Raw genomic sequence first — 70777 nt, 5'->3', positions numbered from 1 at the left:
GCTGATCAACAGCATGTGGCAGAGCCACAGGTCGCGGAGCGAAGTGCTCGAGATGCAGGAGCAAGGCAAGCTGAACGTTCAGCCGAGCAGCTGGACGCTCAAGGTCCGAGACCTGGTTGTGAGTCAACAGTGGTGGCTCTAACCTATCCACAAGGTGGATCATCTCTTCGAGATCGACCGATGGGCGGTGAACGTTCGCGTCGTGGACGCCGGCGTCGTATGGACGCAGACGCCGTTCCGGCAAGTGCTGACTCTCCCCGCGAGAGCCCAGCTGAGGCAAGGCCTCCTCCTGCTCTGCTCGATGAGCATGGTGAGCTCCACTTTCACGTGGAACGCCTTGTGGCGTGGCGTAGACGCCAGGGTCGTACCCAGTACTTAGTGAAGTGGAGGGGTTACCCTCACTCACAGAACTCATGGGAGTTTGAGGTTATCCTCCGGCAAGATTGCCCTGACGTCGTTGACGCTTACGACCGGGCACATCATGTGCCGAAGCGCCACCATGGCGTGCGACAGCGTCGCCAGGCGCTGGGCGCCTCCCACTAGAGTGGGGAGCGATGAGGTCAGTAGTTGAGCTCAGGCTCTGACCAGTGGCTGCAGCAGCCAGCTCGTACGTATGAGCGGTGCTCGCAGCGGGAGCAGGAGGTGGAGAGACCTCGTAGTGTTAGGGACATGGTCCCGAAGGAAGCAGGTGCTTCGTGTTGTGCTGAACAAGGTTCAGGCACAAGCGTCTCGATAGACGCATAGTTGTTTTGAAACAACTTGCTCGATGAGCATGATCCAAATGTGGATGCGCTGTAACAGCGAAAGTGGTGTCCCGCACGGGGATCGAACCACTGGCCTTTGGCTTGACAGGCCGGAGCTCTACCATTGAGCTACAAGGGCGATGCCCGTACGTCAGTCCGAGAACGGACTACTCATGGTATGAGAGGGCTGCGCCCGGGTGGATTTGAACCACCGACCTGTGGCTTCCAAAGCCAACGCTCGACCACTGAGCTAAAAGCGGATTGCTCTTAAGCTTGTCCAAGCGTGAACAATCGTTCATGGAACGAGAGGGCTGTGCCCTGGTGGGCTCGAACCACCGACCTGTGGCTCTCAAAGCCAGCGCTCAACCATTAAGCTAAAAGGGTGTTGCCCTTAAGCTTGTCCAAGCGTGAACAATCGTTCATGGAACGAGAGGGCTGTGCCCTAGTGGGTTTGAACCACGGACCTATCGCTTGTGAAGCGAGTGTTCAACCGCTGAGCTGTTGTCGACGACTCGAATGAGTCAAGAGCATTGCTCTAAGCGGTTTGCAGCTCTTGGAGTAGGCGCGGAGCGCGAGCGTAGGTCTGAGACCGCTTGAGAGCAAGATGCGCGCTGCGCTTGGAGCATTGGGCCGTGGGCCGACGACGAGAAGTTGGGCATCAACGATGCGTAGGCGTTTGTGAGCTCACGGAGCTGTACAACGCTGGTGTGAGGTGTAGTAACCTCCGCCGTCTTAACAAGACGTGACCTCGCTGAGGAGAGTTTCGAGAACGGAATGTTCTCATCTTAGTGGGGGAGAGTGTAACGGGGTTACATGGTGTGGAGCACACAGGGGTACGAAGTACCCGGAGAGTTAACAAACTCTCAGTACATAAGTTGGAGAGTTAACAAGGTATCTCAGTACGTTGGCTGAAAGCCACACGTTATGCATTTGATTAGGTTTAACTATGCTAGATAGTTAAAGAGATACATTTACCCCTAGGCGGCTTGGCCGCAATAATAGTAAATAAAAGACTTCTGGTTTTGAAGCATAAAAGTTAAGGTGTTAACTTTGAGCCCTGGTCTTGGGCTGTAAGTGTCCTTTGGATAAGGAACTTAGTATTAGTGACTCTTTGAGTCGAACGTCTTCCTCTGACGCTAAAGCTACGGCAGCCCCGCTGCAAAAACAAATCTTCCGGATGCGTCGCTTACTGAGTTCAATACAAGTTCGCGATTAATAAAGGCCAGTCGCGCTGTTCAAACTACGTAATAACTCCATTGGGGTTTCTTTACCATCTCTGCACTTCAATTTGAGGCGTCTGTGGTATTGTTTGTTTTAGCGTACCAAGCTAGAGTATAAAACGACTGCCAGCGGTGGAATCATAGCGAGATGATGGAGGATGCCGATGCAGCTCAATATGCGAGGAACTATCTCAAACCAGAGTACTGATGTGCGGGTTTCACGTATCTCAAAACATGAAGTGACAGCCCCTTCAGAAATGAGCTCCAAAAATAATACGTAATCGATTATCGAGGAGATGTACAATTTTGTATCTTCGGATCAGTTCCAGCCAGAGAAAGATCGCGCCCTATCTTGCTGGTCCACTTTTGCAAACGGTAGCGCTACTAGGATGACAAACTGGGGCTGAAATTCTGCCTCGCAAATATCCATATAGATGTGCTTGAGATAGCGAAAGCACCATTCCATATCCAGCACCCACCTCTGTGAAGTAGACCAGCGGAAAAAATCTGTCGCATTTGTCGGAGTATCCGATAACAAAACTAAATATGGATTGCCATTCCGTGGGTGCTATCCACATGAACAATTGTGGTGCAATCTGTACGGTTCTGCACAGAAATGTAATCCTCAACCATTTTGGCGTATGTAAGTCCGATACTGAATGTCTGTGTATCCGACCCATCTCCAAGCTGAGAAAAAAGGTCACCCCACTGGGGTCCCCAGATCACTGCGTGTCGCACAAAATCATTACATCCACAGGAGAAATTGTGTTCAAAGTCATCTGGCCCTACATGTGGCCATCACAAAGTTCAACTAACTCAGTTATTGAGTTGCGCAAGTTGGCACGCCTCCAGCTCTTAACAAAATCCACAACTTGCTGTTCTTTAAGTGTAGCTTCTTTTAAAGCTCCATCATGGACCATTCCAGCGATCACGGCGTGGAAACGTGGCGCAGTTTTTATTTCATTACCTAAACCGTCTTTAATTAGGGTCGTCATCCCAGATGAAAGCTTCTGTTTAGAGGGAGTTGGGATCATTTATGTCCCTAACGTGTCTGAATTGTTGAGACGCAATGGGGATACCTGAAGAAAGGCAAATGTTGAGCTTGTATCGACAGGGACACTCCTCGTCTACATCGGCACCTTGATGATTTGCACTTTGTGATTTGGGATCCCATCGTGTGACGAACGCGAGCTAATTGGAAGCTAAATTATTCTAGGTGATTGACTGTGCATGTCACGACTCTACCTTCATCGACGCTATAGCTTGAAACGGACTCCTTTAACTCTTCTATATGTGGTGTAGTGATTTCTCCGTAGTTGCGGATTATCACCCGTCGACAAAGACGTGACACGGCCCAAGTTGTTCAAGCGACGAACCCTCGGTCAGGTGATGTACGGAGACGCCAAGGTGCAAGGGACTCGACGGAGTCACCTCCGAACATTCAACGAGCATTGGATACGGGCATATGTCACTGAATCCAGGCTGTCCTTATTATTAATAATGGACTGGCCGGGTTCGCATTCAGCGGACCATCTACGGTACGAACCCTCAGTGGCGGTTGGGATGAGTTCGCGGAAGACTCAGCGACCCTTGGAAGGCACGTTCACCGTCTGGGACAGGGCGCGGACCGTTAAAGATGCTCATGCGACGGTGCAGACGACGCTTGGCATGCAAGAAGATCCATAACGGATCATTGTTCACTTGATATTTGTATACTTAATTAGGACTTCTTATTAGGAATAGACCCGAAAGGGTAAGCTAAATACAGAACAGAATTTCCACTCAAGCACACAGAGCGACGTCCGGCTTCAAGGTAAGCGTCAGGTCAAGCTTGTTTGAGTGTGTTATGCCTGTCGGTGAACTCGAAGCTCTGTAGCGAGGGTTCATCCGGCAAGGCCAAGAGACTTTGTGTATTGGCCGATTATTATCGGGAGGTTTTACGTGACGGCTTATTGTTGCCTATTTGCACGACTGGGAGTGCTTGAATTGCCTCCCTTTTATTTCTTCCAGCCGAGTGTTGAGCACTCGGTGATCTCGTAAAAGGCTTACCCGTGCCTGGTACCCTTCCGCTGTTGGGAACACGAGGATTCAAAACACCTGCTAGCTTTGCTCGTGCTAGTAGCGTGTTCTTATTTTACTGGTTGGCCTATATAAAGTAGTTTACAAGGGTCCAGTTTGTCCCGGTGCAAGGGCAGAACTGGGGTCTTCAGGTCCGCCCGAACGATCGTTTACTATTCTAGTAGACGTATTGTTTGTGGGAACATCCTAACTACATTTTGTAGCTAGGATTTCACGTGGGGATTCCCAACACCACACTGGTGCCGCGACCCGGGAACAGATTGTGACCATTGTGAACCTATTGTATGGGCTTCTAGTTTACGAGCTACCAAGAGAAGAAGAACAAGAAAAAGACAAGAAGTATGGCGAAAGGACAACCGACGGTACCAGTTACGCCTGCCAAGTCTGGGGGGGGCTCGCAACGAGAGTTCAAGCCCGGCTGCGCGCTTTGCAGCCGGCACCGAGCTTTCAGTGAGCTTCGACGACGAAGCGGACATCGGTCCTGACGCCCACGATTATGAAGATTACGAAGACAAGACGCCGGCTCCAGAGCCAGGCGCAGGGACGCCGGAGACGGCCACCGCTATCATCGGGGCTGAAGCGGGGGGAGCAGGTCCCCTTTCGAGGGAACCTCCGCCGACGAGCTCGATGATGTTTGCGGGACCCGGAACCAGCCCTACGATGATTATGAGGATGGGACCGAGGGTCTAAACCTTCGGGGCCAAGTGCAAGGATTCAGCACTGCTGAAGGCACCTCGCCCACCTATCAACGGTGATACACCAGCCGCCAAGCGCGTTTTCGACCGCGTACAAGCGCTGATGCAGAACGATGAGTGGATGCAGCTGTTCAAGCCCATCCCCAAGAAAAAGGCCGACTGGCCTGCGCTTGCGCAGGAACTTCAATACCCAGTCAACTCGGTTTCGACTAGTCAAGTTGCCGAGGATTCAGTTTCGCTACTGTTGTCGCTGGGGTTCGAGAACGAGACGTACCCATCAACGATGTCGCTCCAGGATTGGAGTCCACATGAAGCCGGAGCTGCTCTCCAGAAATGGAAGAAGAAGCTTCGGAAGGCGTTTGGCGCCGTTGGCATCAATGCCGGAAAGCAGCCTGTGAGTCGACCGATGATTCAAGATGAAGATCCGTCTAAGATTCCACTGCCGCCGACGCCCCAACGACTCGTTCGTACTCCTCCGACCAAGCGTGGAGCTGAGCGTGGTGCCTTTGGCACTACCGAAGCTTCACCTTACTTTCAAGACTCGCACATGGTTACGCCACGTTCGGAGAGCCGTATGCAACGTATTTACGCAAGTAACGAGGGTTCGTTCGGTCACCGAGGCGGTGCGCGAGCTCCCAAAGGTGGTGCCGGACGTCGTCAAGTCGACAGCGATGGTTCGTCTAGTGACGATGACATTTTGGTGCGTACATTCGACGAGGAAGATCCTCAACTCGAGTTGATGCGCCAGATGATTGAGCTAGCGACGCTGAACGAAGTGGACCCGACACCGAGGATTGAAATGGCGTCGCTCCGACCATTGGATCGCATCACGCCGTTCTCAGGCTCTCGCAACAAGAGCGAGAACTGTATGCAGTGGCTCCGTGGGTTCGTCTATGAAATGACTGGAACCCACACAGATGCCGATAAATGGTGCATTCCATTTTAGCTAAGTCTCCGGGACGGAGCCATTCATTAGTTCCGTCAACTTCCGAAGAAGACGAAGCGCAAGTGGAAGCTGTTGAGCGACGCGTTCATCCGCTACTACTGCTCGCAGTTCACTCAGACGGCACTGTCGCGGTACTACTCCGCCAAGCGGAAACGTAATGAACACCTGTGCGACTACATAAACAGGCTGAATGGCTACGCTCGGACCGCCCGTCTACACTTTGAGAAGAGTGGTCGCGACGCGAAAGAACACGTACAGCAGTTCCTGGCAACATGCGATGATGACAAGCTGGCGGAGAGTCTCTATCACGCTCAAGTCGCCGACATTCACGAGCTCGAAGAGATCATCGAAGATGTTCTCAAGGGCAAGGAGAGAATGGCCAAGCGTGACAGTGAGTACCGATACTCCAAGAGTCGTGATACGCGACGCGACGATGGATACGCCCGCAACAACCGGCGTGATGACCGTCGCCGCGATGACAACCGCAACAAACCAAGGGTGACACTCATTGAAGCCACGGTGGACGACCTACTAGCTGAATTAGAAGGTCGTGAAGCTGCTCAGGGAGGCACCGAGTATTCAAACGAAGATCCGAACGCTTACAGCGATGTCCAAGCCGAGTACAACGACTTTCAGCCCGATAATACGGATGGTGTTTTCTCATTGGATGAAAACGACCGATACCTCGCCGCTGCTAACGAAAATGAGCGCCGTGTAGCTGCTGAAGGCACCTACGCACGTTCAGACAACCTTCAACCGCGTGGAAACATGCCTGATCGCGAGAATGGCTTCAATCAAGATCGCCGAAGTGGTGACCGTGGGTTCAATCAGGACCAACGCGGTCGACGTGACTTCAACCGCGACAACCGACGCCCACAGTACGGACCATGCGCGGTGTGCGGAGGCATGAGTCACTCCGCCCACTACTGTAACAAGCGATGCAAGTTCTGCAAGCAGCTTCACGATGCTGGACAATGCGAACTTTTCCGCAACTTCCAAGACCTTGCCAAATTCGTGCGCACTAAAGGCACGAAGGAGGAACTCCCGCCAGAGCTCAAGGCCGTCGTTCAAGAACGTCATTTAAACTAGGCAGCCCGCCAACTACAACTGGGTTGGTCCCTATCGGGCTGCCACAGTTAACCGAGCCTTCAATGGAAGCAGAGTGTATCTTTGCTTTCATGGGGCAGAGTGAATGGCCTGATAATTACGTAACAAGTGTGAACACGACGGAAAAAGAAAAGGAGAGGAGTAGAATCCTCGGTGGAGGTGTTGGAGAGAGAGTGGAGTGTGCTGATGCTGATGAGGGCACCAGCGAGGGTTCGTTCGGCGTGGTTTCGAGTGCAGCGCGAGACGAGCCCAAGGGTCACTCCAAGATTATGAAGTTGAACCCTGGCGAGAGACAGGGGTGGTGGTCGGCCAAGAAATTCGACCGACGGATCAGAATGAGAGCTCTGGTGCAAGGCGCTGTGAACGACCAGCGAACGAGGATCCTCCTCGACACAGGAGCGAACGTTAGTGTGATCACTGACGCCTTTGCCAAGAAGTTGCGACTCCGAGATGTCCTCGATCACGGACGCCGCATTGACATTCAAGGAATCAACGAAGGCAAGGTGTCTACGACACGACGAGCGTGCGTCAAGATTACGCTTGGATGGGAGATGGTGTACGAGTTTGAGATGTGGGTAATGGCGCATAGTGCAGGCGTCGACGTAGTACTCGGGACCGACTTTATGATCCCAGCTGGGATCCGGTTGGACCTGTTCCACGGCGCGGCGCAATTACCGCACGAAGTCCAAATCCCGCTGATAAAGACCAAGAACATGATCGACAGCGAAGAATACGGCTCCCATGTTAACGCCGGGCCACCCGAGCGGTTGGACATTCAAGCGCACGAGTGGCGAGAATATCGACTAGCGAAGCGTCAAGTCGGGCTGGAAGAACACGTACTGTGGGTTCGTCGAACGAACAAGCTAATCCCGTCAGTGACGAGGTTTCGACGTGGACGACCTCAGAGCATTCGACTGACCAACGTGTCTGATCGAACTGTGTACCTACCAGCACACGACTCGATCGCAATGTGGATTCCAGATGGGGATTTGCCACGAGGTGACGGCTATGTGCGTCTGGAGTCCAAGAAGTACCAAGACTGGCAAGTGTTGGCCTACGAAGGTTGTAGAGACCGCAAGCTCTTTCAGCGTGAATGTGAAATCTACGAACAATGGCTTGCCAACTCCAGCCCTTCAGCAGTTGATCGACCATACTACCCAGAAACCGGTAGAGTGCTAGCACGACCTCTAGAAGACTCGCTAGTGGATTTCTAGTGATCGTCTGACATGTGCAGAGCGCTGAGCACTGATCCTTGAAGAGCGTGAACGAGTAGAAGCCTGTCTGGCGTCTGGGGTGACAGCCGGGGGATTCGGCCGACGGTCAGCCTCCCGCAGAACCTTTGGACACGTACACGACAACCCATGGCAGAGGCAATAACGCGAACGAAGCCTCGGTAGTGCGTACACACGAACTACTGAGGCCGGTAAACGTGGTACATACGCCAACGAGTGTTAGTGTCCAGTCAGGGGTGACCACGGAAGCGAGAAGCAACGGCACTGGATTGAATGGAGTCACCCGTTTTGACGAAGCTGTCCCGGCCTTGTGTGTCACCAAATCTGCGAACGAGCCATCGGTGGTTGATCCAGAGGATACAGGCATCGCGCAGAAGGTGTTGAGTACGGCACCGAGTATTCATTGCAAGATTGGTGCGAATTCCGAAATGTCAAGACAGCGGCAGAACGAGGAGCGGAACAAAAGTCAACAACCCAATATGTCGGCGGCCCACGCATTCAATATTGCGAACGACGACTCGGCAGATGGCCCAGAGATGGGAAACCAGGATGAGAAGGAGATGGACCAAGTACCGACTGTTGAAATCAAAGCGGATGCCAATGTTGAGTCAAGGGAAGAATCCGTAGCGACGTTGGACGGAACATACATCTCGGTTGCTCGAGTGTTAACGACCGAAGGAAACGAAGCAACGGAGGATACGAGAAATGTTTTCTACGAACACCCAGCTAACAACATTGGCTTGGACGACAATGCGAAGGTGCTGGCATTCCTGCCGGATCTGACCGAAGAGATCAACACGACAATTGACTACACTGCGCCTAATGTTGCTGATCCTGAGCTGTCGACTGAACGCCGAGAGCGTCTGGTCGCGACGATAAAGAACCACGAGCACATTCTAATTGCTAGTGGTAACGCACTGACGCCGCCAGCCTACGGCGCGGTATGCGATATCGACACACAAGGGCACGCTCCAATTAAACAGCGTGCCCGGCGCGTGCCGCTACGATTTCTAGGCAAACTGTACGAGCTGCTGCGCGCTCTGCTGCGAGCAGGACTGATCGTCTTTTCAGACAGTCCATGGGCATCGCCGATCGTGATTGTGATGAAAAAGAACGGGCTGGACATCCGGCTCTGCATTGATTACAAGATGGTGAATGCTATCACCGCGATCATGGAGTATGCAATGCCGCTAGTCGACGACCTGTTAACAGATCTCGAGCGCTACCTATGGTTCTGCTCGCTGGATGCAGCAAGCGGCTTCTGGGCGGTCATGATGACCTTACTAGCGCGTAAAGTGTCGGCGTTCGTCTGCGCACTCGGACATTTCGAGTGGTTACGCATGCCCTTTGGGTTAAAGAACGCGCCGATGATCTACCAGCGTATGATTGACAACGCACTCTGGGGGTCCGTTCAACCTAAAGGAGGTTGGTTTGAATACTCGAAGAGGATGCGTTTAGCTGAAGAACAGGCCAAGGAACGTCGTGGGCCAAGCGCCGAGGGTTCGTTTCAAACGAAGCTCGCGGCAGACCGAGAAGCATCGGTAGAGACCGACCCTGTACTACAACTCGTCAACAGCCCCGTCGCTGACATGTTTACGAACGGGGAACCAGACGAATCATCGCTGGTACCTGTATTTGGTCGACGGTCGTTTGTGGATGACATTTGCTTCGGTGGCGAGGATTTCGACAGCTGCCTGGCGACGCTGGACCGATTGCTGGCAAGATTTGCACAGTGTCGGATCAGCATTAGCTTCACCAAGAGCATCTTCTGCCAGCCCAAGGTGGACTTTCTGTCGCATAAAATTTTGCCAGAAGGTATCACAGCTGACCCCAAGAAGCTTGCGGCCATCACCGAGCTTTCGTTTCCAACGAGTAAGAAGGGCATGCAGTCGTTTCTTGGAGCGGTAAATTACTACAGCCGCTTCATTCAAGACTTCGCGGTCTACGGTGCAGCGCTGTACCAGCTCAAGGATGAAGACTTTGTCGTTGAAGGTGGCCTTTCTGTGGCACGTCGTTCCTTCGAAAAATTGAAGACGAGTGTTTCACATTCACCCATCCTCAGGCACTTCGATCGGTCGAAAGAAGTTCACGTCATGCTCTTTGCGAATGAATGGGCGTTGAGCACTACGCTAATGCAAGAACATGAAGGCAAGTTATACCCCGTACGGTTCCTCGGTCGGGTGCTTAAGGAGGCCGAGATGAACTACCATCCTGCTGAGAAGGATGTTTTGGCGTTACTTCTGCTGTTGAAGATCTGTTACGTCCAGCTGGCAGGAAAGACGCTACATGTCTATACACGATTCTCGACGTTAGAGTGGGTGCATAAGTCGAAGTCTCTCTTCGGACGCGCGGTCCAGTTCGCAGTGCTGCTATCGCAGTGGCACCTGAAGGTGCAGCGCGTGAAGGAGAAGGATGTCGCCTTCGCACAGCTCCTCCAGTCAAGCATCACGAGCTTCGTCGACCTGGAAGACTTGCTCGCGCCGGTGGCACCTCCACACAAGGGTTCCCCGACTATTCGAATGGACCCCGCTTTGCTGTACGCCAAGCTTTCCCGTAATTACAGCGGATTCGTCATGTCTTTTGACGGATCAGCGAAGACAGAGAAGTACGGTGGCTACGGGAGTTGTTCATGGGTGCTGTGGAGCTTTCCTGAGTGGAAGGTAGTGATTGCTGCAAACGCTTACCTCTCGGCCACCACGGTGAATGAGGCAGAGTACACAGGAATGATAAACGGTGTGAAGGCTGCTATTGCGCACGGTGCCGAGGATTTAGTCATCGTTGGTGACTCAAGGCTCGCGATTCAACAATCACTAGGGGTGATCGCATGCAGCAAGGAAACTTTGCTAGCGCTGCTGAATACTCACAAGGAACTCACGGCCAAGCTTCAATCAGTTAAATATCTCCACGTTGTACGAGAATACAACGCTGCCGCGGATTCGTTAGCCACTGAAGCGCTGGAATCAAAAGTTAGTCGGGTCATCCTGGCTGAAACTCGCAAGTCGGAATTGGCATCGCTGAACCGCATCCTGGAAATGATCTACGAGCCGGATGAAGACTCGGTAGATGTTTCGTCACGAGGAGCAGAGCGTCAAGTACATGTACTGTCAGGCAGCGAGTCTTCAAAGTGGAAAACTTTCGAAAATTTCGTGGTTGATTACAGCTCACCAAAGTGCGATTATGGTAATATAGCAGTGATGACTCGGCGACAGACGAAAGCCAAGAAACGCGTCAGGTTTGCAGATGAACACTTGGAGGAGGTCTCAAAAGCTGAAGAACAGAATGAAGAACGACGAGAGACGTCCATTGAAGATTCATTCGGCGAAGATTTGCCAGACCATCCTCACAAGACTGTACCAGCGGCATTTCCCGATGCGGAAGATGTTGACCCGGTAGCGATACAGCGGGAACGACGCAGACGGATACTGGTGGCACAAGACGAGGAGCAGAAGTTGTTTAACATCAAGAAGGTGCTTCAGGGCCAAGCAGAAGAGCTGAGTTACAAAGAAGCTCGAGATGCCTGGAAGTATGCTGACCGGTTCGTATTGTCTGAAGACGGCGTGCTTCACTATCTTGGATTGAATCGTCGGTACGACCACGGTTGGCAAGATGAGACCAAGCTGCGGCTTGTGGTACCAACAACGATGATTCAAGAGGTCTTGCAGAACTGTCACGACTCGCTGGAAGGAGGACATCAAGGTGTGGTGAGAACGTTCCATCGCGTTAAGTCCGATTATTATTGGATCGGCTTGTACGCTGACGTGGAGAAGCACGTGAAGTCATGTCCAGATTGCAGCTCGAGTAAAAGCCGTCCGCAGCTTCGTGGATACTCACTGGCAGCGTACTAGCCGAACGACCTTTCCAGATCGTCTCAAAGGACTTTGTGATCCCACTACCGAAATCTCGCAGGGGCAACACCGCGTTGCTCCTATTTCAGTGCTCGTTCACGGGGCTCGTTATTGCCAAGGCTATGTCGGATACGACTGCACTGAGTGTTGCCCAAGTGTTCGAGGAATGTGTGTACCGACGGTTCGGAGCCCCGTCACTGATAAGGCACGACCGCGACCCACGCTTCATGAGCGAGGTTTTTCAAGCGTTCGCAGAGATGATGCAGTCAAGATCGCGAGCAACTTTGAGCTATCGGCCACAGGCTAATGGACAGCAGGAACGCTCGGTGAAGTCAGTGATGGGTTCCGTACGGGTGTACGCGGAAGACCCTCTACAGCAAGATTGGGACGAAATCGCGGAGAAGCTAGTATTTGCTATTAATACTTCTAAAGACACTACGAGGAAGGAAACGCCGTTCTACCTCGTTCACGGTTGGGATGCTCAGTCGACGTTGAGGGCAATGTCGTCATCACTCAAACGAGGACTCGGCAAGCAGTCTGACGCACTGGCGTGGCGGCGTGAGATCAATCGACAACATGAGGTCGCCCTCACTATGGCCAAAGATTATCAGGCTGTAGAAAAGGAGCGACGAGCAAAAAAGCATAATGATGCTCTGAGTCGACTGGAAAAAGCCGCTGTACCTCAACCAAGTGGAAACGAACACTCGGCAGACCCTCTAGAAGCTTCAGAAGAGATGGAAGATCCTGCAAGAGCCCCACCGAGATCTCTTTTTGAGATTGGGAGCCGGGCGTGGTTGTACATGGAGCGCGTCAAACCGGGCTTGACGAAGAAATTAGCTCACCGATGGCATGGACCTTTTCGGATCAAGCGCAAGGTGGAAGAGTTTGCGTACGAGCTGAAATTGCCTGACCGAAGTGGGTATCGCTTCTACCCAGTAGTGCATGTGTCGAGACTCAAGGCTGTCAACGAGTTCAACAGTCGACCGAACACTCGGTTGGTACTAGACGCGACTAATGAAGCAAGACTCGACTTCGATGAGGAACTGTTGCCTGAGGACAGCTGGGACCCAGACCAAGTTGCCGGTGAATATGAAGTAGAGGCCATCCTCGACGTCAGAACACCACTAACGACGAGCACGGAGCGTGCTGTACGCGAGCTCAACGTCAAGTGGGTAGGCTATGAAGATACAGCTTGGGAACCATCATCCAACTTGTCATGTGGAGGTCTGCTGTACGACTATTTGCGAGCCAAGAAGAGCGAGAATCGGCTGCAGATGGCGCAAGTGGCGGACGAAGACTAGCGTGACTGGATCACGTGTGAACTGTCCACAGGGCGATGCAGCCTGTGGTAACAGACGAAAAACGTTACTGCAACAACAAATTGTATATGCATTTGAAGAACAACATGAACATGATTACGATGTGGAAGTGGATTAAGAATAAGAAAACATGAATGCCGACCGCGGAGCGACCACTGAAAACGAAGTCACGCGGGACACCTCAACAGTTAGCTGAGATGCGGGAGAACGTCGTGGAACGAGCAGCAAGGATTCAAATCGATTCCAAGTGCCTGGCCGCGGTGGCCAAGAGTGTCAACGAAGTCGAGTCACCACTTTCCTCAGGAACCTGAGCCTCGGTAGCTGGAGCTGCAGCCGGACCCTGCGAATCCTCGGTACCAGCTTCAACAGGAGCAGCAGCCAGAGCAGGACGTGGAGTACCCGGTGGCGAGTCAAATAACGAACGCCAGGTCGGAATAAGTTCGGTCGAATCGAGAGACGGGTCAACGATCACGCTTCGGTACACATCCACGAAACGCGTACCACGAGGATTGAAAAGCTCCGGATTACGCTGGCACGGGAAGTACGTGGTGTTGTACGGGTGCTGATGCGGTGCATTCATCCATCCAGTACGCCAGGGCTGACGAGCGTCGAGAGCCGGAACTTCGGAAAGCCAGTCAGATGTCCGAGGTGCGAACGGCAAGTTTTCGATGGGGTACCACGGCTTCGACGGATCCAAAAGCAGCTCGGGACGAATGAACGGCACGCTGGAAGCACTAGAGGAAACCGAGTCGCGACTCCACGCCATGTACTGCTCACGGTACTTGTTACGGAGACGATCGGCTCGACGGTCGCGCTCGCTGAAGAGTTTCTTCAGCAGAGCTCTCAGCTCCTTCAAACGTTCCTTGTCATGGCCAGCCTTTTTAGCTTCTTCAGCGAGACCTCGTTCAATACCAGCCAACGGAAGCCAGTGGAGACGCTCCCACAACGCGAACCCGAGGTTACCTTGCTTACCGCCGTCACCCCGAAGGTTCGCCCAGATCATCTTGAAACGGGTCTTAATCGGAGCACGCTTGGAGATGGGGACGCTTGGGTTGAAGTCGACAGTGTCAAAGAGACAAGCTTGAAGAGGATAGAGCTGCCGAAGTTGCTGGTACGGGTGATCAGGATGCGAGTAATCAAAGAACGCTTGGAGACCCTCCAACGTTGTATGCACGGTCACCTCACCAGCTGGTTCGGGAAGCGTTAAGCTCAAGAGTCGCTCGAAACACTTCTTGGCGCCTGCGTCATTAAACTCCATGTCCACGTACGGGAGAACCCACGGTGGCAAGGTAGACGAAGCCGGCACCGTAGGGCGAGTACCAGACAACACTCGGTGAGGAAACGGCTCAACCGACGGTGCACCACCACGACGCGGCATCGAAGTGTAGGTTGCCGTAATCATGCGTCCAGGTCCAGCATCGAGAGTCCAAATAGGCGGACGAAGAGACACTGGAACAGGAAGAGAAGATGCTGGTGCCGGGAGAGCTGCTGGTGGCGAAGGAGGCGGACCGGCAACGATGATTGGAAAAGTCATCATCGGCGAAGGATTTGGCCGAGGTGGAGTCGGAGGACGAGCTAGGCCAAGATTACTCCAGTTCCTATTTGAATCTTCAACATCTTCGTCATCGAGTATGCTTGAATGATCGGTGGGGGGCGGAACATCACCGCCACCACTGGGAGCATCAGGAGAGTCATCCACCGAAGGTTCATTGTCATCCACGTCATCTCCATGGTCGTCATCAGCATTCCCATCGTCATCAATCTCCATCGAAAAGTCGGGCGAAGACACGCTTGGTACGACAGCCGTCGGAACAATCGGAGCCGGCTTTGAAGACACGGAGGCTGGTGGAGCAGCTTTAACAGGGGCAGGCCCTGCTGTAGAAATCACTCCCGAGACTTCAACTGTCTTGGACGTCGGAGCAGAAGCCGAAGCAGACTTGCCTTGTGGGACGGTTTGGTCCGACTCTTCACCTTCGTCACTCGAGCCAAACATGAGCCGCATTTCCTCGGCCTCGCGCAGAGCTTCTTCAGCAGCGCGTATGTCGGCTGGAGAAGGGGAAATTGTTGAAGCTGGTGGCTTGGCCACATCGTGTGGACCCTGAGGCGGGGGAGAAGGCGCGTCAGGAGAACCGGGAACATCGTCTAGATCCCCAGGGTTCACATCCTTACCCGAAGGCTCTGTAGCAGTTTCTTGAGCCGAAGGGACGCTACTTGGATCAGCAGTCCCCATGTCCACTCCGGTCGCCACTGAGGTCGACCACGGCGGGAGTCGAGGACGACGCTGGTGTAGGAGGTGGCGACCATGAACTTGGAGAAGACGGTACGGACTTGGACCGAGTCTTCATATGACGTCGGGGCGACTTGGCAGGAGAATGAGGACGAGATTTCTTGCGCTTCTTCTGGGCCGCCTTCTTCCACGCCTTCGGACCGAACAACGATCGACGAGCCGACTTCGGAGTTGAAGTATCGGCAGGTGGCGCATCACCGAGACCGGCAGCTGCCATCGAAAGACTGGCCTTGTCCGTTGGGATTGAAGCCTTGTCTTCGTCAGAGTCTTCCGACTCGTCGTCTGAATCCTCGCCACCTGGTCTAAGACGCTTATGGGACTTCCCATGGGCCACTTGGTGAGCGGCTTTGGCCAAAGCTGCAGGAAGGGCTTGAGGATCGTCCGAAGACGCGGTGGCAGACTGAATGCGCCGCAAAGCGACTAACGTCTCCTGATCCAAGTCCAGCACGTCATGGTCCAGCTCACCCGCAGTCAAACCTATCACGAAGGATTGTGAACGAACGTTAGTTGCTGAACACACGGTGGAAGGAGCGACATTATGAGCGTACCTTCAACAGCCAGACGAAGTACCTCGGGATCCATCCCTGCCAGACTCACGTGTGCACGGAGGGTACGATTCGCTTGGAGGAGGCGAGTGTTACGGTCTTGCTGGTTCTCGAGGACCTTGAGCGTGTCGTTATCAACGTACTTGCCCTGGGCAAGCTTTACTAGTAGGAGGTGAAGCTTCCGAGTCTGCTCGGTATTCGCTCCAATAGAAGACTTGTACATCTCGCGTTCGCGAGCCAGCTTCTTTTGCAAAGTACTGATGAAAACGTCCCGAGCTTGGACCTCGCAGCGAAGACGATTCAAATCCTCTGCGTGTCGCTCCATAGTGGCTTGAACACTTGCGAGCATGGCGTCGTTCTTGGTGTTCGACTCGCGGAGAATCTTGATGTTGTGATGTAAGGCTTCAATCTCAGCGTTGGCAGCCTTGAGGAACGTCTCCGCGTTATCACGGGCCATGATGTGGGGTGCCACCGAACGTACGGCGGCAGCAGCCTCGGACTGAGCGAACCGCAACTGACGTTCCAAGTCGGCAACTCGTTCGGGTAATGCCGACAGCGCGTCAGGAACAGGTTGTACCGCAGCGAGGACATCATCGAAACCAACAGATGTCTCGAGGCGACGTTGAGCGTGAACATCGCTGTGGAGAGGAGGCGCAACGCTGAGCTGCACTTGGTGACGAGCCATTGCAGTCAAGTACGGGATTATCGAGGTCATCATGTGATCGACCGATGCCTCCGTACTTTTAGCCATCATGGCGCGCAGCGAATCTTCGGTGAGTGGCGGCGGACCACCAGCTGGGGCAGGAGGAGCAGCAGGAGCCATCTCCGCGGGTTCAGCGACGACGGGGAGTGCTGCAGGAGCTACCACAGGGAGTGAAGAGTCGAGGGCAGCGGGCGCCGGAGGACCGGTTGAGGACGCTGCTGTCGGAGGAAGTGCAGCAGACTGAGGGGCGTTCGAACCCTCGGTCTTGCCCTCCTGAGAAACAAGTCGAGTAATGCGAGGTGATGAGCAAGGTACCGATGATTCAAGAGAAGGATGGGCTGACGTACCTCCAGCTGATCACGTTCGCGACGTCTACGAGGATTGAGACGCTGAAAAGCGTCGGACACGGCTCGATTCAGACGCTTGGACATACGGTGGCGAGATGGTGAATTGAAGAATGAAGATATGTCACAACGGGCACCAGTACCGTGGCTTCCATTGCGACAGGGGCAGTTGTGGTGTAGTCATTTCTCCGTAGTTGCGGATTATCACCCGTCGACAAAGACGTGACACCGCCCAAGTTGTTCAAGAGACGAACCCTCGGTCAGGTGATGTACGGAGACGCCAAGGTGCAAGGGACTCGACGGCGTCACCTCCGAGTTTTCAACAAATATCGGATACGGCCCTATGTCACTGAATCCAGGCTGTCCTTATTATTAATAATGGACTGGCCGGGTTTGCATTCAGCCGACCATCTACGGTACGAACCCTCAGTGGCGGTTGGGATGAGTTCGCGGAAGACTCAGCGACACTTGGAAGGCACGTTCACCGTCTGGGACAGGGCGCGGACCGTTAAAGATGCTCATGCGACGGTGCAGACGACGCTTGGCATGCAAGAAGATCCATAACGGATCATTGTTCACTTGATATTTGTATACTTGATTAGGACTTCTTATTAGGAATAGACCCGAAAGGGTAAGCTTAAATACTGAACAGAATTTCCACTCAAGCACACAGAGCGACGTCCGGCTTCAAGGTAAGCGTCAGGTCAAGCTTGTTTGAGTGTGTTATACCTGTCGGTGAACTCGAAGCTCTGTAGCGAGGGTTCATCCGGCAAGGCCAAGAGACTTTGTGTATTGGCCGATTATTATCGGGAGGTTTTACGTGACGGCTTATTGTTGCCTATTTGCACGACTGGGAGTGCTTGAATTGCCTCCCTTTTATTTCTTCCAGCCGAGTGTTGAGCACTCGGTGATCTCGTAAAAGGCTTACCCGTGCCTGGTACCCTTCCGCTGTTGGGAACACGAGGATTCAAAACACCTGCTAGCTTTGCTCGTGCTAGTAGCGTGTTCTTATTTTACTGGTTGGCCTATATAAGTAGTTTACAAGGTCCAGTTTGTCCCGGTGCAAGGGCAGAACTGGGGTCTTCAGGTCCGCCCGAGCGATCGTTTACTATCCTAGTAGATGTATTGTTATGGGAACATCCTAACTACATTTGTAGCTAGAGTTCACGTGGGATTTCCAACACCACATATAGCTGGATCTCCCGAGATTGTCCGCCAAACTTGCTTCCACGGACGACGTATTGGAGCATCACCCTCGTCTACATCGTCTTTTGACGACCCTTTTTGCCCTATTAACGGATATCAGGATAGGAAGGGAGACCACCATCGTCTTCTCCACTTAGGCTGCATGCGTTAGACGATGCTCGAGGAGTCCGACACAATAGCAGACGTAGAGGGCGCTGTGGAGAGTCTTAGAAAGTGGTAGAATGCTGAAACCCGATAGCATGCCGAGATCCAACTCGTCGCTGGCTCTAATTATAAATTTTAACTATGCTGATATACTATTTGTAGTAGCTTTAAGCATTTAAAAGAGGCTGTTTCATATAATAATATTGTCGTTTGGTGGTTTTGAAGCAAACAAGAGGTTCCACTAAGAGGGCGAGCAAATCGCGGATTTGGTCAGTCGGTCGGGAATTTTTGGAAAGTGCGGATGTCACGGCCATTCACATTCCATTTCACGACGGATACCGTTGAAGAGCTCTTGATCTCCAATAATCGCGCGTCAATAAATGTCATTACGTGTGAGTGCTAAGATATGAAATAAGATTAGAAACGTACCAGGACGGAATTCATGAAGGCTAGAGTGGAATTTGAAGCGTTCAATCGCATAACCAAATAAAGTTGATTAAAGTATGAAAGCCTGCATGCTCTTAAACCTTGTGTATCGTATGGGATGTACGTGATAACCGACCGACAGGAGCTTTGGCAGCTGACACCATCGCTAATTTCAATCGCATTCAAATTCTCTCTGCACCGATTGGTCAGTTGTTTCCAGTAGTTGTATCGATGGGCATCATCGTGCTGTCCGCGAGAGTTGCGGAGCCCCTATATTAACTTCCGAGCCAAACCTTTGCGACATGGCTACATTTGTACTTCATTTAGGTATGGGAGGGGTAAACATTCGCCTTTCTTAGCGGGATCTCCTATCTCCTATGTTAAAATATGGGAAATCGCTATCAACCAGGCGGGATTTTCGGAGGTCGCCCAGAATTAGTTATTGATGCAGAGGTTGTTTGCGATGAATATAACTAGAAATAGCACGCAATTGTAAAAATAGGCTATAGGAGGCTGTTGTCTCCTTAGATAGCTCGCGGCGAATTTGGATCTACCATATCGGACAAGATATTGATAAAAAGGGCACCATTTTTTTTGTTTTGAGTTATACGACTCGGTATTGTATTTTAGATTCGCATTAATAGACGGGGATTGATGTCCTCTTCATCATAAGCATCAAACTAAATACTAAAGCGGTCATGATTTGCTGCCCAGCACGAGTTCTAAATGGGGTGTCCCTGTTGAAGGTAACGTGCACATCTCCCTTTCTGTTCGTTTGTTGACACGTTGTGAACGAAAAACCGTGAAATCGGGGTACCGAAAGATGGGTACACCTCAAAGCCTTTTTTGTAAAGGATGGTCCCACAAACGGACAAATTTTTAATGAATCGATAAAACTACCGTTGAGTTGTGTATGAAAACAGCTGAAACCGAGATTCCATTTGACTATTATAGCATTACCTTATTAGATACCGAAAATCTAACGCCTTACCTTTTGGTATGTTCTCGTTGTTGTAGGGTGCTTGAAAGGGCGTTGTGATGGACTTGAACCTGGGCATCAAGTACATCAAGAATGAGGCGACGTCTGGATTTAGCCTACTGTCCTTTCTAGACGACTTGTGGCTCAACACTACTTGTATGATTACAGATTTGTTTGTATCTACAAGAGTCGTACCAGAACGTTGCTGTCGTCAATCCGTCGTTTTAATTGTGCGAAAACCCAGGCCACAACATCAAGCTGGTAAACGCGTTCAGTCCCTTTAAGCAAACAATTTCATTGAAGTGCTCAACACGACAGGCGCGCATTGGGCTGCCTATCATATCAATCGGGTTACGCGTGTGTGCTACTCATTTGATTCGATGCAGGGTAGTACAATAGCGATGACAAAGAGTATTCGGGAAGTTGTAGAGCCTCTGCTCCATCTTGATTGCGGGTTGTCCTGTGAGGCTGAGACACGTTTTACTACCGGATCCTTGAATACGGAACTCTCCCTCATGTTGCCTTATGTGATTTTTTTTAATGATATTTGAGTTTTCTTCCAGCGACAAAATAACTAAACATAGAGGTACTGTATAAGTTAAAATACGTACTTATCTTAAAGAAGCGAAATAAAAAACAGGTTAAACAGGTGTGTTAGGACACAATACAGAAGATGCAAAATAGTGGACACGTTTTTTTCGGTATCAGTAACACGTGCCTAGATTTTCATACTGTTAGTTATCCACTTAAGAAAATCTTGGCGAATGACCTCCAAAAATTGGGAGAGATTTCCCATGTTAAATTTCCTTGCAGCGAAATTTAAAGTGATGTAACACCTTTTTTTGTTGGTGTCTGCTGATTTCTTTGGTGGTGAATCACCACTGGTGATATCCCCAATCGTCGCCGTAGGATACCAAGAACTCCATTCGACTCGAGCTTCGAGTGCAACGGGGGTGGGCAGCCGGTAAACGGCAGAGTCGCATGACGATTTTGTTGGACATTGATGTAAGAGCCAGCCAACGGGCAGGCGACCGGAAGCCAGACCCCCAAGGACCTTTACGCAAGTGTCGAGTCGACAATGTTGAAGGTACGACATTTTGACTTAGTTTCACTATTGGGACCAATCAGATCGAGTGTAAGCGCGTGTCGTTTCAGGTAATTGTGTAGTGTGCATGTAGAATTTAACTAAAAACTCCTTTGAATATATTTCTCACTTTCACTTCTACCTTCTGCCGAGCAAGTGCCAAACCAACAGGTTATGCGCCCAATGGTCAACAACTCAGACGCAGACGCTGCTACGGAGGCAGTCCCCGCCTTCCCCGCCGCCTACGAAAGGGGCGAAGAGCATCACGAAGAGAAGGTCACGCCGGACGCTGGAGCGCTCGCGGCTCTCATCACTAAGCTCACGGCCAAAGTGGACAGCTTAGAGCGGTCGCTGGAGACGCACCAGCAGCGTGCGGCCGTCACACCACCCGGTGCGGGGGCTGGGCTGGGCCAGAGCGTGTACCGTCAGGCACTGCAGCACGGAGGCAGCTTGGGCATGCAGCGCATGCAGATGCATGAGCTCGGCGCGTCGAACTTCGGCATGGGTGCGTAGACGCCTGGGGTGTATGGTGGTCTTGGTGCTGGGCAACAAGCAGGAGGCACACCGTTCCAAGCCCAAGAAGCAGCTCAACAGGCGCCACAGCAACAGCAACCAGCTGCGCAGTACCAAGCACATCGACCTTCGCCGCTGCATCTCAACGAGAGAGTGCCGCCTGCCAAGGATGCGAAGCTCTTCATGCGAAACTTCGACGGCAGCGAGGTCTACAAGGGACTTGGGAGCGGCTTCGAGCAGTGGGCGCTGCTGTTCATTGAGCAGATCGAGATGGCGGAGCAGGCGTGTGGCTACGCCTGGCCTGAGCGCTACAAGGTGAGCAAGTTCGGCCAGCATCTACGTGGTAAAGCTGAGCTCTTCTTCCAGCAGCACATCATGCGCTGGTGGGCCACGCAGCCGACGCTCTGGTTTGTGATGGATCAGATGCACTTGTCGTTCAAGCGGGCGCTCTCGACGCAACAAGGAATGAACCTCTTTGGCACGAAGAAGGACCCGTCGCGATCGTGGAATGAGCACTTCTTGTACTTGAATGCTCTCATGATGGCAACAAACGCGTCACCAACGCTAGTGCTGGAGAACATCGTCAGGTACGCGAATCCGGACTTGAGGCACGCCTTGATGGCCAAGTGTGACATCACGCGGCCGGATCCTCTCCAACAAGCGAACGAACTGGTCGTTTGGGCGCAGATGATGACCGATGAAGATCGAGCGCCGAAGCATCTTGGTAAGGAAGTCGTGAACGCAGTGGCTGAGTCCCAAGAGGAAACGCGGCGATGCCACAAGTGCAAGAAGGTTGGACACCTGAAGAAGAACTGCCCAGATCGTTCCGCTAGAAGCAACAATGACCAGCCAGTAAAGTTCGCACTTGCCGCCGGTAACGACTTCAAGTCCGTGGACGCTACGAGCTGGATTCTGGACAGCGGTGCCAGCCGACATCTTGTCAATGATCCTGCGCTACTGGTTAACGTAGTGCAGTGCTCTGGTGAGGACACCTGCATGTTACCGGATGGGCGAACGATGGACGTAGCCAAGAAAGGATCGGTGATTTTGAGAGCTATTGTCGACGGAGTCGCGGCTGAGGTGGAGCTCAGTGAGGTCTACTACGCACCGAAACTCGCGCAGAACCTGATCTCATACGGACGGCTGATAGCGAAGGGATGCTCTCTCACCAAGCGCAACGGAAAGTTGGCGCTGATGAAAAGCAACGAAGTGGTATTCTATGTCGACGTAAAGTACAACGTGCTTGTGGCTAGACTTGAATCGGTAGCTACGAACAACGCTAAGATGGAGCAGCTGATCATGAACGTGGTGGATACGAGTACGGACACAGCCTCGCCGGTCGTCGCCACGGACACGTTGATGGGCTTCCATGCACGTTTCGGTCACTTGTCATTGGACACCATTGAGCGTATGGCAAATGACCACGCATCCGGCATCAAGATATCGAATCGGGACCGTAAGCCCTGCATGGTTTGTGCTGAGGGTAAACAGACTCGAGCGAATCAACCGACTAAGGACACCGGGGAGCACGCACCGATCGACAAAGTCGGAGGAGTCATCTGCAGTGACCTGAAGGGTCCCATGCCGCCACTTGACCGCCAAGGTAACCGCTACATGGTTACCTTCGTGGACCACAAGTCGAACTACTGCAAGGTGTTCATGGCGAAGAAGAAGAACCTGGCTGCAAAGAAGTTCAAGGACTTTCTTGTCGAGTTCGAAAAACGGTTCGACGTTCGCGTGCCTGTTCTCTGCACGGACGGTGGAGGAGAGTACCGAAACGTGGATCTCTTCTGCAAAGAAAACGGAGTGGCTCGTCAGGTGTCAGAAGTCGGCAACCAAGCTGCAAACGGCAAGGCGGAGCGGATGCATCGCACGGTTCTCAATATGGCTCGGTGTATGGTGTTCGGTGCAGGATTGCCGCTGAGCTTCTGGGGTGACGCGGTTGAGTACGCGACGTACGTGCTGAACCGGAGCTCGTCACGTGCTAACGAGGGTCGGAAGTCGCCGCTCGAAGTGCTGACTGGCGAAGCACCAAACCTTCGCGACATGGTCATATTTGAATCAAAGTGCCCCGTGTTTCGTGACCCCGGAAAGCGCGCCATGAAGAAGAGGGCGTGTGAGGGCGTCGTCGTCGGCAAGGACGAATCGACCAAGGGGTACATGGTGTACCTGCCTTTGGAGAATAAGGTGATCGTCACGAGGCATGTGCAGAACATCCGCGCGTTGGAGGAGAAATCCGATGTGAAGCCACCAACTATTCAGGCTCCCACGACGACGACGCCACCGGCACCACGTTCCACACCACGAAGATCTCGTCGCTCACGTCGCAAGTCGCGCCGCCGTGCTGAAGCTGATGGAGACGTGGAGGTTGACGAGTCGAGGCTGAACACTGAGCCTGTGGTTTTGACCGTATCCGAAGTTAAGGACGTCAATGCCCACGCTGATGACCCGGAACCGAAGAACTACAGGCAGGCGCGGAAGTGCGCCGAGAGCGCGCTTTGGGAGGCAGCTGAAAAGGAAGAGCTTGAAACTCTACAGGCGAATAACACGTGGAAGCTGGTCAAGTTCGAGCCTGGTAGCATTCGCTTGCATACTACGTGGGTGTACAAGAAGAAACGAACAGACACGGGGTTGATCGAGCGGTACAAGGCTCGACTAGTCGCCTGTGGCAACGAGCAAAAGTTCGGCGTTAACTTCTTTCTCGTGTTTGCGGCTGTGATTACCATGACTGGTGTCAAGTTCATTCTCGTCATTGCGATCATATGGAATGTGCCTGCCAGACACGGCGACGTTCCAAACGCGTATGTAAAGGCGAAAACGGAGGAGGGTATCGAGATTTTGCTGTTCGTCCCCGACGGACTCGTTATCACGGAGGAAGAGCTGAAGACGCTCGGAGCTGAGAGCGTGGATGAAGTTGGCCTACTTCTTGGTCAGAGCCTTAACGGTCTGAAGCAAGCAGGACGCCTTTGGCATGAGCACCTTCATCGCGAACTGGTCAAGCTTGGGTTCATCCAGTGCATTACGGACGCGTGCCTGTACTTCAAGGCTGACAGCGGTGGAATGACGGTCGTCGGAGCGTACGTGGATGACCTGCTGGTTACTGGCACGGACGAGAACAGGGTTTCCCAGTTCTTCGCTGACATGTCCGTCCTGGAGCTCAAGGATCTCGGTGTTGCCAGCAATTTTCTTGGTATGCGCGTGCAGTACAACGAGCTCAGTGGTTACAGGTTTGACCAAGAGGCTGCAATCGTCGAGATGCTCACCAAGTTTGGGCTGGACAAAGCAAATTCGGTGCGATCGCCGATCGGAGGAGAAGACGCGGCAGAGTCAGATTTGGCAGAACTACTTCCGCACACGGCAGAGGAGACCACGTCAGCAGGACCAACGGTGACAAATTTCCAGTCACTGGTGGGGAGCTTGCTGTGGATTGCGAGATGCACGCGTCCTGACATTATGTTCGCTGTACACTGTGCAACGCGCCGGACGCATGCACCAACGATGGCGGATTGGAAGCTGGCTAAACGCATCGTCAGGTACCTGAGTGGCACCCGATCGCACAAGATGGATATGTCCGGCGACGACAAAGCTAAAAGGCTACCACTACGATTGCGCTCGTATACGGACGCCGACTTTGCAGCCGACAAGAGCGACCGCAAGTCTGTGAGTGCGGCAATCATCCAAGTAAACGGAATGACTGTGTCATGGCAGTGCAAGAAGCAGAGTTCTGTGGCACTATCGACGACCGAGGCGGAGTACGTCGCTGCGACAGTGGGTGCTCAGGAGCTACTCGGGCTGAAGGAGCTACTGGGCGAGCTGGATATCGCCACCAAGTTGCCTATGGCCATGCTGATGGACAACCAAGCGGCTATCGTGCAAGTGCAGAGCGAAACAAGCTCTGCCAAGGCGAAGCACGTGGACGTCAAGCTCAAGCTCATCCAAGACTGCGTCAAGAAGGGCATCGTGGTGCCAGAGTATGTGGCTAGCGCGGAAATGCTTGCCGACCTGCTGACGAAGGCGCTACCGGCGCCACGGGTGAAGGAGCTACGGGGGAAGATCGGACTCGTCGACATCGAGTGATTCAGGAACCCCGAGGCTCTGGGGAGGAGTGTTGGACATTGATGTAAGAGCCAGCCAACGGGCAGGCGACCGGAAGCCAGACCCCCAAGGACCTTTACGCAAGTGTCGAGTCGGCAATGTTGAAGGTACGACATTTTGACTTGGCTTCACTATTGGGACCAATCAGATCGAGTGTAGGCGCGTGTCTTTTCAGGTTATTGTGTAGTGTGCATATAGAATCCAACTAAAAACTCCTTTGAATATATTTCTCACTTTCACTTCTACCTTCTGCCGAGCAAGCCAACCAACAGATTTCTCTTTTTGAACAACATAGGGTACACTATCTAAATGGTGTTTTGTGTTGTTGGGTAAGCTATTGCAAGTAGGCGGAAACGTCGTGGAAAAAAAAAATAGAATGCTCTTTTTATTAGTAGGCGCCGAGCCGGATTGAAACTTGGCGCATTGTGCGCGGAGGAAGAATCTTGGACAGATTGACTTTGTTCTGTATAAGAAGACGGACGTCACACTCGAATATAAGTTGGTGCAGCACCATCCTGGTTGCCCACTTGAATTTAGGCTCGACTTGCAGCGTTGCAGTCGCTGAGAGGGACTCAATGGTTTGGAGGTAGAGCGCGTTATTGTGCCAGATTAAGTTTGAGGGCCCATGAAAACGAACCAGCAGACTCAGAACATCCAGGTAGCTACTGGGGTCGTGGCTGCGTCGGTCAAAGAGCGCGCAGAGGATGCTAACTGCTTCTACGACTTGGTCCTGCTCCTGCTCTTCAGGGACCGAAAACAAGGTCATCGCTTTGAAAATTAATCCGAAGAACAGGAAGACGGACGGAAACAAGTGGGGAGGTGCCTCGTCCAGGTCTCGTTCGAGCTCTGCCATCAGTGACTTTCTCTTCTCGTCTGAAAGTGATTTGAGGTATTCGGCCACAAGAGTTTCCAAGGCTGACTGCTTCTTCGATGTTGACGCCGAGCTATGAATGTGCTCGACGCCAGCCCTGAATCCACGCTCCAACTCGTCTCTGCTAGCACGCATCTCCTCCAAGACCGCCACCCGATCGGTAACATCGACCAGCCCCACAAGGCGTCCCAGCTCTTCACTATTCCATGTCATGATTTTGCGTGACATAGTCTTCAATGCGACGGCATGCTGTAACAGCGGTTTGAACAGCACTGGCTTAAGCAGAAACGACCACCGCAGTCTCACCAGCACCTCGTCGTCCTCCGCGAGCCTCGCTGGGCTTCTCTGGGTCCGCACCGCCAGTGCGTGTAACTTGGCAGCGCAAAGGAGACTGCAAGTTGCCAACTGCTCAGCGTGCAGGAAGCAAAAATCCAACAGCTCCTCAACAGTCTTCATGGATGGTATCGCAGTATCTGCAGTCTCGGTCATCACTTTGCAGTCTTTAAATTGCTCCTCGATGGTCTCGTCGACTGTGTTGAGGTCATCCACGAGCGCCCGCTTCAGCGGCTTTACATTTTCATTAACAGCCGCTACAAATAACGTGTGTCTCCACTGTAGCAACTCATGTAGATCCGCCGCCGTCAGATGGCCGCATTTTAGCCAGTCGAGGAGAATCCATCTCCGAAAACGAACGGTATGACGTCGGCCACAGAGCCACCCTTGTATAAGCTCATTCACTCGACTTGAGTATTCTTCTTCGGCGTAGCTAAACAGTGCCGTCAATTTGGCGGAAACCGATTTGTAGTCCGGTAAGTAAGGCACAACCTCATTGATCGCACGGATTAGTGGTGCACAAACTTGATCCCCGTTTCCTTTACTATCTACCACAGCGCCTACAATGCCTCCATCGGCATCTTCACCATCAAGCGCAGCTGCCCAGGCTTCCACCGTCTCCAATCCATCGCTCAGCAGCAACCGCACCAGCGTCTCCTTCCTTGGTCCTGCACAGTACATGTACACTGTGCTGTAAGGGAACCGTAAATAACGTATCGTTTGGTTATTTATGGGTCAAATGTGAACCGAATTCTTTTGGTCGCCTGTAGGTCGCTCCAAGCAACGGCCTTTAATTGCGCTTAAGTGTCAACCACCGCCATGCTGCATCGGTCCACCCGCAGTTCGTTGAGCGCCGCTCGACGCGGTTTCGCAACGAAGCGGACTGCCAGCCTGCAGGATCGTCTAGTGGCTCTCTGTCGTCATCGCGGCTTTGTCTTCCCAGGATCGGAGCTGTACGGCGGCCTGGCCAACAGTTTCGACTATGGACCGCTCGGTAAAATCCCCTCCTCTCTCTCCATTACAATGTTTTGTTCCTTAACCGCTGCAATGGCGTCCAGGTGTCCTCATGAAGAAGAACGTGATCGACCGCTGGTGGTTCGAGTTCGTGCAGAAACGTCCGAATTGCGTGGGCCTCGACAGCGCCGTGCTGCTCAATTCGGCGGTCTGGACGGCTTCCGGCCACGTCGACAACTTCACAGACCCCATGACGGTCTGTTCAAGCTGCCACTCACGAGTCCGCGTGGACCAACTGCTGGAGTCGAAGCTAGAGACCCAAGAGGAGGTCGACGCCGTGGCCACATTGTCGCTATCCCAGATGGACGATCTGCTTACAGAGCACAACGTCGCGTGCCCCAATTGTGGCAAAACCGACAGCTTCCAGCCAGCCAAGACGTTTAATCTGCTTTTCCGCACCAACATGGGGGCGACCGACGAGACGTGCGACTGGATCTACCTCCGTCCGGAGACGGCACAGGGCGCCTACATCAACTTTGCCAACGTGCAGAGCACCATGAGGAAGAAACTGCCGTTCGGTATCGGCCAAGTGGGGAAGAGCTTCCGCAACGAGATCTCACCTGGCCACTTTTTGTTCCGCACGCGCGAGTTCGAGCAGCTGGAGCTGCAGTTCTTCACGCACCCGAACGAGTCGGACGACTGGTATCTTTACTGGGTGGACCAGTGCTACGACTTCTTGACCAAGTACGGCATCAAGCCCGAGAACCTGCGAAAGCACGAACATGCACCAGAGGAGCTGGCACACTACGCACGCGCCACGACGGACATTCAGTTCAAGTACCCGTTCGGTTGGAGTGAGCTGTGGGGCATTGCGAACCGCACCAGTTACGACCTCAAGAAGCACATGGATGCAAGTGGAAAGAGCCTCACGTATCAGGACCTCGTGGCTAAGGAAGAATTTCTACCACACGTCATCGAGCCGGCGCTCGGAGCTGGACGTGTCATGCTCTCTATGCTGTTGGATGCCTACGATGAAGAGGAAGTGAACGGCCGCGAACGTACCGTGCTGCGTTTGCATCCGGACATTGCGCCGTACCGTTTTGCTGTGCTGCCACTTGTGAAGAAGGAACCGCTGCTGGATGTGGCGCAAAAGCTTTTCGAGGATTTGTGTGGAAGTGCTAGTGTCGACTACGATGTGACTGGCAGCATTGGTCGCCGTTACCGTCGCCAGGATGAGATCGGTACGCCCATGTGCTTAACTGTGGACTTCGATACTCTGGAGGACAAGTGCGTGACAGTTCGAGACCGCGATAGCATGGAGCAGAAGCGCGTGCCCATTGAACAGATTCTGCAAGGCACGTCAGTCGAGCATTCCAGTTTCTCTTCCTTCTAACCGTCGGCAAACGAGACGCGCGTGATGTGGGTATGACCAGGTTTGAATAGACAGAAGAGGCTTCCAATTCGTCCAATTCGATTCGTGTCGAGGCTTAACGGTTTTTCTGCTCAACTTTTGGTATGAAAAGGCTGTGGAATCATGGACGGTGTCCGCCCTAACGGCATTGGCACAGTCGTAAAGCATCAGCCTCTCGGTAGGAAGCAAGAAACGTTTGCACGGCTCATTGTGCCTTTTGCCGCCGAGACGCCAAGTGAACCGAAGAAGAGCATGGCTCGCAAGAACTATGAGCATAGTGTTGTGGTCTCGGACAAGTGCTTCCGTCTCTTACGCTTGAAGCACGAGATGCAAAGCGACGTCAAAGTGCTGAAAGCTGTGGTGGATGAAGTGGACGTGCTACGTTTGTGTCGCTTGTTGGGTATGGCGACGTCGGACGAGGACAAGCCAGTGTCCAAGCACAATTTTGAGTTCGGCATGTTCAACTCCAGTGACTACGACGTTGACTTTGCGCGCTTCATTCGTGAAAAGCTGGCTACTGGGACCGCCCGAGGGGAAGAGCGAGGAGATGAAGATCAGGTCGAGATTGGCTGTTTGTTCGGCAAGCAGCCGCAAGTAAAGAAAGAACTTACTCGAATGGGGCTCTGGACTAGCGAATGTGACGATGGGCTGTCCAGCGAAGACCAAGGTGTTTACTGCATCGGAGGCAGTGGAGATCGTCGTCAGCTGGTCGTTTTTGCCTGGCTCGACTCGACGTTGTTCACAAGTGAAGCCATTCGAAACACCCCAGCGTATGTGCTTCGGTTCCTCCTTACGCTAAGCTCGAACATCACGTGTTGTGTATCGCAAGATGATTTTCAACGTGTGAAGAGCGAGGTGAATGCAATATCTCACAGCTCTAGCACTCGATGGAACTCGTGCTCAGTCGCGTTTCGAGTCCAAAAGCAAGTGGAGCAAAAGGATGACATATCGCCTGGTGAAGTTACAAAGGTGTCGATTCCACGATTTGACCGTGCGAAATCCGTGTGGTTTGTTGGTGGAGCGTTTCCGGCTGTAGCAGTACAAAGATCGACGCCTGCAAAAACCGAGTGGATCCCATGCAAAGACAACGTTCCATATGATAGCTTTGCCGAGTGGCTGATGAAGAAGCATGAAAGATTTATGATCGAGCTTCCAAATAGACCGATGCAATTGGTGGATGCGCGCAACAATCTGCTTAAAAAGTTTGGTCAATTTCCCCAAGAAGAGCTTCATGCACTACGAACTACATTTGATGAGCAATTAGAGAAAGCAAAGCATCGATTAAATCAGGAAGCCACTGAGTATGCAAAGAAAGTCTACGACGATGCAGTTAAAGACGTTCACTTACTGTTCGCGGTCGGATGCCAGGCAAAATCGTCACAATTGGATTCGGCGCTGCGTCATTACCAGAGCTTACTACGGCAATGGGAGCATGGTGTCTTCGCCAATATGGAGTATCAGTCGTACTCGATGATTTATTTGCCGGAACGGATTCAAGCTCACATGGAGCTGCTTTATAGTACATTCCAGCGCCATCGATCTGCGTTCGAAGGTGTTCTGAACACGATTGTGATTGGCGAACCGTCCAACGATGAAGATAATAAGCGAAATTTGGTGCTGGGGGTAATACAGGACACTTGGAAGTGGCTTTGGCGGAAAGACTCTCAATTCAGCACTAACTTTTGCCTTGCAATGGAAGAGCAGCAGCCATGGCTGGAGAGCCTATGGGTGGATGCTGTCGAAAAAATTGTCGGCGCAGTGCAAGCTTCAACGTGGGAACAACGGGTTCAGCAATCCACCAGAGATCGCGAGATTCACCTTGATCGGGAGAGAGAGACTGTGCTGAAAAGAGCGTTTGGCTGCTTTCGTGATAACTTGAAAGCTGGCGATGGGCGTCTTAGTATCGTGATCCATAAACTGATGCGCTCATCAGACGGCACCGCTGTCAATATTAAATGGAGCGAAGAAGCTGAAAAAGAGCCAACAAAAGAGATTCAGATGTATCAACTACATGGCGGCAAACCAATTTCACCGATGGGAACTCTGGAAACTGAGCCAGGATATCAGTTACTCAAGCTTGCAACAGTGAAAGTAGGGCTGGTCATCGCTATCCTCGTGAAAGAAAACCGCACGATAGTACGCCGAATCCAGTTCGCGCCACTGAAGAAATCAAAAGCCGAGCAATCGGAAATACGAACATTCCCGCATGCCTGCTCTCTGTGCTCAATCCGAGCAAGTGACCGCCGTATTGCTTTCTTGTTTGGGGTTGGCCTGGGAGGCCTGGGGAACGTTGCGTTCTGCAGGTTCAACGAATCTTTTACAAGTGTCGAGGCAACGTTAAGCGTCAATATGGATGCTTCGTTTGGTTTGGGTAGTCCTCTGGTCGATATTTTACTGACCGAGCGTTCGCTGTGTGCTGTCGACGGAAACGGATTCTTCCAGTCCTTTGACGTACGAACTCGCCGAACCTCGAAGAAAGTGGCGCTTGATTGCAAGGCAGAACGCGGTGTTGACGGCCAGTGGGTTGGCGGTCTTCTGGCTTTGGCGGATGAGCTCGTGGTAGGTCGAACCCGAATGGACGAAAGCAAGCACTTGGTCTTGAGCTGCATCTCCAGTGAAGATCATCGGGCACTACCCACCGCAGCTCTCGGAAAGACTATTCCACTGGCGAAGCTTGACGTTGGTAGCACGGATGACGTCCTGTACGTGGTTGACACTAGCAGTGGCACAGTTTACGCATCTGAGCTAAGTGTTACTGTGCGAAGTGATGCCTACCGCATCCAGCGATCTGGAAATGGTGCAAAAAGCTGCCGCTTACAAGCCGATGAAAAAGGAAAAGAAGTTGCAACTGAGCATTGGTTGCGTGTATTTTACCACGTCTTTGAGAAATTTCCTGTACAAAGTCTCATCGATATGTCCGTGAGTCCGGATGTCTTGTTCTCTCTCGAGCTGGAGATTGCTGTTCCAGGCGGTACTACGGATGAAGCAGATGCTGATGCTGCGGTATGTATGGCGTATTTCAACAGACTGATGGCAGATTTGCGTCGGCTTAACAAGCCCCTGTCCGGACTGAACCTGGCGAAGAAGCTGAAGTTCCGATCCTCTTGCAACTCCACCGCTCTGAAGAAGACATCGCTTCGTCGTGTTCTGGTGACGATTGTTTCGTTTGTCCCAGTCCAGATATGCCGAGCTGAAGCCAATATGCTAAAGCTGCTCCACGACGGCGAAGATAACACTAGCAGTGCTAACGAAGCCGCCCGAACGAGTTCAAGTAGCGAAGGTGACGCAGCGGGTACAGATGCGTCGGAGATTGCACAGTCGATACGCTTCGGTCTACTTTCTCCACTTCTGGAGTCGTGGAATGGTCGATGTATCGTGGTTACCTCGATGGGGAAGCAGTCTACAGGTAAGAGCTACTTCTTGAACCATCTCGCTGGAACTTCCTTTGCGATCTCGGGCTCTCGGTGTACGGACGGAGCTTGGATGTCTCTGCGATTTGTGTCTGATGTGCTGCTGGTAGTCCTGGACTTTGAGGGGCTGGGAACGTTCGAGCGATCGGAGCAAGAAGACATCTTCTTGTCGGTTCTGAATGCGTCCGTGTCGCTGTTCACGGTGTTTCGAATGGAGAGCCGATTTGACAAGGATATTGACGGTTTGTTCTCCCGCTTCCAGAAAGGAGTCCAGCTCATCAAGAACGATTCTCGTCTCTTCCGTGGACTCTTGTACATGAGTGTTAAGGACGTCAACATGAACGATCGACAGGGTGTCGTTGACGAGCTGGTAGCAAAGCTGGACACGATTTTTGAGGCTAATCGAGACCAAAACTTTCTCACGGAAATGTATGCTGGCCAGTTAGAGATCAACTGCACGCCACCGTTTGGTACGATGGACTACTACAACTGTATGGAGAACGACGCTGCGAGTGCGTTAATGAAGGTTGTATCGGGGTCATCCATGGGGTTTGTGACGGGTAAAGCTTTCCTGGATTGTCTGCGAATTGTGCTGGCAAAAATCTCGATTTTAGACTGGACCAGCATGGACAAGAGCACGCAACTTTTCGTTGTCGTAGACGCGAAGCAGAAACTTCCTGGTGTCCTTCGTACAGGTTGCCACGTTCCGTTGCTGTTGGTGAAAGATAAAGTCATCTTACCGCATCTGAAAGAAGACGTCTTGAAAGTTGGTTCTCAAGAAAGACTCGAGGTTTCGCTGGGAGAAATGTGCAAAGCGTTTCCTGGTTTCGAAAGCAAGTGGGTGGCTCTGAACGATATCATTAGACTGGATACCGTCACAGACGAGAAGCTCGACATGGGGTTTGATGCGAGTTCGCTCTCGAGCAAGGACGTCCAGACAGTGGGGACGACGATTAATAGGCTCTTCGAGTACTTTCTGACGCTGCGTGGCAAAACGTGTGAAGGTTCAAGACTTACAACGGAAGATCAGAGCGATTTCGACGCCTTTGCGGCGTTTGTATTGCGCCGTCGAAAACTGAAGGTGTCGCGTTGGCTTCACGGCTCCCTTGGTGACCACTTGTCGGAGGTTCGTACACAGCTAGAGCAACGCCATGTGGATCCAGTTATCATTTACATGTCGCGATGCCAGCAAAAGTGTGCACAGTGTCAGCTTGGCTGCATGCGATCTGTGACGCACTCGTCCGAGATGGAGCACAGCTGCTGCACAGACCACCAGTGTCGAGGGGAATGTGAATATGACGAGTGCCGAGTGGAATCGAAAGCGGTTCAAGTTCCTCCCTGCTCTCGCAGTGCTGGCCATGAAGGGAAATGCGAGTGCGAGAAAGGAGATCACACTTGTGGCCAACCTTGTGTCCTAACTCGAGCCTCCAATTGCGACAAAATCTGCTCCAAACTGGCGGACCATAGCGGGGACCATTGCTGCTCCGTACTGGTGCATATGTGTGGTGCTACATGCTCCGCAACGGACTGCAGTGCTACGTGCTTACTTGATATCCAGCGAGAACACTCCGTTCACAAGTGTGCGGAAGTGCAGTGCATCCATCCATGTATTATGAGGGAGTGCAAATGCAGTTGCGGAGAGAAAAACCATTTCCACGGACAGGCTGCGGAATCTCGCGCTTTTGCGATCGAAAGTGGAGTGAGTGAAGTTGCCGTGGATTATGCTGCAGCTACGCACATGTGTACTGGGAGTCACGCTTGCGGAGAAATGTGCACTGTGGATGGTATTTGCGAACAAAAAGTTCACCTGAAGAAGTCAGCTCGGACTTATCCTGGCAAACGAGGCTCATTCGAGTACATTTACCAAGAGATGAATGGCTGCAAGAAGCACTGCACGCTTGTGGTACCTAGTGGTGAGATGAATCATAACGGAGTCGACCATTCTTGTCTCGCCCAATCCACTGGAGAAGGCGACCAGAACACGGTCCACTATTGCGATGTGAGGTGTCCATCTTGCAGCTACTACTGCAACAAGCACTTTGGTCACATGGGGCTACACGCCACCTCTCACGGCAACATGCGGCAGACGTACTTCATGGCGAAGGGTAAAGACATCGATATTGAGGATCGAAAGTACCAAGTGGGCGAGCGAGGTATTGCCGAAATGTGCAACCTGTTTTGCGCCAAGATGGGGCGTGGCCATCCTCACTACTATCCCTGTGAGAGCAAGGGAGACGAAAAATGCGTCTACACTTCGGGTGCCAATAAGGATCGTCGGCGTCACTGCATGGACGAGCTGTTCCCCCCGCCAGATCGAGAAATGGACGAGCTGCTGCACGCTCAATTCTGGACAACGATCGGTTGGGAAGATCCCTGCAGTGAAGAAGAGCGTGCAGTGTTTTCAAAGTGCTCGTTCCAGTGCAATGCGCCAGAGCACGAAAACGCCGGAGAGGAAGCTTCCTATTGTGTCCTGGATGCTTGGCACCTACCGGAACTCAAACCTGACGGAGCTGACGATGGGTTTGCTTACGTGGATGGCCACAAGTTTGAGTGCGTGCACGCTGCAGATACAGGAAAGTATCACAATGTCTTCGTTCTGGACAACTCCGGGTCGATGAGTGGCCAGCCGTGGAAGGATTTGCTGTGCGCATGCGACGAGTTTGGCATCAGTCGGCTGAAAGACGGAGGAGAAAAGGATCTGGTTTCCTACGTGACGTTTGACCATGAAGGACGCATCTTTTGTGAGGGTGTGCCTCTGCCTGAAGCCTTGGAGATGTCGGTGCCATTTGGTGGGGGAGGCACCAGTTATGGTAAAGGCTTGAGAGCTGCGAATGAGGTTCTATCTCGCAACGACTTTGAGGAGTTTAAGGTGGTGCTGATCTTCTTCTCGGACGGTCAACCATGTGACATCGAAATGGGCGTCGCACTTGCTCGTCATATTCGCTTAAGCTACGCCAAGTACGACTTGAAGGCTTTTGCTGTTGGCTTTGGATGCATTAATCTGCCGGTACTGCAGCGGGTTGCGAGTGAAATGGGAGGTAGATACCGACAGGTGCTGGATGCAAACGCACTGAGAACGGAGTTTCAGCGGATCGCTGCTGTGCTGTGCAATAGCGAGGCGAGTCTCGCGTTGATGGAGACGAGCGAGGACGCTTCGTAGTTGTGTGGTTACGTTTGAGGTAACAGGAGGCGATGGAGAAAAAAAAATGGGGGCAGATTATTTAAATGAAAAAGAAAAATGTTTGAACCACTTTGTGGTGGACTTCCGACCATAAATAAAATTACTAAGAGGGATGTCAACGAGCGAATGCCTCTTTATTTACTTGTCACTCGAGCACTGCCAGCCAGACACTGCCAGAAGGCATCTATCTAGTTGGAGATGGAACTCGAACGCTTAATGCGCAGTCGCGAGCTGACCTCCTCGTCCATAGCTCTGTACGCGGGGGTGGTGTCCGCACGTTCGCAGTAGGCGTTCGACGGCAGCACGTAGGCGAAGCAACGCACGAGATCCTCGGGGTCGTGTTTCTCCTCTGACAGCGAAAGTGAGGCCGCGAGTTCCTGTTTACTAGTAGCCTTGCTCCTCACGCTTTCGGGCAGTGCCTCCTTCCCACGGAACTGTCGACGCACGAGATGGGGGATGAGGTCGGCCTTGATGCTGGCAATGTACTTCTTCTCCTGCAGCAGGTCCAATACCCAGTGCGAGAAAAAGTAAAAGTGTCCGTCGTACAGGTCCGTGTGCAGCACGAAGTTGCTGCGACGCTTGAGCAGACTCTTGGCCACGTACAGATCCTCGTTCATGTGCACAGCTTGGGAAACCAGAACGACGCGGTTCTCCTCGTCGCGCTGGCCCTCAACGAGCGCGATGCAGTCCGTCAGGTCCTTGTCACGACGTGGTTTCTCTCCTTTGGCCTTGCTGGCAGGGGCCTCTTGACGCAGTAGCATCGTGACGCTGGCGTCGTTGATGCGGTGGAAGTCCGCCACATTGTGCAGTACCACGTCCGTCACCAGGTCTCCGGCCAGCACGATGAAATCGCGCTTGATTTTATCGGCCACCTCTCGCAGTGCGTCGGCCGTCTCAGTGTTGTCCGCCACCTCGCACAGTTCCACGTGGATTTTACCGTCGAATTCGCGAGTCAAATAGTCCTGAAGAGGGGGTAGAAGGTCTGGAATAGTGAGCACCAGCACCTCCGTGAAGCCCGACGTTTCCAGCAGGTGCAGCTGGTACCAGAGTAGCGGCTTGCCGTTGGCAGGAAGTAGCGCCTTAGGCGTCTCCTCGGTCAGAGGATACAGGCGGATACCGCGACCGCCAGCAAGGATGATGGCCTGGAATTCGGCCATGACTACTTGTATCGGGAATGACAGGTTACGACGGCGCTCAGGGTGGATAAGTTGCGGGCAGCTTCCGCAACTTATTGAACCCGCAACATAAACTTACCGCAACTGAACAGCGTCTTTTCAAGATCCAGCATTTAGGAATGAGTGACTCCGACGAGGTGTGACTGCAGAGGAGAGAGGGATCACAGGAGGTTTCTAACTGGAGTTTGATGGTCAATATGTTGCAGGAAAAGGTTTTGCTGGATGACGAGGTATTGTGGGTGTCGGCTGCGTTGCGTTGCACTAGTAGATTGGAGCTGAAAGAGAATTGCTGCTCTCCTAGCAGAGTATGGACGAAGTGCACGAGCTCGACGACGAAATGCAAGTGAGGTGTGTGGCATATTACTTGGTGTCGGACTCCCTCCGTGCAGCTGCTTATACACTGGGCTGACTATGTGGTATTATATGCTGTTCAGTGTGGACACGACCGCGTCCTCCCCTTTGAATCGCTGTACGTGGTCGTTGGTCGGGCTTTTCATTGGTATGGAAGGTCATAGCTGATATTGTTGGAGTTTGCATAGCCCGTGGCCGTTCGAGTGAAAGTGAAGATAGCAGTGATGCGAATGTGAGCAGTGATAGCAGCAGCGAGGAAGATTTTGTTGACCTACTGGGAGCTCATGGCGGGGATTCCATGGGTGGGTTTGGTCGTGATGAGGGCTTGGACGAGGATTCGGATGAGCCGCCCGAGATACCTGGGAGTCCGATTGCACAGGTGAGTTCTGCTGCTTCTGCTTCTTTTTTTCACATTCATACTCCGACTGAAAGGCTCTCTGAATTGTGATTTTGGCAAAGAAACTTCAAATTAGAGGCGTCACTCCAGCAGATTTTGGGGCGATCCCGATCAACAGTAGAATCCCTCCAGAAAAGCTCGATACGAAAGCTGCAGGCAAGTTTGGGGAAGTTGAGGACGAGTATGAAGCCAAAGAAGTGGAGCAGTCGCGTGCGGTCGAATTTTATGCCTCTAGCTCTTCGGAAGACGACGAGAGTGACGACGGCACCGACAGAACAGCTCGCGATCGCAACAACTTTGCGCTAGAAGTGGAGCGGTCAGTGCTAGGCCGACCCAAGACGGCTGCAAAGGACCTTGAAAAGTATCGAGGCGTCGTGCCAAATGATTTTTTCCAGCAGGCCCAAGTCGCTGCACGTGTCAACAATGCAGATTTCACTCCTTCGGCAAACGCACCTTCACCACGACCAGCTATTAGCAGCAAGAAAAGCGTGCGGAGATCAACCGCAAGTAACGGTGGAACCCAACAACAGTACTTCAAGCTTAATCTGGAGATGCCTCGAGAGCTGGAGGAGCTTTTCAGCGTGAGTGGCCTTTTAGCAGCTGTGCGCAGGTGGATGAAGTGAGATCTCGCTAGCTCTGATACTAGACCTGCTTCGTGTGATGCTTACTGTGATTTATGTGCGCGTTGTTGATAGCTGACAGACGCCTACACCCCGTTGGATATCGAGATTGAAACGCGGTTGGAGCCGTTCCTTCCGGAGTTTACTCCCTCTGTGGGTCTTCCGTTTGATGGCATTCTGGTTCGTATCACTTCAAGCTAATCCATCCAAGCATTACCCCCGCTAATCTCATTTATGCGTCGGTCAGATACCAAGGCCGGACGACAAAGAGGACAACACCGGCTTTGACATCCTGCGAGAACCGTCAGGACAGACCAATGTAGCTGAGCTAGAACTGCTGATGCAGGTGAGTGTGGCCAATAGGAACAAACCTCGCAGTAGAAGAGAAGTCGTGCGAAGTATCGAGAACGCATCTCACCGTCCGCAAGAGCTCGAGCAGTGGATAACCAGCGTCGAAAAGATACAAGGGACAAAACCTTTGGCTCAAGTAAACTACAGGCAACCCATGCCGCCACTTTCTCAGTTAATGGAGCTGTGGCCGGAAGAGCTCGAGGATTACCTAGCCGCTCGAGGTGATGCATTCCCTGCGCTATCCGAACTGGAATTGAGTTTCAAGGAGTTGGTGAAGATTGTCTGCGCCGTGTTGGATATTCCTGTGTACGAAGACAATTATGTGCAGTCATTGCATGTATTATTCTCACTTTACCTTGAATTCGAAGCCTACGAACGAGACGCCCAAGGTTTACAACGATAGCCCACGTTTTCTGCGTCTCGTTTTTGGGTTTCTCTTCAAACTGACAGGTACCGACAGGTACGCGAAAGCTGCAAGACGAACTAATATCGTTTTTACGCGTCTGCAAATGTGCCTGGCCACGGGCGACTTGGACGATCCGGGTTGGCGGCTCGGTCTAGCTTATTGCAAGTTGCGATATCGGCTGAGAAGAAGGGCGTCTCGGTCTGTCAAGCAAACAACGGCCAATGAGTATAAGGCTATATCAACAGATAGCAGGCAGTTTTGCTGCGAGAGTCTACCGTCGGGCACTGAAAGTTGAGCACATAGGGGCATTTCCTCACGACATCTTCGCAGATCGATAGACACGTGCGATAACGTCCAGAAGAGCCTTCGACACAAGAAGAAGAGGTCGTTTTGCTACTTTTGGTACTGCTCGCCATCGTTGAAGTGGTCGTCGCCGTGGTCGAGTAGTCGCACGTGTCCGTCGAATAGACCAGCTTTGTGGCGCCTCTATCGGTCGTCACAGTCTGTGAGCCGCACTTTTGGAACTTAATGCTGCAGATCCAGTACTTGTACGCTTCCCGGCAGTCGTCGCATCCGTAGACGCTGTACTTGGCGTGACAGCCAAAGCGTTGGAGCACAATGTCGACGTTGCGGTAGTAAAATTCGGCCTTGCTGTCGAATTTTGTCCCTGTAGGATCGTCGGCGTCGACTACTGTCATGTAGTCCACCATGGAGCAAAAGGACAGTGTGTCCTTGGCAACAAAGCGACACACGGGGTGCGCGGGTTCCTCTCCTTCTCCCATCACGACTGCAACATCACTGACACTCAGCCAAACAGCAGTAGCAAGTAGAACGCGGCGAGAGAGCGGAGACCTCATGAAAAAAAAATGTCACGATTTAAATAGGATATGAGGAACATGAGTGGACGGTGTTGTGAAACTGCTGATTGTACCGTTCATTATTACTGTAGTATATTTTTCTGTTGGTCCTATCCAAATAGAATGTCTGCTGCGTGTTGGTTGTTGCTTGTGTCATTGCCGGTAGCGTGTCAGGCCTGGGGTGCGTTCTCCGTTGACTTTGCGGTAGCGTGAGCGCAGCAGTGCCCCGAGCACGAAGATGAAGGGCGTGAGGATGGCGAACACAAATCGCGCAAATAGCGTCTCACGCATTGTGTGGTACAGGTCCTTGGGTTGCTGCAGCACGTTCGGCATGGACGTGTTGGGAATTTGTACAGTACGAGAACGAGGTCTGTTTGGTGGAAAATTGGCAAGTGCGGTGCGGTACGTGACGAAATTTCGTTATCGCTTCCCGTTTTTTAGATCCGAATTATCTGAGACAAAAATCGAGCTTGATTTTATAATAGTTAGGAAAATATTGCTTTGTGGTACCGATCAAGTGGGGTCTTAAAACTGGCCTTGATTTGGCAAGTTCCACACAGATTTTATGCAGTTAACGTCGAGCTCTTAGCAACCCGGCGACGTGGATCTACGCCGTACTGTTTTTGCAACGTTAGCTCGAATATCCAATTTATTATAGTACTGTACATGTACATGTAGTGCGAGCGAAATGGGTTTTCATCTTGGTCTAGTGCAGTCATTGTCGGATACAGCAAGAAGCACTGTGTGCCGCGTGTACTTTTTAATGTTTCAACACTTTAAAAAGTGTCCGCGACCGGATGTTGCTGTTTCGTTAGAGGATACCAGTATTCTTAAGTCAAGGACCCCAAGCCGAGCAAGGACATGCCAGAAGAAGAAGCCAATAACAATGGTTCAGTACGGTATTCTTCATACGAAGTACAGTACTGCACCCCGTTTTAGCAAGGGTGGACCATATAGGATTTGCAAATAAATCAGATTTAAACTTACAAGTGATAGCTCATATGCATTCAGGATCATCACATCCGGAAGTTTATCAAAGGTCCAAGGTCGCGAAAACGGAGTGCAGTACTGTACTGTAGCAAATGCAGTTTGGAGGAGTGTTAAACATGAGCGACAGGTCCATGCAGCGGACATCCTGCCCATTTCACAAATCGAGCTCATTGCAGTCACGATCCATGGCGGCCATTCTGATGGTGCGGCCAGCAGCGAATCCACCCATTTGAACGTGTAGTCCTCCATCTGGAAACGACGCTGTCGGATGTTGTTGAATCGCATTCAGAGAAGAGGCGGCGCAATGGTAAAAGCTTCGGCGCGGAGCCGATCGCCACCCGAGCATCCGTAAAGTCTGGCCGCCACCGCCAAAACCCAACCCGTCTTGCAATTTGCAAAGCACTGATCCGAAGCTGTACATGTAGGACAGTCCCCATTTCGCATTTTACGACAGCGCAGTTTGAGTGCAGTCTCCGAGTCTCGCAAAAACAAAACAGGAAACACCAGTATGCTGGCCACCATTCCGATCGTCGTCGTGGCAGCCGCCTTTGTGCAGACGACGTCCGCGTACTCGAGCTACATGGAGCTCATCCCGAACGGAGAAAACATCGGCAAGAAGTTGGGTCATTCGGACACGGGTTACACAGATTTCGGCACCCTTTTCTCGGACGACGGGACCGAGTGGTCCAAGGTATGCTCACAGACGTGGCCCGGCGGCTCGGTTACTTGCGGCGAGGCCCTGGGTGATCCGTGTTGCACCTGGAAGTCGGGTGACCCGGACTACACACTGACGGAGCCCAACACGGACGGTACCACCTGCGCGTCTGCCTCCACTGCAACCAGTGGCGGCGCTGCCAGCACAGCAGCTAGTGCATCTACCGCTAGCAGCGAGGCCACTGCCGATACCACCGAAGCTGGTGGTTCCACGGACGACTCAACGACGCAGGCCAGCAACACGACGGACAGCACCGCCGTGACGGACTCGTCCGAGTACTGCGAATAAGCCATCTGGAGATCGATTCTTCTTTCGTGCTAGAACAGTAAGTCCTCGCCAGTAGATGTCGTCCGGAACTTAAGCCGCACGATACTGCGGTGATACGTCTGCATAGCGGTTTGAAATTGAGCTGCCCGCCCGATTTTGGTGTGTTAACAAGTATAGTTGGGTTTAGCTTTTTCTTAGACTATGCTTACAAGTACATGCATGATAAGCGATGGGACGCAACACTATGCATGAACTGGTACTCATTGCGGAACTACAGTACACATGTTGTCAAACACGGATATCGACCACATCTATAAAACGGTAGGTGAACGCCCAGCTTGTGCAACAGGGAAGAGCTCACTTGGCACTACTACATGTAATACGCACCAGGGAATCGATGGATAATCCAGTGGATTCTGAGAATCCCACCATCTGAGGATAAATGGACGTGAGCTAATGGTAACCAAATATCAAAGGATCTTTTTTAGAGTAATATTTTTATTTTTGGTATTAAATATTAATAGTAGCTCATTTTTTCAAAAGCTAATATAGTATTTTGTTTTTAACTCGGAGATTTAAAAAATATTAGATACTATTACATGATATTTATGATACTTTTCACTTAAGTACGTTTCTTGCCACCTTACCCTCTGCTGAGTAATCTAGCGCCACAGGCAGCAGGTTTATTAGACGCACGATATGGACGAGGAGATCGGTAGAGAACAAGAACAAATGTCTTGATTTCGCTCTATCAACGTTAAACAGCTGCAAGCGTTTGCAGTTTTCCATCTCGATCGCCTTTGTCGGTGTCACAGTGAAATTCTAGAGCAAATACTCGTCATTTTTAAAGCCTACTGCTTTTTTAGAACCTGATCGAAAAAGTTATTTGGCTCCGCTCGGCTAACAGAGGGTAAGGTGGCAAGAAACGTACTTAAGTGGGAAAATATCTTAAAATATCATGTAGTATCTAATACTTTTCATTTCTCCAAGTTAATATTACAATATTATGTTAACTTTTCCAAAAAGGAGCTACTATTAATATTTAATATCGAAAATAGTACTATTACTATCAAAAATATCATATGATATTTGGTTACCATTAGCCCCTGTCTGATATATTTATTTTTCTAAGATTGCGAAATCGGGTTATATCCACCAACCAGACGTTCGACTAGCTGAAGTATTACTAATTAACCGTGAGGGAGATGGAGTCCGGGACAATTGTGAGAGTGACGGCAAGTTTGACGTCGTGCTGAGCGCATTAATCTAGCGTCACAGGCTGCAGGTTTATTAGACGAACGATGTGGACGAGGCTATCGGCAAATAAAAAGAAATAAAATATTGACTTCGCTCTATCGACTTCAAACAACTGCAAACCGTTTGCAGTTTTACATCTCGATCGCATTTGTCTGTGTCATAGTGAAATACTAGAGTAAATACTCGTCAGTCTTAAAGCCTACTTGCTGTTCTAGAATTTGACCGAAAACGGTTCACTCAGCAGAGGGTAAGGTGGCAAGAAACGTACTTAAGTGGAAGTATCATAAATATCCTGTAATAGTATCTAATATTTATAAATCTCCGAGTTAAAAATAAAATACTATATCAACTTTTGAAAAAATGAGTTACTATTAATACCTAATATCAAAAAATAAAATTATTACTCTAAAAAATATCATATGATACTTGGTTCCTTACACGTATTATAATAGTTAAAACGATAAAGTGAAGTCACTAACATTAGTGTAAACTCCCGCCGTCTTCATCGGCCTACACTGCGCTTACTGGTACATGTTGCTTCTGTCGCGGATATTAGCACAGTCAGCGCTAAATGTACATGTACTCATATACCTTACCTGAAAATTGAAATTCGAAATTACTGGTACTGGTACATGTGTAACACTGTAAAACCTTTAATTGTGCCCCTGGGGAATTACGTCACCCAAGCAGGGGTACTATTTTAGGGGGGGGGGTTCTGTAACGGGGTACGTAGCCCTAAGTGTACCCTGGTTACATGAAGTGTGACACGTCATACTTCGGAATATTTGGTACAAAGTACCAAGGTCGTTCAAAGCCAATTGGTTAACGACATTGCATTTCTATAGGTGACTTATAGTTTGTATTAAACCCAAGCTTTATCTACCTATAAATATACTCAGTTTACATTCTACCTTAATTAGGTCACTTCGCTCTCTTTTGAATAAAGAGGGGACCTGTGAACTGCCGTTCACTGAGAGTTTGTATACTCTCGGAAGATAACTTCCTCTAGCGCAAGGTGCTGTGTGACCCCGTCACACTTGGTAGCACTAGTAGTCAATCCACGCCACCGCGGGTAGACTACCTGAACCTCTCCGAAGTTCGTTGCCATGGACAGGAACGACTTCTCCCATATGAACGACTCTCAGTTCGAGTCGGTTCGGAAGATGGCAGGCATCTTCGGGATGGAGGCCCTGCAGAGCCTGGTGGTGTCAACACCGGCCGAGCAGCTCGAGCGCGTCAATGCGTTCGACGCGTACGAGCAGGGCCTCATCGCGCATGTGCGGGAGAGCCTGCAGGCTCCGGCGGCGATAGAAAATCCGCCTCACCCGAAGCCAATACGGCTGAAGGTTAAGCCGTATGAAGGGAAGGAAGGCGAGAACCTTCACTTCTGGGTCCGATAAGTAGAGATCGCGATGGATGCGGCTCTGATCTCGACCGAGCAACATCGTGTTGCTTTTGCACTCTCCAACCTTAGCGGTCGTGCTAAGAGTTGGGTGTACACACGGGAAGCAACGTCCCCTGGATGTTTCACATCCTGGGCTCAGCTGTGTGAACAGCTCCGAGCCGCGTTCCTCCCGGCGAGCTACGAGTACCGCCAGTGTTCGCGCTTCCTCTCGTGTAAACAAGGGAGGCGTGAACTGCACGAGTACGTGCAAGAGATACGGGAGCTCACGGCGTCCCTAGTGGGAAACCCACTCAATGAACACATCAAGATGACTGTGTTCATGGACGGCCTTCGAGTGGGCCCCGCACGCACTCAGCTGTTCCGGGTGCAGTCAAGCACCCTTGAAGAGGCGATTCAAGTGGCTCTCCAGGAAGAGTACAGCCATCGCCAGGCGCGTACGCCGGCCTCCGCGTCACCTGGGAGCTCCTTGTCGGCCCCGGTCGAACAAGCCCCAACGGACCAGTTCCCATGGAACTCGGGCCCGCCGAACAGCGTGACATCCGCTGCTTCGGCTGCGGGAAGATGGGCCACTTCAAGCGCGACTGTCCCGCGGAAAGACTCCGCAGACGGTCCTTCCCCAAGCCCGTCCTCAAGGGTCGCTGGCAGAAGCCAGGATCCCGAGGACAGGGGAACGCCGGGAACCAGTAGGGGCGGGGCGCCCTACTGGGGAAGAACTAAGTCCTCGTGATGGGTGCGTGGGTGGCGCGTACCACGAAGACTTAGCCCCTGAGAGTCTTCGCACTCTCGAATCGGCGAAGAGCAGCGGCGGGTTGCTCGTAGTACACGGATGTGTACGGGGATACGATCATCCCTTTAGAATCTTGATCGATTCTGGGGCGTCGAAGAATTTCGCACGCCGCCAGACGGTTGCTCGTAACAGCAACAAGTTGTCCGATGCTTTGAGAGAAAGCAAGGGCAACGGGACGGTGTCAGTGCGACTGGCCGACGGGAAGGTCGTCACTGTCCCCAACGTCCAAGTGGATCTGGCCGTCAAGTTTGAAGACTTTGACAGCCTCGAACAGTTCACTGTTCTCAATATGGATCCATATGATATGATCCTGGGCATGCCCTGGCTTGAGGAGCACGAGCCCTTGGATCGACTGGCGAGGCAAGGCAATCGGTGCCAGCCGCCCTGCGCAGTCCGACAGAGCATTGGTGAGTCATGTTCCCACCTCTGTTAGGACCCGGGGCGCCCGCAAAGGGTTGCCAGGGTACCAAAGCATCCGGCAGATGCTTGGGAGTCGTCGACGTATATGACGACTCCGAGGATGTTTTGATGGTGGCAGCGCCCAGAAGAGGCGCTGGCCAAGTGGGTAGCTTAGGTCCACAAGCGGGTAACTTAGTTCCGCAGACAGCTGCAGCTGCTACGAACACTGAGAGCAGCGTGTTCGGAGTGGGTAACAGAGTTCCACTCACGGTCGCCCAGACCTTAACTGAAGAGGAAAGCGTCGAACACGCTTCCTGTGGGTACCACAGTACCACAGTACCACACGAGGCCACGAGTGCCTCGGATGTCGTAGCGCCGACATCCCTAGACGTGGGCAGCAAAGCTCCACATCACAGTCGCCGTCGTCAACGACGCCGCCGCCGCCTCAAGTCGGATCCGAACTTCGTTCAGATCGACGTCGCTTCTAGCGACTCGGAGTCCAGGGCCCGGGCTCCTCCGACAAGGCCGGTGGAAGAGTGTTATCACATCTTCGATGGCGAGACCGGTTTACCCGTCAAGGCATCTGGTGTCCACTTGGAACCGCTGCCAGAGGTTGCAGAGATACTGAACCTCGAGGAAATGACGGTCGAGTGGCCAACCTCAAGGCTGTGGTGCTCATGAGACCTGAGACCACTCGAGAGAGCTGAACGCCTCCTCTGCCTTGGACGAGAACGTCCTGGAAGACCTCAACAAGCAGCGTCAGACGTGCTTGGGTTCTGAGATCCTTAAGAACCCCAGGGATCCGGTGTATCCGGAGTATGCGGACGTGGTGAACAAACACCCACCGACCCAACTCCCACCCAATCGAGGCGTACGGCATGAGATTGATCTCGTGCCCGGCACAAAGTATTGTGTCACGAGGCAATGGCCTCTCCCGCGCGAACAGTGCGAGGTCATTGATACCTTCTTCGCCGCGAAAGCGAAGGCATGCATGGTGCGGGAGTCGAAATCCCCGCACTCGACGCCGACTTTCTGCGTTCGAAAGCCGAACGGAAATTGGCGTCTGGTTCACGCTTATAACAAGCGGAACAACGCAACGGTGCCGGCCCAAACACCAATCCCACGAAAGGATGTGTTGTTAAACAACATGACCGGGAGCGTACTGTACAGTGCGCTGGATTTGGTAGACGGATACTACCAGATCCTGATGCGAGAGAGTGACATCCCGCTCACCGCGGTGAGCACTCCAAGCGGCATGCTTTGGGAGTGGCTCGTCATGCCGCAGGGCCTGTCTAACGCCCCGGCGACGTTCAATCGCCTGGTGACGCAACTGTTCCGCCCTTTGCGTACCTTCGTACAGACGTACTTCGACGGCATATTCGTCCATAGCCGTGTCGAGGGAGGCAAGACGGCCATGGAGGTGCATCTAGGACACCTCTGTCGAGTGCTGGACGTGATGCGACCGAACAAGCTCTACGCCAACATCGACAAGTGCGTTTTTGCGTCACCAGAGATTAAAGTTCTCGGTTGCTTCGTAAGCAACGTGGGCGGTCGGGCTGACCCAGACAAGGTCAAGGCCATAGCAGCATGGCCGACGCCCCGATCCCAGAAGGATCTTCGAAAGTGGTTGGGGTTGGCCAACTACCTTCACAAGTACAGCGCAGGGTACGCGGGCTTCGCTAAGCCCTTGTCGAGCCTCCTTCAAAAGGACGTCGACTGGCGCTGGGAGCAAGAGCACCAGGATGCTTTTGACAGCATCAAGGCCAGTCTCCAAGAGGCCCCTGTCCTGGCGCTGCCGGATGAGACGAAGCCGTTTAGCGTCGTCTGCGATGCCTCCGATTACGCCATCGGATGTGCATTGCTGCAGGCCGACACGGCTGGACATGAACAAAGCCGCCGAGCGGAACTACCCTGTCCACGACAAGGAGCTCCTGGCAATGAAATATGCCCTTGTGAAGTTTCGTGTTCACCTTCTGGGTTCTCGGCCCTTCGTGATCTACACAGATCACGCATCCTTGAGGACGGCGACTAGCTCGCCTCACCTCTCCCAAAGGATGGCGAGGTGGCTGTCCTTCTTCGCGGAATATAACTTCCGCGTCGAGTACAAGCCGGGCAAGCTCAACGTGCTTGCGGACGCCCTCTCTAGGCGTCCCGACTATGAGTTGGCCCACATCACGCGGGTGACAACGGATCTATATGATCGGATACGCATGGCGTATCGGGACGATGAGGCTGTCGCGCCTATCGTCAAGTTCCTTAAGGCCGGAACGAGCGCGAAATCCGACTGGCTCTCGTCGCGACAGCGCTCACGGCTCCACCGATATGAGTTGAAGGAGGGCCTCCTCTATTATCGGGTGGAGCCCACTGATCCTCCACGGGTGGTCGTACCCAACGACGAGGATCTGAAGTTCGACATCCTCGCGGAGGCGCATGACGCGCCCTCCAGCGGCCACTTGAACCGCGAGAAGACCTTTCTGTCGGTCTCTTAGGCCTTCTGGTGGACCCACATGTACAAGTGGGTCGCCCGATACGTTAAGACATGTGAAACATGGCAGAGGGTCAAACCCGCAGGGCACTCTTCGGCTCCACATCAGAGCCTGCCCGTACCGGCTGACTATTGGAAGTCGATGAGTTTTGACTTCATCTTTGGGCTTCCCGCCGACGGACACGGCAACACCGGAATTTTGGTGTTCGTGTGTCGGCTGAGCAAGATGGTACATCTTGCTCCTGTTCCCGTCGCTGTTACGGGCGAACAAACCGCAAATTTTTTCGTCGATGGCGTGTTCCGCTATCACGGTCTCCCGGAGACGATTGTCTCGGACCGAGACCCGCGGTTCACTGCTGCGTTTTGGAAAACGCTGTTTCTTTTACTGGGAACTCGTCTGCAGATGTCCACTGCGGATCATCCACAGACAGACGGCCAGACAGAGCGCGTCAATCGAGTGATCGAGGACACTCTGCGCAGTGTGTGCGCGGCAGCACCACGTACGTGGTCGACGCAGCTTCCAGTTGTTGAGTTTGCGCTCAACAACGCGGTGCACGCGTCCACGGGGTTCACGCCGTTCTACTTGAATGGCTTCCGTCACCCCAGAGTGCCTCTCACGCTTCGAGGAGACACTGACTCCTCTATTCTAAGTGGGGGAGAGGCTCGGAAAGCCCTTTCCTCCCAGGTCTCGGATGTGAGACCAGTTTCGCTGCGGAAACAAGTGGAATCCTTTATGAATACCAAGCTGAGCGTTGTCAGCAGGGTCCGCGATGCCATGGCAGCGGCCCAAGATAAACAAAAGGAGTACTCCGACAAACATGGAAGAGGAAACTTAAGTATATTTAAAGTGGGGGACTTAGTGTTACTAGACACGAGGAACCTACCTCTTGACACTGTCAGCTCTGTCGGCAGCAACAAGCTGAAGCACCGCTTCATCGGACCATTTGCAGTCCTGGCCAGACATGGTGCGTCGTACACCATCGACCTGCCAAAGTCAACGACGACGCGCCCGACGTTCTATGTTGGACGTCTTAAGCGGTACTTTGATCCGCAGGGGGTTGCTGACTCGCAGACCCACCTTGACCCAACTCCTCGAAGCGAGGGCCGGTCACAGATGTCGACGACGGCGTCGGAGCAGGCACCCAAGCCTCGGTCGGAACGGCAAAACTGCGGTCAAGACCGTACGCCGGAGGGGCTCCGTACGAACGGACCCCGGAGCCATACGCCGAGTACGCTGAGTACGCCGGGTACGCACCAAACGCGTACGTCTGGGAGTGTGCCGCAGGCGGCTCCGGACGTGGCAGCAGAGCCTCGATCCGTCGGATCATGCGAAAGGCCTCGTCCAGATCGGACGAAGAGGCCCGGTGATCCACCCGCAGATGCACGCTCGCGACCTCTCGCTCCAATTGGCCCATGCGGCCCGCAAGACGAGCGAGCTCGCCCTGATTCCCGGCCTGGGCGGCAGCATCACCGCCAGTCCCAAGGCCAAGTGCAATCTCAAGCACGAGGACACGTTGACGGAGGCGGTCAGCCTCAGGACCCTTTGTCGGACCCGCAGCCGGAACACTCGGACGAGAGTGGTGTTCGGGAGGCGCCGAGTACTCGTACTCGTACGAGGGCACCTCCGCCCCTGCTTGACCGGAATGGAGAAGTCCACTTCCACGTGGAGCGGATCCTCCAGGAGCAACGGCGTCGCGGTAAGCGACAGCTCCTCGTGAAGTGGAGGGGTTATGCCCACTCCGAGAACTCGTGGGAGCCGATCGAACGGCTTCTGATTGACTGCCCGAAGGCTGTCGCAATCTGGGAACAGAAGCGGCGGCAGCTTCATAAGTAGTCCGGGGCTTCTTGCCCGAACGAGGGATGAGCGCTGGAAGCCGCGCGCTTCATGATGTCCCTTGGCAGCATGCACTGGCTGACCAAGTGGGCAAACCTCACACAAAGATCACGCTGGTCCAGGATGCGGGACAGCAGCTGATCTTCATAATGTTCCCGTAACTCCGTGGGTGAGTACTTAAGAGACTCCACCCATGCCCAGAACATGTCCTCACAAGACCTCCACGTGGGACAGTTCTCGGGCATAACCCAGGGGTATCCCCAAAGTGGATCGAGACCACCCCGGGTCTCGGGCTTCTTACGACAAGTCGTGAAGTCCTTAAGAGGGATGCGGTGTGGGGCGAGAAGCACACACCGAGCAGCCTCCAAGTTGTCAACGAGCAACTGTTCTTTCTGAACAAGGGCACGTTTGTAGATGCCCCTAGAAGTGTGGCCGCCACAAGGCCACGAGGAGCGACGAGAAGCTCTAAGAAGAGGTCAGCCCCAGATCTCTCCTCGGGAGGCCAATACCCTCTTGAGTTGATGGCAGCTTCCTGGCTGACGGGTGCCACCACCGAACCCCCACGCACACGCTGGGCAGCTTGGAAATCCTCCTGCTGCTGGTCGAGGTCATTCGAGACTTCCCGGGGCAGAGCGATAGCACCCTCCTCCTCCTCTTCTTCCTCCTTCTCCTCCTCTTCATCCGAGGAGTCGAAGATGCCCCGATGGGAGTGTCGAGACTCCTTCTCCTCGCGGAGTGGAGACTTAGAGACTGTACGCTTCTTTGAGGGCTTGGCGCCTTCGGCTTTAAAGGCCTTAGCACGCGCAAGACCCTCGGCAAGCGAGAGACGTTTGCGAGGATTCTCTTCCTCATCGCCACCAGCTTTGGAAGTGCCCTTAGCCTTGACGGCCGGACTCTCAGAGCGCACAGACGTCCTGGGACTGTGATCACCTTGATCACTAGCGAGCGACTGCACGCTGTCATCCTTGTGCTCACTGGGCACTGGGCTGTGCCCTCCCACAGAGCCCGCAGGAGCATCGTGCGTGCTCTCGGACTCGGCTTCGTCCTCACTGCCAGAGTCGAACTCATGTTCCACGAACCGAGGGTTCGGACGATTGTCTGAAGCCGAGGGCGACGGGCTGCGGCGCTTGCTTGTTCGCCTGTCCACAGCCGCGTCACCCGAGGAACCGATCACCTCGGAGGCCACCTGAGTAGCCTCCTTAAGTGCCGAGCCTTTGCCGTGAGGCTTAGTGCTCTTAGCAGTGCCACGAGGCATGGTTAACGGTCAAAGTGGAGACCTAGAAGAAGAGCGCACAGACTGCTGCTCGAGGCTCTAACTGTGAAGTGAGCCTCCGCCGCGCTCGCGCGGCCAAGTCGATGGTTTTCGACTTTGAGAATGAGAGTTTGTGACGAACACCTCTTCATTCTGATTGGTCGGTAAACCGAACCTAAGTGGGGGAGGATGTAGCGGGGTACGTAGCCCTAAGTGTACCCTGGTTACATGAAGTGTGACACGTCACACTTCAGAAGTATGACACGTCATACTTCGGAATATTTGGTACAAAGTACCAAGGTCGTTCAAAGCCAACCATTGGCTAACGACATTGCATTTCTATATAGTTTGTATAAAACCCAAGCTTTATCTACCTATAAATATACTCAGTTTACATTCTACCTTAATTAGGTCACTTTGCTCTCTTTTGAATAAAGAGGGGACCTGTGAGCTGCCGTCCACTGAGAGTTTGTATCTTTCGGAAGATAGGCTCTATTTTTAGGGAGGGGCACAAATTAATGTCAGGTCAAGTGCGTCGTGTTGAAGTCAGAGTTTTTTCCGGGCCCTCCTACTTAAAGACTGGCGATGATTAGCTCTTCTTCGTCGGAAAGGCTACAGGCTTCTTCGTCTTGATTAGAATGCGTTTCAGCAACCTTGTTACCAGCAGTGAGCAGAGGAAATGTTAATGATTCCCATGGGGGTACTATTATAAGGGGGGTTATTTTAGGGAGTGGCACTTTCGTAAATCCTTGATCATAATTTTGGGGAGGGGCACAATTTTAGGATTTACAGTATTAATTTCCCCAGCCACGCATCAGTTTAACACCCAAGATGCTTAACCTCCTTACAAAAATAAAGTGTAAGTCTGACAAATCTGAGGATATCAGAATACCAAAAAATAGAAATGTCGACCAGATCACTTTCTCCATGTGGCGGGCTCTTAAAAAGCGAACCAAACCGTTCAAGCTGCAACCGAGTTGCATACATGTTAGAGACGTCTTGTACAAGCGTCTCCATTTGGCGCGCTCATGATGCGGTGACATGGCTACTTGGCAGAAAGAATATGTACACGGAGGACGAACAGTGAGGCCTCTGATATCCCCACGACTAAAGCAACGCGGACAAGCGCGAGTTACTGAGACAGATCATCGTAGTCATCTACAGGCGGTGGTCGGCGAGCTTCTATGCCCGACTTCGGAGCAGGCGCTCGCTCGGCAGCACCTGCTCAAGAATGAACTTAGGCATCTTGCGGAGGCCGCTTCCTGGTCCTTGTCCAGTAAGACCTATCAACCGGAGTCGACCAAGTCGGTGAGCGTGAGCATCTACTTAGCGGCTATCCCGGAGCCCCCCTCACTGCCAGAAGCAATCGAAGCATTCTGGGGCAAGTTCTCGTGGGCAGAGAATCCGTGGATTCCGGACGAGATGATACCATGTCTGAAGAGCACAAAGTACAACAGTATTCAGGTCACGTCTATTGAACAACTGAAAATCGTGCGAGCTGCAGCGGCAGTCTCCACATTTACGTTGCCAGCAAGAGAGGGGTGTCTTAGGGGACACACAGTAGCCAAGCTGCACAGATGGATGGTAACCATCCTTTTGACTTCACCCCGTGTACAGGTCGGAGAACAAGTAGGGGGACTTCGGCGGTTGCAACTGCGAGACGCACTCCAACTTAGTCAGCAGTACACATGGACAAGGCTCGACCAGCAAACAGTACAAGGTGAAGTTTACAGTGACGGAAGGAGCGTCGTGCTAGAGCAGCAAACAAATGGCATTGGGTGGCGGGTACGACACCAGGATGATATGACACACGACGAGGAGATTTTCCGGGACCAGAAGAATGGATTGGTGGTCCGTATCGACTCCCTAGTGCATGGATACCGATGGGAGATCAGTACACCCGTCAAGAATCACAGTATTGTCGGCCAGATCAAGAAACGAATCACACGGCAAATTCGGGCGGAAAGGCAGCCCCCCCCCCGTGAGCGCAGTGCTAACCAAATGGAGAAACAGGAACACGGGTGGGGCGCATCAAAACATGTTAACGGACTATCAAGTGTAAACTACCGGATGGCAGCACAACAGTTGAATTGTACAGTGAAGGAACAACTGACATCCTCGGGTGCCCCCAAGATGCGAGTTGTCGAAATGCAAAGGAGACAATCACACACATCGCGTGGGAATGCATCCGAGCTCAGGCATTCTGGACAAAGGTGGTGTCTCAATGGCTCGGAGTGGAAGCCACGGTGGAAATGGTACAAACATACAAGAATAACCTCGCCGCACGGACACGCCCCCCTGTCGGAGAGCGACTACAGACAATGATCAGTCGGATGTTTGGCCAATGGAAGCTGGGGTATAAGGTCGCACTGGGCCGCATATTATGCACCGACATGAGAGTCGAATTCAAGGCCTGCATCTACAACTGTGCTTGGATAGCTGAGTGAGTATGCAGACTGAAAATCGGGGAGTGGACCCACCGCCACCTCCAGTAGTCTGACTTCGACACTCTGAACCAATACTACACACCAGACTCAAAACATACCAAGAAGCTAGTAAGTCAAGTCAAATAGACTTCTCTCTCTCTCTCTCTCTCTCCTAGATAAAAGACTATCAGCTTAGAAGTATTTAATTTAAGTATTAAAAAATGAATAATATCGGAATGGCATCTTTCCATTCATAAGCGCCGTTAGTAGTACAAACGGCGCTTACTAATAGTACTGTACTGTACTACCGGTAGTATTAAAGGGTAAATACAGTGCTGTGCGGCGATTATCAAAACGTTTGGGTGGTTGAAGAACAGGTGTCGCGTCGTAATCTTCCACAACGGGATGGTGAGCGACGCCGAAAGCGAAAGCGTGAGCTCAGTGAGCTCAGCTCACGGTTTGTGAGCTCATCTCCTAAACGTATTAATAGGCGTAGTCCAAGAAGTTTTATGGTACATTAGAGGCCCGCCAGCAAAATTTGACACGACCTGAAGATTGAAGTTCGAAGAGAAGTTCGCGTCGCAAGTTGCGAGGGCGGATGATTGCAAAAGAATATGCCAATAGTTTGTGGCACGAATCCCATCCCAAGATTTTCACAACTCCACGCTCCATGAGGGAGGGACCATGTGCTCCATGTGATGTGTGTCGTCGATCCAACTGCGTTTGCTTTTTAGTAGTACCGTACAGTGTACTGTACATGTAAAGCAGTTCCGGTAGACGTTGCATCTATCTCCACACACAGCACTTTCGAATCTGCCACGGATTTTTGACGTCGGTTTCTAAGTCATGGTAGCTTTGAATTTCTTGCGAGTCGCGGTTTTCGCTGCACTGGTCGCGTGCGTTTCCAATTCGGACGCTAGCGCCATTTCCCGTGCGTTGGTCCAAGTAATTCCCTCCACTACGTCCACGCCCGCGTCTAATGAATATGGCAGTTTGGCAAGTTCATCCAATGTGAAAGCAACCAAAGCCCCCGTGTCGGAGACGTTTTCGGATTTAGCAGGCATGGGCTCCGATGACACTGGTACAGTCAAGCCGTACGCGGGTGACAGCAGTGGCGAGACTGAGCAAATGGAAAGCAATACAGCCTCGAAAACAAAGAAAAAGGAGACTGTGTCTTCGTCCGGCATTAACGAGACGGATAGCGGAAAAGTGGAATCAAGCACGATCTCGTCTTCGAACAGCGATGAGACGGAGAATAGCTCTGCTACCTCTTCCAGTGGGAAGACAAAGGATAACTCTAATTCATCCACCAAAAATCCAAAGAAGGACAGTGAGCTGTCGACTAGCGACGATGTTACTCAGGGCGCTTTGTCTGCAAGCGGTGATGACACTCAGAAGGCTTCGTCTTCCAGTGGTAACGTCAAGCAGGACGACGATTCCGACGATGATGAAAATGCTGCCGTGAAGATGACAAAGGCCCAGAGGGAGGCTGCAAAGGAGGCTCGGCACAAGGCACAGGACGAACGCAAGGCACAGCGCGATGCCATGAAAGCCGAGTGGCGAAGGATTAAGGCGCAACAGAAGGCCGAACGGAAGGCCGCCAAGGAGAGAGTCAAGTCGGAGAAGAGTGCTATTCAGTCGGCAGCAGGCTCACTCAATTCGACAGACACCACGCAGCAGCAGTGATTGCTAACGCCGTGGAATTTGAATGTGCGTGAAGCAGCTGTGGTGATATTGTCGTAAGCGGAACTGTAAATGTAGTGTTTGGATGAATAATATACACGTCTTTCCGACAATAGGTTATACATGTACTGAAATAGCAACACGTAGCGTAGGCTACTACTTGTCGTGTAACTTTGCTACCAGTTTTTCTTTGAGTAAAAACTTACCTAAAATGTGAAAAGACTTAGCTGCCAGTTCCCTGCCGATTTTCATTTAGAAGTTTGTATAAGTGCAAATCAATTCAGCCTTACCCAGATCAAATCGCTACGACAAAAAACGTATAGCCAATAGAAACTAAGAACAAACCTAAATTGTGATCTGTAATTGGCTTAAATTACTGGCATGAATGGCCGAGTACACGTACCGGTATTAATAACTGGCACTGGACCTTATTATTTTCTTCGGAGGAAACTTGAGGCAACAATTTATGCTTCAGGTACCGGTATCTCTGCCCCGGCTAAGCTCTTGTGGATACCGGAAATTGCGTCTAAATTATGTATTGCAATACATGTACTGTCCTGGTATCGGATAGTGCACCTGTTCACCGGTCACATCAGGTAGAAGAGGTTTTACTGTATTTTATAAGTACTTTCGTCCACGGATTGCAGGCATCCTGGAATCTGCCAAATCTGCGTTCTTTGTGTCGCTCCTTCCGCGTGCCAGCTGCCTGCGGCGAACAGAAAGAAAGAACTGTGCTAAAAGGCTATTAAATCCCGGTTAACATAACCCTTTGAGACTTCGGGGACTTAGCACATCTGACCCTATTTTGCATGCCGTGATTTACAACAACGTCACAATGCAGTTTCTACTAGAAATTTAACTTTACCGGTATGTATTTTAAAAGTATTAAAATCCAGGGAGTCGGCTATTGCGAACGGCGAAAAACGCATAATTGTCCAATCATATGCCTGAGCTAAAGTCTACATCAGAACCCTTTTTTGATAGGCACTCGTTGCTGCACGCACCTCGTGCACATGGGACGGGACAAGACAGAATTACGACACCAAACCAGCACCCACCCGTACCCAGTTGTGACCGTCGGACACCCATCCTGTGCCCACTACAGCACCCAAATCGAAAGAGCCGGCCTAAAACTTATACACTATACACGTATATCCGAAAGATGCCAAAGAGCCGGAGTGGATCGACATCGGCAGTACCAGAGTCCGCAGAGATAGAAGCATTCTGCTGAGCAGGTTATCCCCTTCAATTACATAAGACATTGTCAAGCATATAACTCGACAAACATAGTTCGATGCAACGAGTCCAGTGACAGTACCAGAGTCCGCAGAGATAGAAGCGTTCTGCTGAGCAGGTTATCCCCTTCAATTACTAAAGACATTATCAAGCATATAACTCGACAAACATAGTTCGATGCAACGAGTTCAGTGACTTAGCTACTGCTACTTCCTTGTTCTTCTATACACATGCGCAAGTAGCGGTAGCGCATGCATTGCAGAGTCTTTTTGTCGAGGTGGCCGAGCGGCTCTGACCCACAGAACATCTCAAATACCAGCAAGACATACACACCGCAATTATAGCTGTCGCACTGAACGCCAAGTCCAGGGTCGTGAGTCACCAAGCGAGCACTAGGTCTGACTCCGTCTGGTAGCATCATGATCATCTTCTGTGCCACGGCACGGACACCGATCATGTAGGAGGACGCCATCGAGTCGTAGACGTACACTCTGCCCTTCTCCAAATCCATTAGCACAGCGCACCAGTGGTTGTTGTTGCAGTTGATTGGAAACAGCACTTTCATCTTCTTCGTGACTCCAGCCAACGCCAGTTTAAAATACCTGATGTCTGTCGTTAAAGCTCCATTTGAAATCCCCATGTTAGACGGGTCGATCACTAGAACACTAGGATCCGCACCAAACAGTTTGTGTAGAATCATCTGCATGACTTGGGCGCTAAGGGTGTCCTTCGAAGCCAGGTCCACCAAGTCTGCATACTCGTTCGACAGAATTGGCAAATCTTTCAGCAGCTTAGGTATAGTGGTGTCCTCCTCGACGTAGAAGCTAGAATTCCCGTGTTGCGCGAAGTCTAATCGATCAATCCAGGTTATAGCTCTTTTGATTTTCTTGACGAATTTTACTGCGGTGTGCCACTTTCTCATGAGCGATACCTTAGAGTTCGCGAGCACTCCAACGCCAACAATCTCCAGCGCCAGCTGCATTTCCAACGTTCCCGGGTTTTTTTGCTTGGTAGGCTGTGACATTTGTTAATTAATTGGATGGGGAAGATTCGCATCACTTCTTCTGGTTGCATCAGTGGTTTTGTGAAGAGGCTTCGCTATCTCGTGGGCGATGGGAGGCTTCGGCTTCGTGGCGAACAGGAACTCCTTGAACTGCAGCAGCTTCTCGTGTGTCAACTTGTAAATGGGATCGCCGTCCAGTAGTTCATAAACTGTCAGTAGACTCATTTGGCGTTCGTGCATTTCCAAGTCTTCCTCTACCATTACTATCGCTTGATTCCGCTTTGCTGTAACAGCCCGTGGCTTTTGTTTTGGACGTCCCTTGGATTTTGGGGGACTCACGATCTGAAAATCATCGGTTATCTTTGCTGAAGCAAGCATAGCGCTATGGTTGTCATTTTCGTGAGATGTCTCCACCTCCAACTCACCACCAGCTGCGCTCGTCTCGTTCCCAACTGAAACCAACTCGTCACCATGTGTGCCCGTCTCGTTCTCATCTGAGACCAGCTCACCACCAGTTGTGCCCGTCTCGTTCCCAAATGAAACCAACTCACCACCATCTGTGCCCGTCTCGCTCCCAACTGAGCCGGACTGGTCTGGGCATACTTGAGTGCTCTCCACGTAAGAAGCAGACGCCACACTTTGGCTCATAGTATCCTCTTGTCTAGACGTGATAACTTGCACCACTCCCATCGCCTCTGTCACTACTTCGCTGTCTCTAGTCTGGTGACTGACGCCACCAGTCGCGCCACCAGTCGTGTCCATTTCTGCATCACCCAAGCCGTCTTCGAGCTCAAGACCACCAGCTACCTTGGGGATGGTACTGTACTCGCCATGCTTGAAAAGGGTGGCAACATCTCGCAAAGCCTTCATCGCTGCTCGGTACTCCACCATCCCCAATCCACTCAAGTGCTCACTAATTGCAGTTGCCACAAAATTTGCTTCGCGGAACTTCCGGTTGGAATCCCAACACATATTGGCCTCCTTCAACACTCTGGACACACGAAACGGTTCTTCTGACAATTGGGGCAACTCGTATTCCACCCGAAGCGACGACAGTAACCAACGAGAATCCAGAAGCTGGGTAGGAATCACGTTCTCGAAGTTGAGTGCCTTCCGAATGAAGAGCACGTGGCGACACGGCAGCAAACGTGAAGCCATGAACAAACACGAGCAAGACCAATCAGTTTTCGTGACGGAGTACTCGCTATGCGGTTCATCCAATGCCTCTTCATCGTCCGCATCGCACTAATTAAAGTATACTCCGGGGACTGCCTCGTGAAATTATACTTCGCCGTGGTGATCGCAAAGTTGTACTGCTCGTACACAAGCTCGCACGCGTGCTCGCTTACCAGCTTCGAGAGAAAATCCATCTCGTGATGGTACTTCGGGTGATGCACGACAGATAGTTTGTAGACCGCGTCCTTAAATTTTCTCTCCGCCTGAGCTTGATAAACCATTATCGAAACAATGCACTCGTCCACTTGCATAAAGGAGTCCACAAGCTCCTTCAGCTGCTTCCACGAAGCTTCAAGGCGGTTATTTGTATTGTTGCCGAGGGTGCAAGCATTCTGCCTTTCAAACGCGCACCGCATTTGACGACAGTTATCCCAGTTTTTCACGAAATACGCTTCAAAAGGGTGCTTGCACGCTTCACGCGGTTCGCCATCCGCGCCCAACTCCGCCCGACTGATGCCCAACTGGACACCATCCGTGCCCATCTCCGTCTGGCCAGTGCCCAACACAACATCCCCAGACCTAGCTTTCTCAGATGGTACTCTTCCAGTCCCTGCATCGATAATATGGCGCATATACTCGCGCAAGCGCAAGTATTGTCGCTCCGTTTTTGCGTAAACCAGCAAGTTGATCAATCCGTTCAGTTGCCGCTTCTGCCAAGCATTGAACCCATAGTCTTTTGATGCTATCTGCTCTCGCAGATATTTTAACACGTGAAACTGGCACAACAGCAACGCCGCGTCCGGAAACGTTTTCTTCAACACGCCGATCTCGCCGAAATCTTTGTCGATCAGTATGCATTTGATGCGCGTCCACGCCGGATTGTAGCGCTTGAACTGCTCCAGGGCCGTCAGAAGCGTTGGGCTACGCTCGTTCTGGAGAACAGCATGCTGTACGAACTGGCCCTTCCCAAATGCGTCGTGTGCCATAATCGAGAAAACCTTGTACTTTGACAAGTTTGTACCGTGCGTGGCGTCGATCATCACGACCTCTGGGAAATGGTCGAAGAGCTCCCGCATATGCTTTGTCTGCAGTGTTATACATGTAGCTACAGTCTAACATCAGCATAGAAAGTTAAACAAACGACGGCTACACAGTAACAGCAATAGTGTTCATACCTTATCATGGATTGAGTCGACAAAAATGCCTCCAACATTCCCTAGCTCTTGCGTGAACTCAGTCATCCATTGCTTCAATCGTTTTGCAGATGTCTGAGCTGTATGGGTCTGTTTCTTCAGCTTGCGCACCAGATTGTGTACGTCCTGGCTCGTTGGGTAGCAGCTAGAATTCTCGTGGATGAACTGCAGGATGCGTTTCTTCTTGGCTCCGGCTTTGACAAGCTCACTAACAGTCCCGGCCAGCTCAGACTCAATAGCTGTCCGGTTGTGTGGATAATGGTCAAAAGTATGTCTGGAGAGCGGATGGTTATGCTCCAAACGGGCAACAGTAATTCGCAGCACAAAAGTGGGAACTGCTGCAGCCGAGTCGGTCACTTGTACGCAGGCATTGATCTACGTAGCGATACAATTGTACGTGAGCACATGCATGGCCAACCAACAGCACCATTCAAATCCATTTCAGTCCATCCGAGCCCAACTGAGCACAACTGAGCCCAACTGAGCCCAACTGAGCCCAACTGAGCCCAACTGAGCCCAACTGAGCCCGACTGAGCGTCACACACCTGCGCGTCACACTCGAGAGCTCTCGACTCTTGCCGCTTTCTCTTGCCTTGTCCCGGCTTGTACTTCCCTGCGTGGGTGCAGACGAAAGTCTTTGAATAATGAGTCCACCCCTCGGGCACAAGCGGCTTCGTAGACCCGGAGTCTCGAATCTTCTTATTTCTCGTCACGACCTTGTTGCTAGTGCGAACGCGGAAGCTCTGTACGCAGCAATTGTACGCACAAACCAGTTAGATAATGCGATACGGCTCCTGCTACCATATGCAGTGCATCAAACGTTAACTGGTATGTCTCGGCTGAATAGACTTTTAGATACGCGTCTAAGGCGCCCCAGGAATTAAACTCTTTCTTCTCGAGTGGCGGAGCTATCACCACTGGCTGCTCACCGCTCTGGATTGTCTGGAGACTGTCGGAAACATCCGATCGACGCTGCTTGGACGTGGAGCTGCCGGTACCCGACGACTCCTGTGACGGGGTCACACAGCACCTTGCGCTAGAGGAAGTTATCTTCCGAGAGTATACAAACTCTCAGTGAACGGCAGTTCACAGGTCCCCTCTTTAATTAAAGAGAGCGAAGTGACCTAAATAAGGTATATTGTAAACTGAGTATATTTATAGGTAGGTTAAGTTTGATGTTAATACAAACTATCAGTTACCTATAGAAATGCAATGTCATTTAGCCAATGGTTGGTTTTGAATGACCTTGGTACCTTGTACCAAATATCCCGGAGTATGACATGTCATACTCCTGAAGTGTGAAGTGTCACACTTCATGTAACCAGGGTACACTTAGTGCTACGTACCCCGTTACATCCTCCCCCACTTAGGTTCGGTTTACCGACCAATCAGAATGAAGAGATGTTCGTCACAAACTCTCATTCTCAAAGTCGAAAACCATCGACTCGGCCGCGCGAGCGCGGCGGAGGCTCACTTTACAGTTAGAGCCTCGAGCAGCAACCTGTGCGCTCTTCGTCAAGGTCTCCACTTCGACCGTTAACATGCCTCGTGGCACTGCTAAGAGCGGTGCTAAGACACGCTCCAAGGCTGCAGCCGGTAAGGCGCAGGCCAAGAGCACTAAGCCTCACGGCAAAGGCTCTGCACTTAAGGAGGCTACTCAGGTGGCCTCCGAGGCGATCGGATCCTCGGGTGACGCGGCTGCGGACAAGCGCGCAAGCAGGCGCCGCAGTCCGTCGCCCTCGTCTTCAGACAATCGTCCGAACCCTCGGTTCGTAGAACGTGAGTTCAACTCGGGCAGTGAGGACGATGCCGAGTTCGAGAGCACTCATGATGCTCCTGCGGGCTCTGTGGGAGGGCACAGCCCAGTGCCCAGTGAGCACAAAGAAGACAGCGTGCAGTCGTCCGCTAGTGATCACGGTGATCACAGTCCCAGGACCTCTGTGCGCTCTGAGAGTCCGGCCGTTAAGGCTAAGGGCACTCCCAAAGCCGGTGGCGATGAGGAAGGGAGTCCTCGCAAACGTCTCTCGCTTGCCGAGGGTCTTGCGCGCGCTAAGGCCTCTAAAGCCGAAGGCGCCAAGCCCTCAAAGAAGCGTACCGCCTCTAAGTCTCCACTCCGCGAGGAGAAGGAGACTCGACGCTCCTATCAGAGTCTCTTCGGCTCCTCGGATGAAGAGGAGGAGAAGGAGGAAGAAGAGGAAGAGGAGGGTGCCATTGTTGAGCCCCGGGAGGTCTCGAATGACCTCGACCAGCAGCAGGAGGATTTCCAAGCTGCCCAGCGTGTGCGTGGGGGGTCGGTGGCGGCACCCGTCAGCCAGGGAGCTGCCATCAACTCAAGAGGGTATTGGCCTCCCGAGGAGAGCTCTGGGGCTGACCTCTTCTTAGAGCTTCTCGTCGCTCCTCGTGGCCTTGTGGGCGGCCACACTTCTAGGGGCATCTATGAACGAGCCCTTGTTCAGAAAGAACAGTTGTTCGTCGACAACGTGGAGGCTGCTCGGTGTGTGCTTCTCGCGCCACACCGCATTCCCCTTAAGGACTTCACGACTTGTCGTAAGAAGCCCGAGACCCGGGGTGGTCTCTATCCTGTTTGGGGATACCCCTGGGTTATGCCCGAGAACTGTCCCACATGGAGTTCTTGTGAGGACATGTTCTGGGCGTGGGTGGAGACTCTCAAGTACTCGCCCACGGAGTTATGGGAACTCCATGAAGATCAGCAGCTGTCCCACATCCTGGACCAGCGTGATCTTTGTGTGAGGTTTGCCCACTTGATCAGCAAGCGTATGCTGCCAAGGGACATCCTGAAGCGCGCGGCTTCTAGCGCTCACGATGAGCGCGGGTACGGTATGTATTCATCATCCGTACCCCGTTCGGGCAAGAAGCCCCGGACTACTTATGAAGCTGCCGCCGCTTCTGTTCCCAGATTGCGACAGCCTTCGGGCAGTCAATCAGGAGCCGTTCAATCGGCTCCCACGAGTTCTCGGAGTGGGCATAACCCCTCCACTTCACGAGGAGCTGTCGCTTCCCGCGACACCGTTGCTCCTGGAGGATCCGCTCCACGTGGAAGTGGACTTCTCCATTCCGGTCAAGCAGGGGCGGAGGTGCCCTCGTACGAGTACGAGTACTCGGCGCCTCCCGAGAGCCACTCTCGTTCGAGTGCTCCGACTGCGGGTCCGACACGGGACCCTGAGGTTGACCGCCTCCGTCAACGTCTCCTCGTGCTTGAGATTGCACTTGGCCTTGGGACTGGCGGTAATGCTGCCGCCCAGGCCGGGAATCAGGGCGAGCTCGCTCGTCTTGAGGGTCGCCTGGACCTGGTGGAGCGAGAGGTCGCGAGCCTGCACCTGCGGGTGGACCGCCGGGCCTCTTCGTCCGATCTGGACGAGGCCTTTCGCATGATCCGACGGATCGAGGCTTTGTTGCCACGTCCGGAGCCGCCTGCGGCACACTCCCAGACGTACGCGTATGGTGCGTACCCGGCGTACTCAGCGTACTCGGCGTATGGCGCCGGGGTCCGTTCGTATGGAGCCCCTCCGGCGTACGGTCTTGACCGCAGCCTTGCCGTCCGGACCGAGGCTTGGGTGCCTGCTCCGACGCCCTCGTCGACGACTGTGACCGGCCCTCGCTTCGAGGAGCTGGGTCAAGGGGGGTCTGCGAGTCAGCAACCCCCTGCGGGTCAAAGTACCGCTTAAGACGTCCGACATAGAACGTCGGGTGCGTCGTCATTGACTTTGGAAGGTCGATGGTGTACGACGCACCATGTCTGGCCAGGACTGCAAAAGGTCCGATGAAGCGGTGCTTCAGCTTGTTGCTGCCGACAGAGCTAACAGTGTCTAGAGGTAGGTTCCTCGTGTCTAGTAACACTAAGTCACCAATCTCAAATATACTTAAGTTTCCTCTTCCTTGTTTGTCCGAGTACTCCTTTTGTTTATCTTGGGCCGCTGCCATGGCATCGCGGACCCTGCTGACAATGTTCAGCTTTGGTATCCATAAAGGATTCCACCCTGTTTCCGCAGCGAAACTGGCCTCACATCCGAGACCTGGGAGGAAAGGGCTTTCCGAGCCTCTCCCCCACTTAGAATAGAGGAGTCAGTGTTTCCTCGAAGAGTGAGAGGCACTCTGGGGTGGCGGAAGCCGTTCAAGTAGAACGGCGTGAACCCCGTGGACGCGTGCACCGCGTTGTTGAGCGCAAACTCAACAACTGGAAGCTGCGTCGACCACGTACGTGGCGCTGCCGCGCACACACTGCGCAGAGTGTCCTCGAGCACTCGATTGACGCGCTCTGTTTGGCCGTCTGTCTGCGGATGATCCGCAGTGGACATTTGCAGACGAGTTCCCAGTAAAGGGAACAGCGTTTTCCAAAACGCAGCAGTGAACCGCGGGTCTCGGTCCGAGACAATCGTCTCCGGGAGACCGTGATAGCGGAACACGCCATCAACGAACAACCTTGCGGTTTGTTCGCCCGTCACAGTGACGGGAACTGGAGCAAGATGTACCATCTTGCTCAGCCGACACACGAACACCAAAATTCCGGTGTTGCCGTGTCCGTCGGCGGGAAGCCCAAAGATGAAGTCAAGACTCATCGACTTCCAACAATCAGCCGGTACGGGCAGGCTCTGTAGTGGAGCCGAAGAGTGCCCTGCGGGTTTAACCCGCTGACATGTTTCACATGTCTTGACGTACCGGGCGACCCACTTGTACATGTGGGTCCACCAGAAGGACTGAGAGACCGACAGAAAGGTCTTCTCGCGGCCCAAGTGGCCGCTGGAGGGCGCGTCATGCGCCTCCGCGAGGATGTCGAACTTCAGATCCTCGTCGTTGGGTACGACCACCCGTGGAGGATCAGTGGGCTCCACCCGATAATAGAGGAGGCCCTCCTTCAACTCATATCGGTGGAGCCGTGAGCGCTGTCGCGACGAGAGCCAGTCGGATTTCGCGCTCGTTCCGGCCTTAAGGAACTTGACGATAGGCGCGACAGCCTCATCGTCCCGATACGCCATGCGTATCCGATCATATAGATCCGTTGTCACCCGCGTGATGTGGGCCAACTCATAGTCGGGACGCCTAGAGAGGGCGTCCGCAAGCACGTTGAGCTTGCCCGGCTTGTACTCGACGCGGAAGTTATATTCCGCGAAGAATAACAGCCACCTCGCCATCCGTTGGGAGAGGTGAGGCGAGTTAGTCGCCGTCCTCAAGGACGCGTGGTCTGTGTAGATCACAAAGGGCGTAGAGCCGAGAAGGTGAACACGGAACTTCACAAGGGCATATTTCATTGCCAGGAGCTCCTTGTCATGGACAGGGTAGTTCCGCTCGGCGGCTTTGAGCTGCCTGGACTGGAATGAGATGACTCGTTCCTGTCCAGCCGTGTCGTCCTGCAGCAATGCACACCCGATGGCGTAATCGGAGGCATCGCAGACGACGCTAAACGGCTTCGTCTCGTCCGGCAGAGCCAGGACAGGGGCCTCTTGGAGACTGGCCTTGATGCTGTCAAAAGCATCCTGGTGCTCTTGCTCCCAGCGCCAGTCGACGTCCTTCTGAAGGAGGCTCGACAAGGGCTTAGCGAAGCCCGCGTACCCAGCGCTGTACTTGTGAAGGTAGTTGGCCAAACCCAACCACTTTCGAAGATCCTTCTGGGATCGGGGCGTCGGCCATGCTGCTATGGCCTTGACCTTGTCTGGGTCAGCCCGAACGCCCACGTTGCTTACGAAGCAACCGAGAACTTTGATCTCTGGTGACGCGAAAACGCACTTGTCGATGTTGGCGTAGAGCTTGTTCGCTCGCATCACGTCCAACACTCGACGGAGGTGTCCTAGATGCACCTCCATGGCCGTCTTGCCTCCCTCGGCACGGCTATGGACGAAAATGTCGTCGAAGTACGTCTGTACGAAGGTACGCAAAGGGCGGAACAATTGCGTCACCAGGCGATTGAACGTCGCCGGGGCGTTAGACAAGCCCTGCGGCATGACGAGCCACTCCCAAAGCATGCCGCTTGGAATGCTTACCGCGGTGAGCGGGATGTCACTCTCTCGCATCAGGATTTGGTAGTATCCGTCTACCAAATCCAGCGCACTGTACAGTACGCTCCCGGCCATGTTGTTCAACAACACATCCTTTCGTGGGATCGGTGTTTGGGCCGGCACCGTTGCGTTGTTCAGCTTGTTATAAGCGTGAACCAGACGCCACTTTCCGTTCGGCTTACGAACGCAGAAAGTCGGCGTCGAGCGCGGGGATTTCGACTCCCGCACCATGCCTGCCTTCGCTTTCGCGGCGAAGAAGGCATCAATGACCTCGCACTGTTCGCGCGGGAGAGGCCATTGCCTCGTGACACAATACTTTGTGCCGGGCACGAGATCAATCTCGTGCCGTACGCCTCGATCCGGTGGGAGTTGGGTCGGTGGGTGTTTATTCACCACGTCCGCATACTCCGTCACCAAAGGATACACCGGATCCTTGGGGTTCTTGAGAATCTCAGAACCCAAGCGCGCCTGACGCTGCTTGTTCATGTCTTCCAGGACGTTCTCGTCCAAGACAGAGGAGGAGTTCAGCTCCTCCTGAGTGGTCTCAGGTCTCATGAGTACCATCTCAGCGATCTCTCCAGCCTTGAGGTTGGCCAGGAAAGACTCAGCCGTCATTTCCTCGAGGTTCAGTATCTCTGCAACCTCTGGCAACGGTTCCAAGTGGACACCAGATGCCTTGACGGGTAAACCCGTCTCGCTATCGAAGATGTGATAACACTCTTCCACCGGCCTTGTCGGAGGAGCCCGGGCCCTGGACTCCGAGTCGCTTGAAGCGACGTCGATCGGAACGAAGTTCGGATCCGACTTGAGGCGGCGGCGGCGTCTTTGCCGACGGCTTCTGTGACGGGGAGCTTTGCTGCCCACGTCTAGGGATGTCGTCGCTACGACATCCGAGGCACTCGTGGCCTCGTGTGGTACTGTTGTACCCACACAGGAAGCGTGTTCAACGCCTTCCTCTTCAGTTAAGGTCTGGGCGACCGCGTGTGGCACTGTGTTACCCACACAGGAAGCGTGTTCAACGCCTTCCTCTTCAGCTAAGGTCTGGGCGACCGCGTGTGGCACTGTGTTACTCACACAGGAAGCGTATCCGACGTCTTCCTCTTCAGTTATGGTCTGGGCGACCGTGAGTGGAACTCTGTTACCCACTCTGAACACGCTGTTCTCAGTGTTCATGACAGCTGCAGCTGTCTGCGGAACTAAGTTACCCGCCTGTGGACCTAAGTTACCCACTTGGCCGGCGCCTCTTCTGGGCGCGGCCACCATCAAAACATCCTCGGAGTCGTCATATACGTCGACGACTCCCAAGCATCTGCCGGATGCTTTGGTACCCTGGCAACCCTTTGCGGGCGCCCCGGGTCCTGACAGAGGTGGGAACATGACTCACCAATGCTCTGTCGGACTGCGCAGGGCGGCTGGCACCGATTGCCTTGCCTCGCCAGTCGATCCAGGGCTCGTGCTTCTCAAGCCAGGGCATGCCCAGGATCATATCATATGGATCCATATCGAGAACAGTGAACTGTTCGAGGCTGTCAAAGTCTTCAAACTTGACAGCCAGATCCACTTGGACGTTGGGGACAGTGACGACCTTCCCGTCGGCCAGTCGCACTGACACCGTCCCGTTGCCCTTGCTTTCTCGCAAAGCTTCGGACAACTTGTTGCTGTTACGAGCAACCGTCTGGCGGCGTGCGAAATTCTTCGACGCCCCAGAGTCAATCAAGATTCTAAAGGGGTGATCGTACCCCCGTACACATCCGTGTACTACGAGCAACCCGCCGCTGCTCTTCGCCGATTCGAGAGTGCGAAGACTCTCAGGGGCTAAGTCCCCGTGGTACGCGCCACCCGCGCACCCATCACGAAGACTTAGTTCTTCCCCAGTAGGGCGCCCCGCCCCTACTGGTTCCCTGCGTTCCCCTGTCCCCGGGATCCTGGCTTCTGCCAGCGACCCTTGAGGACGGGCTTGGGGAAGGACCGTCTGCGGAGTCTTTCCGCGGGACAGTCGCGCTTGAAGTGGCCCATCTTCCCACAGCCGAAGCAGCGGATGTCACGCTGTTCGGCGGACCCGAGTTCCATGGGAGCTGGTCCGTTGGGGCTTGTTCGACCGGGAGCCGACAAGGAACTCCCAGGCCACGCTGAGGCCGGCGTACGCGCCTGGCGATGGCTGTATTCTTCTTGAAGAGCCACTTGAATCGCCTCTTCAAGGGTGCTTGCCTGCACCCGGAACAGCTGAGTGCGTGCGGGGCCCACTCGAAGGCCGTCCATGAACACAGTCATCTTGATGTGTTCATTGAGTGGGTTTCCCACTAGGGACGCCGTGAGCTCCCGTATCTCTTGCACATACTCGTGCAGTTCGCGTCTTCCTTGTTTACACGCGAGGAAGCGCGAACGCTGGCGGTACTCGTAGTTCGCCGGGAGGAACGCGGCTCGGAGCTGTTGGCACAGCTGAGCCCAGGATGTGAAACATCCAGGGGATGTCGCTTCCCGAGTGTACACCCAACTCTTAGCACGACCGCTAAGGTTGGAGAGTGCAAAAGCAACACGCAGTTGCTCGGTCGAGATCAGAGCCGCGTCCATCGCGAGCTCTACTTCTCGGACCCAGAAGTGAAGGTTCTCGCCTTCCTTCCCTTCATACGGCTTTACCTTCAGCCGTATTGGCTTCGGGTGAGGCGGGTTTGCTTCCGCCGCCGGAGCCTGCAGGTTCTCCCGCACATGCGCGATGAGGCCCTGCTCGTACGCGTCGAATGCATTGTCGCGCTCGAGCTGCTCAGCCGGTGTTGATACCACCAGGCTCTGCAGGGCCTCCATCCCGAAGATGCCTGCCATCTTCCGAACCGACTCGAACTGAGAGTCGTTCATATGGGAGAAGTCGTTCCTATCCATGGCAACGAACTTCGGAGGTTCAGGTAGTCTACCCGCGATGGCGTGGATTGACTACAAGTGCTACCAAGTGTGACGGGGTCACACAGCACCTTGCGCTAGAGGAAGTTATCTTCCGAGAGTATACAAACTCTCAGTGAACGGCAGTTCACAGGTCCCCTCTTTAATTAAAGAGAGCGAAGTGACCTAAATAAGGTAGATTGTAAACTGAGTATATTTATAGGTAGGTTAAGTTTGAGGTTAATACAAACTATCAGTTACCTATAGAAATGCAATGTCATTTAACCAATGGTTGGTTTTGAATGACCTTGGTACCATGTACCAAATATCCCGGAGTATGACATGTCATACTCCTGAAGTGTGAAGTGTCACACTTCATGTAACCAGGGTACACTTAGTGCTACGTACCTCCGCTGACGAGTCGAACCACTCCTCGTCGCTGTCGACCCCCTCTTCACTATCACTCGCCCCTCCTCCGTGGCGCGGCGGTCGCACCGCCGCTTTGACGCGCAGGTCGGGCGGCATAGCTTCCTGGCTGCTGCTGATTGGCCCCCGCTGCAAAAATGAGTGGGGGGGAAAAGTATACGCTACACGAGGTATACCCGCAAGCCGGATGCGGATCTCAAGCCCTCCAGCACTGTTTCATGTGCACGAGGTGGGTGCAGCACTCACTCCCTTTTTGATAAGCTGCTTATTAGGAATTTTTCTATGAATACGCACAGTGTGCTAGTGTGCTATTTAAATCCATTTCCGACAAACCTTAAGTTGCGATTCGCAACCACACTGTGGTTTAGGGCTAGACCTAGCCCATAGTGCAGTGACTGTAGGCCAAACAGTAAGGTAATGTAAAGGACACCCTTGTGCATTGTCGTAGACCGGTACATGTACGCGCTCACAGTCGCTTCGTCATCTTTGGACTCGTCGATTAAAAGTTCAAATTACTTGCTATTAATTTTAATTAAAGTGGCCCTTACAATGACAAGCTACTTCTTAATTTAGTAAAATAAAGCTTCTTACATGAAGTACTTCTACAATTGCAAAAAGGGCTCGGAAACGGATTCCCGTACAGTCTGGATGAGCAGACCGCCATAGCGCGCAAGAGAATCCGTGTTTATTTTTTTAGTTCTGTCTGTTTATGTAGTGTTCGTGTAGACTTTGTTGCGATGAAATGTTCAGATGCTTTCCCGTATGTAGCGATTTGCTACATGTTGGTGGCCTCTACACCCCCAACAGCTCCGAGTCGGAGTCCGACCGACGGAATTTGATGGTGCACTCATGCAAATCAGTGCCCCGTTGAAGTGTCTACGATTGTACGACGGATGCTATTATTCGTCCTCCATACTGTACTGTACACACTGTGGTACATGTATTTTACATACTGTAATCCAGTACATGTACACACGTACACTGGTATTAATAGGTTGGTGATTGTGAAAACATCATCACGCGCTCAATTCCAACGTGTTTGTGGCGCAGACAGCAAGAATGCTGCGCAATGCATGCATTTGAATGGGGCCAAGTTGTACATGTATGGTTAAGCTGGACCCAATCACTGAGCTAATGAGTTGTAGCGGCAAATATTTCAATAAGTGAGAAGGATTATAGTCAGAAAAAGGTTTGAAAGGTGTAACCAATCCCAATTTTTGGGGGTCTTACAGTCTTTCCAAAAGCAGGCCGCCAGCCTTGCGTCCATGGGCACCTTTTGGCAGGTACGGGTAGTGCAGATTCCCATGTACCAGCTCTAGGAATTTGTCGCCAGCTTCGTGATGGTTTGCTCCGGAAAATGTCAACACTTATTAAATTGATGTTTCTAAAATACTACAAAACACTGTGCCTGAAAAGGTGTTGTTTTGTAAAGAACACCTTTTCAGGTCAGCAAGAACGAAGGTGCAAGTTGCACTCCGACATCCGGACGATTTATGTCCTGTCACTTGGTTCTCATCTCGAAAGTCCCA

General features: G+C 52.6%; 7 protein-coding genes across 7 annotated transcripts; 4 read left to right on the top strand and 3 right to left on the bottom strand.

Moving 5' to 3' along the window:
- Nucleotides 1-25900: 25900 nt before the first annotated feature.
- On the bottom strand, nt 25901-26839 carry PITG_07842 (uncharacterized protein; the record flags this gene model as incomplete). Its single annotated transcript, XM_002904015.1, has 2 exons — nt 25901-25975; nt 26150-26839. The coding sequence occupies 2 exons, from the start codon at nt 26837-26839 to the stop codon at nt 25901-25903; spliced, it is 765 nt and encodes a 254-aa protein (XP_002904061.1).
- A 696-nt stretch (nt 26840-27535) lies between these two features.
- On the top strand, nt 27536-29063 carry PITG_07841 (glycyl-tRNA synthetase; the record flags this gene model as incomplete). Its single annotated transcript, XM_002904014.1, has 2 exons — nt 27536-27710; nt 27775-29063. 2 exons carry the CDS (start codon nt 27536-27538, stop codon nt 29061-29063), a joined length of 1464 nt encoding a protein of 487 aa, XP_002904060.1.
- Nucleotides 29064-31115: 2052 nt separating this feature from the next.
- Nucleotides 31116-35651, top strand: PITG_07840 (uncharacterized protein; the record flags this gene model as incomplete). The annotated part of the gene is made up of 3 exons (XM_002904013.1): nt 31116-31559; nt 31602-32322; nt 32371-35651. The coding sequence occupies 3 exons, from the start codon at nt 31116-31118 to the stop codon at nt 35649-35651; spliced, it is 4446 nt and encodes a 1481-aa protein (XP_002904059.1).
- A 204-nt stretch (nt 35652-35855) lies between these two features.
- Nucleotides 35856-36838, bottom strand: PITG_07839 (translation initiation factor eIF-2B subunit gamma, putative; the record flags this gene model as incomplete). Its single annotated transcript, XM_002904012.1, has 1 exon — nt 35856-36838. One exon carries the CDS (start codon nt 36827-36829, stop codon nt 35861-35863), a length of 969 nt encoding a protein of 322 aa, XP_002904058.1.
- A 940-nt stretch (nt 36839-37778) lies between these two features.
- On the top strand, nt 37779-38969 carry PITG_07838 (uncharacterized protein; the record flags this gene model as incomplete). The annotated part of the gene is made up of 5 exons (XM_002904011.1): nt 37779-37805; nt 37850-38011; nt 38147-38176; nt 38291-38395; nt 38463-38969. The coding sequence occupies 5 exons, from the start codon at nt 37779-37781 to the stop codon at nt 38967-38969; spliced, it is 831 nt and encodes a 276-aa protein (XP_002904057.1).
- Nucleotides 38970-39024: 55 nt separating this feature from the next.
- On the bottom strand, nt 39025-39682 carry PITG_07837 (uncharacterized protein; the record flags this gene model as incomplete). The annotated part of the gene is made up of 2 exons (XM_002904010.1): nt 39025-39172; nt 39248-39682. The coding sequence occupies 2 exons, from the start codon at nt 39680-39682 to the stop codon at nt 39062-39064; spliced, it is 546 nt and encodes a 181-aa protein (XP_002904056.1).
- A 1645-nt stretch (nt 39683-41327) lies between these two features.
- Nucleotides 41328-41822, top strand: PITG_07836 (uncharacterized protein; the record flags this gene model as incomplete). Its single annotated transcript, XM_002904009.1, has 2 exons — nt 41328-41641; nt 41708-41822. The coding sequence occupies 2 exons, from the start codon at nt 41328-41330 to the stop codon at nt 41820-41822; spliced, it is 429 nt and encodes a 142-aa protein (XP_002904055.1).
- Between the last annotated feature and the right edge of the window lie 28955 nt (nt 41823-70777).

The sequence above is a fragment of the Phytophthora infestans genome, genomic scaffold (genome assembly GCF_000142945.1).
Source record: "Phytophthora infestans T30-4 supercont1.12 genomic scaffold, whole genome shotgun sequence".
NCBI classification, from domain to species: Eukaryota; Oomycota; class Peronosporomycetes; order Peronosporales; family Peronosporaceae; genus Phytophthora; species Phytophthora infestans.
Note: the sequence above shows the minus strand (reverse complement) of the source record. Positions and strands in the feature narration are given on the sequence as shown.